Source organism: Vigna unguiculata, chromosome 8, assembly GCF_004118075.2.
Source record: "Vigna unguiculata cultivar IT97K-499-35 chromosome 8, ASM411807v1, whole genome shotgun sequence".
In the NCBI taxonomy this organism is placed as follows: domain Eukaryota; kingdom Viridiplantae; phylum Streptophyta; class Magnoliopsida; order Fabales; family Fabaceae; genus Vigna; species Vigna unguiculata.
This window is the reverse complement of record NC_040286.1, coordinates 1,498,820-1,564,447: the sequence shown is the minus strand read 5'-3', so window position 1 is coordinate 1,564,447 and position 65,628 is coordinate 1,498,820. Positions and strand designations below refer to the sequence as shown.

The 65,628-nt window shown below is 29.1% G+C and overlaps 7 protein-coding genes across 9 annotated transcripts in view; 5 read left to right on the top strand and 2 right to left on the bottom strand.

Annotated features, from left to right (window-relative positions):
- Nucleotides 1-5,247: 5,247 nt before the first annotated feature.
- Nucleotides 5,248-9,026, top strand: LOC114195479 (probable 1-acyl-sn-glycerol-3-phosphate acyltransferase 4). 2 transcript variants are annotated; one of them, XM_028085965.1, is made up of 4 exons: nucleotides 5,248-5,510; nucleotides 7,129-7,730; nucleotides 7,934-8,064; nucleotides 8,531-9,026. In XM_028085965.1, the coding sequence occupies exons 2-4, from the start codon at nucleotides 7,159-7,161 to the stop codon at nucleotides 8,977-8,979; spliced, it is 1,152 nt and encodes a 383-aa protein (XP_027941766.1). In that variant the 5' UTR covers nucleotides 5,248-5,510; nucleotides 7,129-7,158; the 3' UTR covers nucleotides 8,980-9,026. The 2 variants fall into 2 exon arrangements, with proteins under 2 accessions (XP_027941766.1, XP_027941765.1); XM_028085964.1 differs by lacking the exon at nucleotides 5,248-5,510 and adding an exon at nucleotides 5,532-6,106.
- Nucleotides 9,027-11,262: 2,236 nt separating this feature from the next.
- On the top strand, nucleotides 11,263-12,409 carry LOC114195355 (pathogenesis-related protein 5). Its single transcript, XM_028085786.1, has 2 exons — nucleotides 11,263-11,313; nucleotides 11,645-12,409. The coding sequence occupies exons 1-2, from the start codon at nucleotides 11,274-11,276 to the stop codon at nucleotides 12,340-12,342; spliced, it is 738 nt and encodes a 245-aa protein (XP_027941587.1). The 5' UTR covers nucleotides 11,263-11,273; the 3' UTR covers nucleotides 12,343-12,409.
- A 4,178-nt stretch (nucleotides 12,410-16,587) lies between these two features.
- LOC114194478 (pathogenesis-related protein 5-like) lies at nucleotides 16,588-18,234 on the top strand. Its single transcript, XM_028084730.1, has 2 exons — nucleotides 16,588-16,710; nucleotides 17,326-18,234. Exons 1-2 carry the CDS (start codon nucleotides 16,641-16,643, stop codon nucleotides 18,006-18,008), a joined length of 753 nt encoding a protein of 250 aa, XP_027940531.1. The 5' UTR covers nucleotides 16,588-16,640; the 3' UTR covers nucleotides 18,009-18,234.
- A 2,292-nt stretch (nucleotides 18,235-20,526) lies between these two features.
- On the bottom strand, nucleotides 20,527-28,664 carry LOC114194477 (leishmanolysin-like). Of its 2 annotated transcripts, none has more exons than XM_028084729.1 (17): nucleotides 28,182-28,662; nucleotides 27,268-27,621; nucleotides 27,024-27,164; nucleotides 26,518-26,650; nucleotides 26,298-26,411; nucleotides 26,134-26,207; nucleotides 25,967-26,041; nucleotides 25,370-25,462; nucleotides 25,194-25,254; nucleotides 24,307-24,639; nucleotides 23,548-23,674; nucleotides 23,340-23,439; nucleotides 22,705-22,774; nucleotides 22,469-22,621; nucleotides 22,238-22,333; nucleotides 21,567-21,886; nucleotides 20,527-21,131 (listed from the first exon to the last, which is right to left on the bottom strand). In XM_028084729.1, exons 1-17 carry the CDS (start codon nucleotides 28,263-28,265, stop codon nucleotides 20,874-20,876), a joined length of 2,586 nt encoding a protein of 861 aa, XP_027940530.1. In that variant the 5' UTR covers nucleotides 28,266-28,662; the 3' UTR covers nucleotides 20,527-20,873. The 2 variants fall into 2 exon arrangements, 1 of the variants encoding a protein (XP_027940530.1); XR_003606395.1 differs by having other exon boundaries at nucleotides 20,529-21,131; nucleotides 22,215-22,333; nucleotides 28,182-28,664.
- Nucleotides 28,665-37,507: 8,843 nt separating this feature from the next.
- LOC114193827 (calcium uniporter protein 4, mitochondrial-like) lies at nucleotides 37,508-40,395 on the bottom strand. Its single transcript, XM_028083770.1, has 2 exons — nucleotides 39,740-40,395; nucleotides 37,508-38,212 (listed from the first exon to the last, which is right to left on the bottom strand). The coding sequence occupies exons 1-2, from the start codon at nucleotides 40,268-40,270 to the stop codon at nucleotides 37,745-37,747; spliced, it is 999 nt and encodes a 332-aa protein (XP_027939571.1). The 5' UTR covers nucleotides 40,271-40,395; the 3' UTR covers nucleotides 37,508-37,744.
- A 19,522-nt stretch (nucleotides 40,396-59,917) lies between these two features.
- Nucleotides 59,918-63,241, top strand: LOC114194247 (methyltransferase-like protein 2). The gene is made up of 9 exons (XM_028084371.1): nucleotides 59,918-60,225; nucleotides 60,329-60,560; nucleotides 61,116-61,255; nucleotides 61,446-61,479; nucleotides 61,850-61,925; nucleotides 62,285-62,462; nucleotides 62,560-62,649; nucleotides 62,743-62,842; nucleotides 62,950-63,241. The coding sequence occupies exons 1-9, from the start codon at nucleotides 59,944-59,946 to the stop codon at nucleotides 63,096-63,098; spliced, it is 1,281 nt and encodes a 426-aa protein (XP_027940172.1). The 5' UTR covers nucleotides 59,918-59,943; the 3' UTR covers nucleotides 63,099-63,241.
- A 2,277-nt stretch (nucleotides 63,242-65,518) lies between these two features.
- LOC114194248 (protein BRASSINAZOLE-RESISTANT 2-like) overlaps nucleotides 65,519-65,628 on the top strand; it is a 2,885-nt gene continuing 2,775 nt past the window's right edge. Inside the window, exon 1 of the mRNA XM_028084372.1 lies at nucleotides 65,519-65,628. This exon is cut by the window's right edge and continues 367 nt beyond it. The gene's annotated coding sequence lies outside the window, so the exon portion shown is untranslated.

Genomic DNA, 65,628 nt, shown 5'->3' with positions numbered 1-65,628 from the left:
CTAAAAGCTGTCCTTTTAATTTTTGTGTCCATCTAAAATTTGCCTTAATTAAATAATGATACATCATTAACACACATTTGGCTTATTTGACTTTAGTAAAAAAAAAAAAAAAACTTTCATATTCCGCTTCTGTTTTTTATTTCAAACAAACGTTACTATTAAAATATAATTTTAACCATTAACATTTAAATTGTGTCATATATAATAATTAAATTATATTCTAATGACAACATATCACAATTAATAAAAGATGAATATAAAATATTGAAACTCCGAGAGATACTATAAAAGAACAAAATCAAGGAATAGCTTATAGCATAACTCTTAAGAACAAAATAATAAATTTTAACTATCTATTTATATTTTTGTGTCAATTAGGGTTAACCCTAGTAATATTTTAAATAAATATGAGTAAACCTTCACTTTCAAGAGTGTATAATTCCAAAAATTTAATAATTTCTTCCTCTAACATTGGGAAAATAACATTTATACCTCATTCATACTTTTCATGATATTTGTAACTGGTGGCGGATGATTTTGGGGCAGGGAGGGCCTGGCCCCCAAATTTTGAATTTTTTTTAAATTTTATATATATATATATATATATATATATATATATATATATATATATATATATATATATTATTTTTTTGGAAATTTATTAAAACTTTTAATTGTAAGTATTATATTTTAAGATTGTATCAAAATTAAATTGTGTATTTTTTATTTATTTTATAAAGCACAACATTTAATTTTAATAGATAATAAAGAATAAAAATATTTATGTTTAATTTCTTTTTTGATTTTTGTTTTTGTCAAAAAATTACACTAAAATTATATTAATTACATCATAAAGCAAATCATTCATATTAAAAATTTCAATTTTAATGAAAGAATCATTAATTCGTTTTAAGAGATTTAAAGAAATTGATCATAAAAGACCAAATTATATTAGTTTTTTAAAAATCATGACGAAATTGAGACTAAAGAAAATGGAGGACCAACTTAACATTTTTAAACAAAAATCATGAATCAAAAGAGTAATTAAACCAAATATTTATTAAGATAATTTTTATTTTCATTCTTATTATGTTTTTAATTTTTTCACAAATTGTAATCATCTCTCACTCTCATATGTTTTCTCTCTCTTTTTTTTTCTTGAAGAAAAAATGTTAGACACAAACTCTTCTTTTTTGCTTTCATTTCTCATTTATGCTCTTCTTTCCTTGTCTCTTGTTTCACTTGATAATGAAAACATTGTTTTTTATCTCATCAACTTGCTTTTTGTTAATTTTTGTATGAATATAGAAAAAAAAATGTATCACGTGCTTTTTCATAACCGATTTTTAATTTTAAATTAATTAACATTTTAGTTTATTGTCATTGATATAAATACAAGTAAGATAGTTTTAATTATTCAAAGTTAATACCAATAAAAAACCATAATGTTAGCTTATAAAAATTTTATAATTTTAAACTAATTAAAAAGTTATGAATAAATCAAAATAAGATTTTAAAACTGATTAGCTTACAAAAATGTTACGAGTTTAATGCAAAATAAATTTAAAAGTATATGTGTGAAATAACTAGATAAAATTTGATAGAATTATTTGACAGTTGAAACAGAATCTAACAGTAAATAATTAAATATATAATTTGAGAAATTTTAAATTAATAATTAAACGAAGCACCAACATTTTATTTTTATTAATGCTTGGAATTAGATTAAGTTTAATAAATTAGTTATTTTCCTTTTGGGCTTACAATATTGTACGTGGTGAGTGAGTTTCTGTTTCTTTTAGCAATTTCTTCATGCACCCCCATTTCTCATAGATAGTTTAAAATGGGCCTATTTTTTGTCCTATACCTAGTTCATATAAGTTTAAAATGGGCAATTTCTTTTAACACTCCCTATATCTTCTTTCTGCATCTCCATAAATGTAGGAAAAGTCCCTACTACCTATCGGTTGGAAAAATCTTTTTCAAATTGTCCGTTGTAGAGTTCAAAAATATATTTTTGTTACAAACTTATTTTGAATGGAATGATTTGGAATTTTCAAATCTAAAAGTGCTTTTAAATTAAATAGTCCAGAATTATAATATGAATTATATAATTCAAACAGATTAATTGTGTATTCTAAAAATACATCAATGAATATATCTGAAATTCAATTCTGTATTCCATAATTCAAAAAATAAAAAAATGGATTGTAAACTTTAGATTTTTTTTATTATGTAATTCATAATATAGGTCCACATCATGTAATTCCACAAAATGTAATTTATGACTGTATTTTGAATTGTCTAATTTAAAATTTTGAAATATATTTTTATATATAGAATTTTTGTTTTTGAATTCCGCACTTTGAGAATCTAAAACATCAACATTTTTACTTTTTTTAACACCTCCATATAAATGCAAGAAAAATCGGTAAAAGTACAAAAAACTAACTATCATAAAATGACTTTAATAATGTGATATAATTATAAAAAATAAAGATATAAATAATGAAAATTATTAAAATAAATAAATATATTATTTTCTAATGTTTTTCTTTGAAAGAATCATAATAAAATGAGTTTTAAGATGACTTAAAAGGTTTGGAGTTAAAATGTTACTTTGAATTCTAACTTTGCAGCTTTGTTTTGATGTACTAAAGACCGATTTTGTAGTTTTAATCTCTTCTTGTATATAATTGTTTTTTTCTAATTGATGGTCCGAATAAAAAGAGAAAAGAAAGTGAAGAAAAAGAGAAAATTAAGTTTCTCTCTTGCATAAAGAAGAAAAATTTGGAGTTTAGTTCAAAAGTCTTGGCCTCCATTGTTGATTTTTACATTTGTTTAATTACTTGAAATTGCTTGTGCTTGAAGTTTTTAAGAAATTTTTTATTCATTGTGGTTTTAATTTGATATTTTCATGGGAACTACCACAATAATATCTAAGGAAATTCATGATTGTTTGAATTAATTGCTTATATTACTTTTATCATGAAAAATGTAAACATTCACTATTAAAGTTGTTAAAGTTTCTTTTTCTATTATGGCCCTCACCAATTGAATCAGAAGTTATTCTTAGACAGCTGTTTCAATGAATTTTCATAATAAATGGATGAAACACAAATCTACTATTCAATAGATAATTACACAATTTTTTAAATTAATTTAATTTTATAACCAATTAATCATATGTATTAAGAAGTTTTAAATTTTTTAAAATTGGAATATATATATATATATATATATATATATAAGAATTAAGCGAAGATAATTGGTTGGGAATAGTCTAAATGTGAGACAAAAGTCTCATATCGGATAGAATAGATAAAGTTAAACACTATATAAGAATAAAGACCCATAATACCATTACTTTAAGGTTTTGGTATAAAAGTGGTATCAAATACTTTATACGTGTAAGACTAATGTCATATATATATATAACCACAATCTCTCAATGACTATAACCATAACTATAATAAAAAAAGAGTTACTTGGTTCTTTTGTATTTCAGAGTCTCTTTAAATTCAAATATGTAAAAATGGGTCTCTGACTTTTTTTTAGTATAGGGACAAGTCGTAGGAGACAGGACGACATTACAGGTGAAGTCGTCCTGTATCCCACCGATTTCTATTTTTCTTTTTTCTTACAAGCAAAGTCGTCCTTGTATCGAACGATTTCAATTTATATAAAAAGTGAAGTCGTCAGGATATATGACGACTTCACTTTTCGATCTTTATTAACAGTTTTAATTTTTCTGTTATCAAAAACACGGTTTCAATTTTTCAGTTTTTACCCAAAAACTTTTTTATTTGATTTAACATCAAATTAAATCACATTAATAGGTGAATTGTTAGACTGATTTGACTTCTAATTTATTTCCATTTTCAAAGTCCCACACTCAATCATTAACACTGGTTCTGCCTCAAAAACATCCTAAAATTTTGAATAGAGAAAAAGTAACACTACCTCAAAAGCATCCTAAAATTTTGAATAAAAAAAAGTAACACATGTATATGCTATTTTGACTTTAAAGAGAGACTTATACAAACAAACAAAAACTTGCAACTTAAAAAAAAAATTCAAAAGTGAAGTCGTCATGTGTCCTGACGACTTCACTTTTTACTGAACGAAATCGTCTTGTATAAGAACGACTTTGTTTTTTTTTTTAAAAAAATTAGAAACCGGTAGGAGACAGGACGATTTCACTTATAATGTCGTCCTGTCTCCCGACGACTTGTCCCTATATTATTACAAAAAAAAAGTCAGAGACCCATTTTTACAAATTTGAATTGAAAAAGACCCTAAAATACAAAAAAACCGAGTTACTCATACACATGAAGAGAAATATATCATATGACAAAAAGAAAATTCGCCCTTGAAAAGATATTGTTATCTTGAAAGCAAATTATTTAAGAAATAGTAGTAAGAAAAATTCATATATATATTCTAATATCATTTTACAAAAATAAATATAAACCATAGCAAGATAAATTCTTATATATTCTAATATCATCATATAAAAATAAATATTAAACGTAACTCAACTAATAAAATCATATCCTAGAATAAGATTTTCATCGATTTATATAACTTATTTTAATCATAAATCTAGAGCACATCTCTAACATTATTAATTAAAATTTTATATTTGACATACAAAACATAACTCTTTTTATTTAACAATATATCAATCAATACCCAAGATTTTATTACACTTTGGTTTACCTTAACTGTGTAATATTTATCAAACACGTAAGAAAGTTGAACGTAATGTTACAGTATAGACAGAACACAGTAAAGTTTTGTGCACAAATTGTTCTTCACGCCATGGGAAACATGAAAAGCAGAATTAAGGATGTTCCTCGAATGATTCGCCAGCAACAACAATAACAACATTCCCCAAATAATCATAAGCCCTGTTTCTTTCTCTTCTAGAAACGCCAAACCAATGCGGTTGGTGGATGGATCAAAAGGGTGACAACAAATAATCATTTTTAATATTTTTATGCCAAAAAACAATTTTATTTTAAACTTCATCTAACTAAAAGATTTAGTTTTTTTTCTTTTTTCACAGATCTGAATCGATCATTCATTACTTTAATAGTACAAGTTTTGTTGATTTGGTATTTTCAAATACAATATGTACAATTTAGTAAACACGTTTTTGTGATAATGTAAATTAAAAAGCATTAATTGCATTAATTAAATGAAAGTGCAAGTTGGTAGAATAAGGTTAAATGAAGGAACAGATAAGGTTAGAAGACAGAGTAATGTAATGACAATCCAAACTCTGAAAGAACAGCATTGGGATCTGAAAGTGGACCCAAATCTCTTTTCACTGTTCTACAACGAAGCTGCACAGTAGGTCTCCCTGAACAGCACCGCTGCTGAATTTTCCCCAGCCCAATTTTATTTCTCAGATTCATAATCCCTGTTTCATTCATTCTTCTTCAACTCACCAATAACAAGAAAAACAGAGCAAAACACGAGCTCTCACAATATCTCCACGCAAGGTGAGTTTTTTAAGTCAACCCACTTTTCAAGTTTACGTCTTCCCTTCTGGGTTCTCTTTTCTTTGCGTCTTAATTATCTCCCCTTTATGGAATCTCAATTCCGTGTTTGTTTTTTTCTTTGTTTCTCTGAGGAATTTTTATCGTGGTTGGATTCAAAGATAGGGGGAGTTTTAGAATTTTGGAATATTCTCAAAAATATGCTTTTTGTTTTTATTGGTTTAGCTTTTGTTATGTACTCTGGGAAACAGGGTTTTGGATTCGAAACGTATTTATTCATTCGCCAATAACTTGTGGTTGTTAGATGGGGAGTTGTTGTTCTTTGATCGGAAATGGGGTTGGGGTGTTTAGCCAGGGAAATTGGTGTGCTAAGTAGGTTTGGAATTGCCTTCTCTGGTTCAACATTGAGATTCAAAGATGGTTTTGGGAGATTTATTGGGAGAGAAGTTTTGAAAATTTCAAGTTCATCGCAGAGAAGTGTTGAAAGTTTCAAATTTCAACAATCCCCTGCTATTTCAGAAGTGTTTCTCTCTATATGTTTTTTGCCTTGCTGTGTTTTTTGTCCTCAGTTTTTATACCAGATACCAACCAGGGTTGAGGTTAGTGTCTCATAACACAGTGACCAAGGACTTGAATGTCTGATGATAGAGGTGTTTGCATTTATTGTTCAATCATGTTTCGAACAGGATTGCATAAAAAAAGAACAACAAATTCTTGTGCAAAAGAAAGGTTTTAAATTGTGATTGTTTCATTACAATTCTTGATATTTCGGAAAATTACAAAATGTGACTTTTGTGCCCACAATTGTAGATGTCCAAGTATAAAAAACCTTGATGCTGCATCTAAAATTGTGTGGAAGAACTTTTCTAAAACCTTGGTAATAGCATTTGGTTTTAGAAAATGCTTTCCGTATTTACCTTGATTTCATTTTATTTTTGTTTCCATAATATGTATAAGAAACAGTGAAAGTTGCTTTCATAATTTCTTTATGTAATTTGCAGAGTACTTTTGCAATTAAAAGTGTAAATTAAATGAAATCAGAAAAACTTTGTTCTGATTCAGAAGAAACACTTATCATTAAGTCAGTTGCTACATTAGGGTACCCTTGAACATTTTGGTGGTTTGGCATATTTCATCTTCTCTTACATATTGAAATTTATTGTGTCAGAGATTTCATGCTACTGTACAATCCATCTTCTTGCAATTTAAATGTATTGGTACTCACTGTCTTATTACTATGCTACTTTGGGATTTAGGATTGTCTGCTGAAAGCAACTTTTTCAACTCATGTGTATGTAACTCAGAGTCCAGATTCTAACATGCTAGTATACTAAAATTTCTTTTAATATATTTTAAAAGATCAAAAATTAGTGTCTACCCATATTTTAAAAACACATCCAAAGAATGACCCAGAATCCAAATTCAACTTCTACACAGTAATTGAAAATACTGAACACTGTACTTCCCTGGTTACAGAACATTTAATGAATACTTCTAGTTGAAAATTAAGTATTAAATGATCTTATGGTTGTTGATAAACATTTTTGTCTGATACCATTGATGTTAGCATACTTGTCCAGAATTGGATATTGTCAAATAACAGCACAGTACATTATTGCAGAAGGAAAGTTTTTGCAAGAGTTTCTTGAAGATGGAAGATTGCGGGCCAGTGAAATCTGAAAATAGATTAAAGCACAGACCCTTGACCCCTCTTAGGTTGTTGAGGGGTGTGATATGTTTAGTGGTATTTCTTTCTACAGCTTTTACGTGTTTGGTGTATTTTGTGCCAGTAGCAGTTGTAGTATTGCGGCTTTTCAGCATACATTATAGTAGGAAGACAGTGTCATTCCTCTTTGGACTTTGGTTATCTCTGTGGCCATCTCTGTTTGAAAAGATTAACAAAACCAAAGTTGTCTTTTCTGGGGACAGTGTTCCAATGAAGGAACGTGTTCTGCTTATTGCTAATCACAGAACCGAGGTTGATTGGATGTACTTGTGGGATCTTGCACTCAGAAAAGGGTCACTGGGATTCATAAAGTACATTCTCAAAAACAGCTTGATGAAACTACCAATCTTTGGTTGGGGATTTCACATTCTGGAGTTCATTGCAGTGGAGAGAAAGTGGGAGGTAGATGAGCAAATACTGCACCAAAAGCTTTCAACTTTGAAGGACCCTAAAGATCCCTTATGGCTAGCTCTTTTTCCAGAAGGAACAGATTACACGTACTACCTTGGATCTTGTCTTTTAATTTCCAACTCTTTTCAGTTCCACAAATCATTTCATTTGATATGCTTTGTCTGTTTGCAGTTGATGTTGTGTTTTGTCTAGCATGCTGCAATTTGTGGATCATATTATACCACACAAACGTAAATACGTAGTTCAATTGAGATGCTCGCTTGACATATGATTTGCTTTCATTGCGTAGTGATCAGAAGAGTAAAAACAGTCAAAAATTTGCTGCTGAAACTGGTCTCCCCGTGCTCAAAAATGTATTACTCCCCAAAACAAAAGGGTTTCATGCTTGCTTGGAAGCCCTACGAGGCTCGTTGGATGCAGGTTTACAATTTCTTTCCTCTTTTCTAAGACTCTAAAGTCAATTCAAAATGATCCTGTAGTGACTGTTTATCATATTCTGTGTGTAATCAGTGTCACCAAATGCATCTGACTCTGCTTCACAAAGTTTTAACTTTTAGCATTTTCACTCGGCAGAAAATTCAAATTTGTGCTCTTGTGTGCTTGGACCATGTGTTTGATGAATTTTTGACACGAGGGTCATTTTGACTACTAAATTTTGACAAACCTTCTCTTACAACTTTAGGTGTTAATTTTTAAGTGGTTTTTCATTTTTCTCATTCTTAATCTTTCAAAACTACTTAAAAGATAATACATCATATTGTAAAATAAAATTGTCAAAATTTAGTAATCAAAATATCCTTTGCAGAATGGTATAACTATTTGGCGGTGGGATTTTGTTTTGAATTTTTCTGTTAAATGTGTTGAATACTGAGTGAATTACGTGCAGTGTACGATGTGACAATTGCATACAAAAATCAATGTCCTTCATTTCTGGACAATGTGTTTGGTGTTGACCCTTCAGAAGTGCACATGCATGTAAGGCGTATTCCAGTGGAGGAGATTCCTGGTTCTGAAACCAAAGCTTCATCTTGGTTAATAGAAAAATTCCAGAAAAAGGATCAATTGCTTTCAGATTTCAAGATTCATGGTCATTTCCCTGATGAGCAAAATGAAAATGAAATTTCTACATTTAAGAGCCTACTCTCTTTTACAGCCATAGTTTCTTTTACTGCCATTTTTATTTATTTTACATTATTTTCTGTGGTTTGGTTCAAAGTGTATGTAGCTTTATCTTGTGCATATCTTGCTCTTGCAACTCGCTTCAATTTTCAATTGATGCCTCTAAGTTATTATGTTCATGCACTCCATAACAGCAAGAAACAAAACAGTGAATAGTGTTCTCAGTTTTATATTGCAATGTACTATCTTGCTCTTGAACTTTATATTTTGAGGCTCAATTATTTCTTCAATTTTCTTTCCATTTGTTTTTTATTCATACGATCACAGAATCAAAGGCATCATTTTTGCTATTAATGCTGTTTTGTAGGAAAAATCAGTATTTTCCAAAGTCAATTTTTTATTAGAAATTGTCACAATATGACAAAGAAACCAATAGGAATAAGGAGTTAATTGTCCATTAAAATTTAAAACAAGGAAGCAGGAATTTGGATAAAAATTTTGCTCCTAATTTTACATATTCTACGTAAAACAAGTTATTTAAATGAGTTTCAATGGAGTTTATTTTCTTAAAATCCAAGCTTATTTAGTGGAATAAATAGAATTTTTCCTTTTTAATATATATTTTAATAGATTTATTTTGAAATAAACAACTCTGCTTATTTTAATAAAGGCTTAAATAATTTTTTCGTCATCATTTTTGTAGTGTTTGTTGTGGATGATCCTCGTTTTGACAAAATGTTTAAAATGATCCTCATTTGTATCGAATGTTTAAAATGGTCATCATTTTCGCAATTCGTATTTTATTTTGTCCTTTCCTGTGACGCCGTTTAAGTCAGTAACGAAGCACTGTATAAGTGACACTGTTTGTATTACATTGTATTTACGTGTACTGTACAGGTGGTTTTGTTACTGATTTAAACGGCGTCACAGAAAAAGACCAAATAAAATACGAATTGCGAAAAGGAGGACCTTTTTAAACATTAATGATGACCATTTTAAACATTCTATCAAAATGAGAACCATCCACAACAAACACTACGAAAATGAGGACGAAAAAAGTATTTAAGTCTTTAATAAACAAATCTTATTTGTTTCTTAAATATAACTGTTCTAAAAATTACTTATTAATAATATTAATTTAAAGTTTAAACAATAGATTTTAGTATTAAGAAAGTCTGTAAATATACTCTTCAAATAAATAATTACGTTAAATTTCAGGTTATCAACAAAGGTAGGTGTTTAATTTTTAAGAGGATCATGTGTTTTTTTTTTTTTCTAATATAAAATTCAAATTTTCATCCTGTACTATTAGTAAAATGAGATTATTTCAAAATAATGACTCAATCTGTAATATTGTTTCAAAATTATTTTTAATGTTTTAAACTAACAGTATCTTAAAAATAATCAACTTCCTTAAGTTTAAAGGTCTATTTTGTTTATTTAGTAAAGATTTGGAGAGAGAAAAATAACAATTAATATATTTAAAAATATTTTTTAATCTTATTAAGAAAGAAAGATGCTATTTGATTAATCTGTAATCTTAAATATATTGTGCTATAATATAATTTACAATTAATTCGATATATTTTAAAATAGTACTCATATAACATTTAGTTAGAAATTTTTTGAAAGATTAATAAACATTTTTTTTAAAATAATGCTTTAACTAATATATAATATTTTGGATCAAGATATTTTGGTATAAAAGAGTAAGAAAGTTTAAAATCGAATTTAGAGTATACAATGTTGGACGAATTTTTAGGAAATAGAAAGGGATACATGTTTTGTATGTTGTTGTTCCAGATTTTCTAAGGAAATAATTCAAATATAAAAGAAAAACATGTGATACCTTAGTACATATAGCTTGTTAGACTTTCTTTTTTCAGTTTAATTAATATTTGGTAAGTATAAGAATTAAAAAAAAAGTTAAATATGTTTTTGGACTCTCAAGTTAAAGTGAAATTTGGAATTAGTCCATCTTCAAAATTTGTGATTAATTTAGTCATTCATCTTTAAAAATACGTAAATTTAGTCATTTTAAACAATTTTTGTTAAGTTGATCCGACATTTCAAGCGCATTTCATAATAATATTTGAATTATTTACACCGTTTGATACATTTTTGTTTCAATATTAACTCAAATATTATCATATAAAATGCGTTTAAAATGTCAAACAAAGTTAACAAAATTTGGTAAAAAGAACTAAATTCACACATTTCTAAAAATAAAAGATTAAATTGGTATAAAATTTTAAAGAGAAACCCATTCTAAAATTCACTTACCTTCAAGGAAAGAACATATTTAAGAAAAAAATGTTCCTTGTAATATGATGGTTGGAAGTGTAGTTAGAAATATTGGAGTTAGCATGTCCATGTGAAGATGACCCACAATCTTCAATTTCTCACCAAAAGATGGACTCCATTTCTTAAATAACGGTTGGTCAGTTATAAATTCACTTCCATTCTTCAATTCTTCTTCATCCTCTTTCTTCTCTTCTCTTCAAACAATCATGTCTCTTCTCCTCCACCTTCTCCTTTTTCTCTTCTTAGGTAAACCTTATTTTATTTAATTCTTCATCTCTCTTCTAACTTCTTGCTGCAATATATATCAAAAAATGTCTATTTAGAAAAACATGTTTTGTTTTTTGTTTGTTTTAGTCTCAGACATAGATTTGTCAGAATTAGGTTATGTTTGTATCATTGTATGAAACCAGAAGGAAGATATGAGATGTGGATGCATATTCAGCTGAAATAAAAAACAGATGCTTGGTGCTTTAATTCTCAATAACTTTAAGGTTTCATGTTATGTTGTAATTAGCAAAGCATTTTGGATTTTGTAGTTTTTTTTCTTAATCAATGTTTGAATTATATACATTGTCAGGTAATGTAGCATCTGCCACAGTATTTTCTCTAGAGAATCATTGCAGTTACACAGTTTGGCCGGGGACACTTTCCGGCAACGGCGCCGGCATTCTCGGTTCTGGGGGTTTCGCCCTGCCGCCGGGTTCGTCGGTCCAGCTCACGGCGCCTTCCGGCTGGTCCGGCCGCTTCTGGGCCCGGACCGGCTGCTCATTTGACGACTCCGGCGCCGGGAAATGCGCCACCGGAGACTGTGCCGGAGGACTAAAATGCACCGGCGGAGGAGTCCCGCCGGTGACGCTGGTGGAGTTCACGACCGGAAGCTCCGGCAACGGCAACAAGGACTTCTACGACGTGAGTCTGGTGGACGGTTACAACGTGGGAATGGGAGTGAGGGCTACCGGGGGAACCGGTGACTGCAAGTACGCGGGGTGCGTGGCGGACCTGAACGGCGCGTGTCCGGCGGAGCTTCAGGTTAGAGACGGCGGCGGCGCGGTGGTGGCGTGCAAGAGCGCGTGCGCGGCGTTTAACACGGCGGAATTTTGCTGCACCGGCGAGCACGGGTCGCCGCAAACGTGTTCGCCGACACATTATTCGGAGATTTTCAAGAGCGCGTGTCCAACAGCTTACAGTTACGCATACGATGATGCTTCCAGCACTTTCACATGTTCACAATCTGATTACGTTATTACTTTCTGTTCAATGGGATCATCATCTTAATCATTACTAAGATGTACACATTTTCATACCATTCATCTTTGTTTAATAGAAAATTATTTTATTATTAGTTTTGTTTTTTGTAAACTTGTTTTATGATTTATGATAGTTAATATGATTCTAATTAATCTTTGTATAGCGCATCATTAGTTTTTTTCTTATATTAAATCAAAAAATTACATATTGTAAAATACTTTTTCTGTATTTTTATAATAATTAGGATTGAAATTAATCACCCACGATCAAAGATACGTTTAAATATCGATGGATCAAATTTAAATATATAAAGATATATGCGTGTGTGTAATTTATAACTATCAAATTCTTATTAGTTGGATTATATTTATAAAAAAAAAAAAAATCAAAGGAGCATAGCTAACAAAAACAATCTTTAGCATTATTAACCAGCATTAATTGTTAGACAGAATTTATTAAAAATTTACAAAAAACAAATATGATTGATCACATTTCGTGATTTCTAATCAAATTGAATCAATAAATGAGTAATTATTTATCTTAATTTTAAGAAGAAAAGAGAGTGCTGTTAACACGTGTGTCTCTTTTTAAATAAGATTTTTCTTATACGGTATAATTATTTTTATTGGTTAACTTTTTTAATGGACAGAAAATTTGTGTCATGGATTCGAGATTTTGATATTTTATTTTGTTCATAGTTTTGATGAAAAATTACTTTTATGTTTTTTCTTTTAAACAAAACATTTTTTTAATCTTCTCAATCATGACCTAAGGAACTGAAAATTGTTTATTTTCTACACGCTTTCATTCATTTTGTTTCCAATATTCTTTTATAAACTTGTCTCCTTCCATGTGGAGAATTAAATAAATTTAGAGGAGGTGTATAGTTAATGCAGATATTGCAGTCCATACTATATAAAAGTAAAAATATATTATTCCCATTTACTCTTCCATTTTTGAGAAAAATAAAACTTCCAGACACTAACACAAAAAGTGTCTATAACATATGTTATTCTCAGTTTTTTATGTCTGCAAAAGTATCAACGTTATATATGGTGACGTCAAAATTAACGTCTGAAAACAAATTGACATTAACTAACGTTTAATGTTTGAAAACTGGTGTCTGACGTCTCTTTATGTCTGTTCGATCCGCATCCAACGTTCAACTCACACCAACAGGAGGGAAAAAATGTTGAAAGTTGAAATTGATGTCTGTCATTGTACTAACATACGTCAAGGGACGTCAGACAATGCAAGGACAGACGTCAATTTCAGCAGTTTATTTTTTTTTTTAATTTTGGTTGTATTTACATATTTTCACACCTTTTAACTCATAATTGTAAAGTTGTCTAAAATTTATAATAGAAGACCTTTAGAATAGAACAGAACAGTTTCTCATTTTAATTCATATTATTAAAATGTGAACGAGCAACTTCCCATGGTAGGTAAAAGACCTTTAGAATTTTAGAATAGAAGAACATAGCAAAAAAAATATAGAAGTGCAAAGACAAAGGCACTTTCCTCATCTCTTGTGGCTTTGATTATTTCTACTATTGAATTTAAATAACCCCTTCAGTTAAGATAACAGACTTTTTTTGGCGAATAAAATATGCAAATTACCTCAAAGTTAAAGAATTTCTATATGTTAACCATCTTTTTTTAGGTTATAGATAGGAATGGTTAGTGTCTTTTTTTATGGAGTGTTACTTCCATTTATTACACCAAATACATCTATTTGAAAAATGAGTAACGGGTTAATAGATTACATGTTGTAGTCATTTAAAGGAATTTTTTTATTGGTCGTTTACTTTTCAGATTCATCTTATGTTATTGTTTGTTCAATGACGTAGTGAAAAAGGCAGATAGAGTGAAATAGAAGAGGGCCTAAAAAAAGTAATTTCGTAATTGAAAGATGCTTCAAGATCTAATTTGATATTTACGCAATATTAAATAGATTATTGAGTTATATATTTTTTGTGTAGGTTATTTAGTTAATAAATTTTGTCTTTTGTAAGGATTTGGATTTTTTTTGCTGGTATTTTTTGTCTTTATTATACATTCATATTATATTGATTACCACTAATTTTGCCATTTTAAAATATATCAAAAAGATAATGCTCAGCAGAGGATAACATCCAAAAAATTAGTAGAGAATCTGGACTCCTTTTGTACAATATAAATTGACTGGTCAAATGTCCATACAGTACCGTTCGGTCACCAACCTTTATCATATCAGTTTTTGTCGAAATTCTCATACTATTGAGTGATACCAATGTGCCAATTGAGGTGGTCAGGCGCCAATAGAAATGAAGCTGAACGACGAGATGTTCAACACAAAATAGGTCAATAATCAAGTTTAGGCAGCTTTGGACTATAATTAGGTTAATCTTAAACAAAAGTCCATTAAAAAAACTAAATATATGTTTAGGTAAAGTAGTTGATTACGCATTTATTATAACATTCATTATCTGTACAATCGGATCTAAAGTGACTTTAACATCAGAAACCCTTATCCGTTGAGATAAACAAGAACTTTAGCATTGAAGCATGAAGATATGGAGTACTACACAAGTGACTTCTATAAGTAATCGATCGATCCTACACACAAACATCTTTAAAAGAGACTAAATTATATATCTATTTTACCTTAATACTTTATGAAAATAACATAAAATGTTTTTTCTACTAGGAATGAAATAGAGTCTTTTAAGAAAGAAAAATATTTAATCCATGCAAAGAGATGATCTTCGTATAATATATATTTAATCTGTTTATAGACTTATGTTACGTATATTTAAAGATGGAACTTTAAGTTATATTAGTTTTAATAAAAAATAATCTACAAGTTGTATGCCAAAATTATAAAATAAAATTTCACAAATTTCACAAAAAACAATTACATAATAATATAATAAAACTTGTAAGTATTAATAAATATATTTCGACAAATAATATAATAAACTTACCAACCTTTTAAAGGTTTTAAATAAAACAAGCTTTTAAATAGAGTCATATATCAATTCAAAATTAATTCATTTTAGGTCAGATGTTTAAAAATACCTTCGTCAAGTGAATAGGTCACACTTAAACATTTATTTATTTTAATTAAAGGTAAACCGAAACTTACGAAAGTTTGATGTGACCAATTTCGACCAAGATGCATTTAAAAAATATCAAAGTTGTATAATACACCTTCTTAGGTTAACATATATGTAGATTTATTAACATGTTTCTTGTAAGAAAAAAATTGTGTTAATTACGTTTTAAAAATATATTAGATTCTAATGAAACGCGATATTGATCATATGATGTTAATTAAATTTGTTAAAAATATATTTTCAATTGATAACAGTTACTATTATTTTTTGACAAATATATAGCGAAGTTTTTAGGTTCACATATAACATATTTGGATCTGTATGTTCAAACCAAAAAATATAAAGTATCACAATCAATTCCTCAATAAACTAAAAAAAACAACAGAAGAATATATATAAAGAAAGAGGAATGTTATTAGTTTGTCTCAAATTTTAAAACTATCAATTCTTTGTATAATATTTAAATTAAGTACATTGAGAACCTTATTACAATTTTTTTACATAATACAACTATATAGAAAAGATTTATATAAGAAAACTATATAAAAGATATTTATATAAAAAGATAAGAATGTGGTCATAACTTCACAATAATAAAAATAAAAGGAGGATAACATGCTTAATTAAAAATAAAAACTAAGAATATTATCATAAAATTTTAAAGCACAAATAATTAATGTCTTTAATATTAGTATATTATATATTAGTATATACTCAATTATGAAATTATATAAAAGTGAGAAATACTGTTCAGCATCGTTTTACCGATAAGATTGATGAGATTTTTCACTTGTGAAATATAAGTTGTTCATATAATATATGAGATATCGTATTTAACATAAAATCGTAAGACTCAATATTTATGGACCTTTCTTTCTTAGATGTCAAAAGTATTATATTTTTTACTCAAACTCTTTAACCTCATATATAGTTATTAGACTTTATAAATTTTGATTGATGTGGTTATTTGGGTTTGGGAAGTAGTGATAAATGCATATAAAGCAGCAAGTGCTTGAGTTGGGAGGAGTCATGACAAGACAACCAACCGTAGTAAATTGGTGACAGAAAGAGTATGCCAAATTCTTAAATAACAGTTACCAACAACTACTCAGCCTTTCCGAATATAAATTCACTTTCATGCATCTCCATCTTCCATTCTCACTTCAACATTTTGGTGCATTTCCAACCATTTTTTTTTTTGTGTTTCTACCACTTCTTCTTTTCCCTATGAAAGTGATGGGCCTAAACCCAAACTCAAAAGACTTTACACTTGCCTGCTTCCTCCTCTCCTTGTTAGGTAAACAACTATCTTCTTCCTTCTCATTCCCTAATCAAATAAATTTTTTTATTAGTGTCAAGTATTTATGGTTAAACCAATGATTACCATTAGTTGACAAACCTAGTTATCTCTTTTATTTTTTGTCTCCAAATTTTAATTCAAAATTTTAGGTCAATGATAAAAAACAAATTTGTTAATGTGTAATAAAATTTACTTATTTTTATGTATATATAGACACACACACCAACCTAATCGATGAGTAATTAACTAATAATTATAATGATTTTAAAGACCTTAATTAAGTGCTAATTGCATTTTATATTTAAAGTTAGTTTTAAATTTGGACGTTTTGAGACTACATTTTTTAAGTAATCATCTTAAATTGTATTTGTCATTTGATGCAATTTTTATTAAATAATAGATCAGTAAAAGTTGTATTTTTCTGAATTTAAATATAACCAAAATAAATTACAATATAAAGCAAACTTTAATGTGAATAAATCTAACTAATCTCATTCTTAAAATATTTTTCAGTGAAAAACTAATTATTATATTTTTGTTATATTTCAGTGGAGAAATAATTAATATATGGATTTACACATTAGTATTATGTATACTATTTTTCTTTTTCAGGCAATGTAGCATCTGCCACAGTGTTTACCCTCCAAAACCGTTGCAGTTACACAGTTTGGCCGGGGACACTTACCGGCAACGGCGTCGCCACTCTCGGCGATGGCGGTTTTCCCCTGGAGCCAGGTACGGAGGTTCAGCTCACCGCACCATCAGGCTGGTCCGGGCGGTTGTGGGCCAGGACCGGCTGCAGCTTCGACGGATCCGGCATCGGAACATGCACCACCGGAGACTGCGCAGGTGGACTGCGGTGCACCGGGGGAGGCATTCCACCAGCGACTCTGGCGGAGTTCACCGTCGGATTCGCCAGTAACGGCAACAAGGACTTCTACGACGTAAGTCTCGTGGACGGTTACAATGTTGGCATCGGCATCCTGGCTACCAGAGGAACCGGTGACTGCCAGTACGCGGGGTGCGCGGCGGACTTGAACGCCGTGTGTCCGGAGGAATTGCAAGTGAGAGACGGCGGCGGCGCGGTGGTTGCGTGTAAAAGCGCGTGCGCCGCGTTTAACACGTCGGTGTTTTGCTGCACCGGTGAGCACGCAACGCCGCAAACGTGTTCGGCGACACATTATTCGGAGATTTTCAAGAATGCGTGTCCAACAGCGTACAGTTACGCTTACGATGATGCTTCCAGCACTCGCACCTGTTCTGGATCTGATTATGTTATCGCCTTTTGCCCTTAATAATCTCACACTTACTTTTTTAATATAATAAATTAATAATTTCCCACGCATAAAAATCAGTACCGGCTATCAAAATGTTATTCATGATGAAAGAGATAATTTAGTCAAGTTTTTTTTTTATCATGGATATTCAAAACTATGCTTAGTGCTTTTAAAGTGGTCACAGATGAAGATTGAGACTGTGAATTCGCTTTTAAAAAAATATGAGGTGATGGAATAAATTTATGATCATTTCCTTATCCAAATCAAGGTCTATGTTAGACATTCCTGCATCTATCTTTTTTCTTATTCTCTTGAAAACAAGACTATTTGTGAATTTTTGGAACAGATTAAGTTCATTGTTGATGAATTTGTTTGAATCGAATGTCCTATTAAGCATCATGAATATGTTGATGTTATTTTTGAAGGTTTTTCACAAGAATATGTTGAAGTTATTTCTGTCATTGAACTTGAGTTTGATACCAAAATTAAAAGTACACAAATTAATTGTGGGGATGGGCCCTTTAAATCATTTGTTGCCACTAATGACATTACGCACATACTTATGTGTCTTCGTACTCAACCAAAATAGTGTTGTTTAAAGAAAAGCCACACAGCCAAGCTAGGATTAACCTTACTGCATTCTATTCCTTGAAAATTTTGAAGCTTTGTCTTTCAAATTGTTCTCTACTTAATAAATAGACTGTCCACTGCATCATTACAATATCATATCATATCCCTTACAATGTCTTATATGAACAGTCTCTCGACTACATTTTTTTAAAGTGTGGTTATGCTTGCTTTCCTTTTCTTAAGACAATACTACAGTTACAAATTAGATTTCCACTTACAAGAATATGTTTTCTTGGGCTATTCAGCCTTTCATAAAGGTTATCAATGTCTGTAAAAATTTGGTCGCAGTTACGCATCTAAAGATGTTTTCTTTAATGAGATCAAGTTTCCCTATTCATTTTTTCCCCAATCTCTTGCTTCTTTACCTACAATACTCAGTATTTTAGCCTTACTCCTAATCTCTCCCAACTGAATCATTATTTGTTCCATCACAGTCTAACTACACTGACAATAGATCTCTCACTCAGTTATCAACTACCTCTGCTACTGTTACCATACCTACTGAATTTGAGTTTTTATGCGCCTAGGCCTCTTAATATTCAACCTATGCAAAATCAATTTAAATTTGGTATTCATAATCCTTGAATTCATCTTTCACTCTTTCTGATCAATATTGAACTTTGTAGTGTTATACAAGCTATGAAAAATCCAAATTGGGCTTATGCTATCAAACATGACGCTCTTATTCATAACAACATTTGGGATTTGGTTTCTTTACCCCTTGACCCCTTGACAAGGACAATAATTGGTTGTAAAATGGGTTTTTTTTGGGTAAAAGAAAATGATGAAACTGTTGAAACATTTAAAACTAGAATCATTGCCAAGCAGCTCAATCAAGTTCTTGGGTTTGATTTTCATAAAACTGTCTCCTTTTATCAGGCCTAATACCATAAAAATTATTCTTACACTTACTTTAACCAATAAACGGGATTTGTTACGTTTGGATGTTAATAATGCCTTTCTCAATGACACTCTTAAAGAAAAAGTATATAAGGCTCAACCTCTTAGATTTGAAGTCTCAAATAAATATTGAACTTTGTAGTCTCAAATAAATTTATGGTCTCAAACAAGTTCTTAGACAGTGGTTTGACAAACTCAACACAACTCTCCAGCAAATGTGATCCTTACCTATTTTACCTATCAACATAACTCTCAAATTGTTTGCAAGTCAATATCATCATGAGTGGTACTTCTATCTCTTATTCGGCAGTTCACTCACAAATTGTAATTTTTCTCTCAAGGAATTGGGTAATCTTGACTATTTTTTGGGAATAGAAATCAATTTTTCTCTTCATTCCTATTAAACAAAAAAGGCAATACTAAAAAAACATATTAAAAGGGTGGAATGAAGAACAATTTGTAACTATACATACAGAAAAAATAAAAATAAAAGGGTATTTTTTTCCCCTTTGAAGGCCTTCGGCCAAAAGTCATAAACTTATTTTTTCCTATCATCACCTATGCAATTCCTAAGCTATCAATTTTCTCTACAAGAGGCTCAGTTCGAAAGCCAAAATGTTGGATAAAATTGCACGGAACAAAGAAACAAGAAAGAGAAGACACTTCATTCCTATTAAACAAAAAAGGGCATACTTAAATAATAATAATAATAAATAAATAAAAACATTAAAAGGGAGGAATGAAGAACAATTTGTAACTATACATAGAAATGAAGGGTAACTTTTTTCTTTACTCTCTGAAGGCCTTCGGCCAAAAGTCAGTTAATATAAACTTCAATTTTTCCCCTCCTATGCAATTCCAAAGACTATCAATTTTCTCTACAAGAGGCTCTCTTAGAAAAACAAAATGTTGGATAAAATTGCACGGAACAAAGAAACAACAAAGGAACTACACTTCATTCCTATTAAACAAAAAAGGCCATACTAAAATTTGAAAAAAAGAAACATATTAAAAGGGTGGAATGAAGAACAATTTGTAACTATACATATAGCAAAATAAATGAAGGGCAATTTTTTTCCTTCCCTCTGAAGGCCTTCGGCCAAAAGTCATTTAATATAAACTTCATTTTCCCCCCTCATCACCTATGCAATTCCAAAGACTATCAATTTTCTCTACAAGAGGCTCTCTTAGAAAGCCAAATCTTTAGCCTTCTCATCCCATTTTTCTAGACAATTTTGGACGAGTAAGGCCCTAAATCTAAGACGTTCCATGCCCCCAATTTCTCCTAAAATAACCCTGTGAAGATTACAATCCAAGCACCCCTCTCCCCGGAAAGAGAGAAAACAATGGAAGCTAAAGCTGCCTATATCTTACAGATATCACTTTTGAGGAACTATTTCTCAAAGAAAAACTATTTCTTAGTCGATTAAACCATGACAATTTCATCTCACCAGAGCCAGTGCACTGACCCTGCCTCTCCCCCTCGCTGCTGAAAAGGGTTTGGTCACCGCAGTCCAGTGAAGCTCCACATGCTAGATTGTAAGCCTGACATGCGGAATGACATACTCGTAGCCTGTTGTCTCCATCCTTCTCACACTTCTGGATTGAGATCTGGAAATTAATGTACCAAGAGTTTTAGATAAATAAGCAACATTACAACTAAATGAACCAGCTAAATTTAGAAACAGGGTAGTCAAGCTTAGACGACTAAAGAATTATAATTTAAGGTTTCAGTCATTCTCAGAAAGGCAAAATGTTAGAATCAGCATACTAGTCAGAATCAGGATTACATTATGGCTAGCGGAATAACCAACGTCAGTATATTATTTTTAAATCAAATAAATTTGGTTCGTCCTATTGTTACATTACATCAGAATGGGAAGTCACATGCAAGGCTTTAAATCGTGTGAAATAAATAGTAACCGAAAAATTAAAATAAACAACACATTGAAAAGCAAAATTGAACACGACTAAGAATGAAATATATTACAAATAGAAAAAAGAAGGATCTAAAGAATAATTTTGGCAGGAAAAGATAGAACTTACCCAACAGGCAAGCCTTTTGGCTGCCTCATCACAGTACGTACTGCCAAATATATTAAATAGTTTCCTAGCACCACCAGGGAATAATCTATGGTAGTTGGGCATCACAACCACTTCTTCTAGCTGCTGTTGTATGCTAGGTTCACTGGGTGCACAATGTTGTCCGGAAATATCATTTCCCAGCACATTTCTGCAAATTGAAAGACTGGAGATGAGCCTGGAGCTGTTCTGGCAAGTATATCCCGCATAGTCAGAACAACGGAATTCACAAACTCCATTATCACAAACTCCACCATGAAGACTGCACTGCTCATCGCAAACAGCTGCATGTAATATCAGGGACAACAATTAAGGATTTTCCTACTAGAAATATTGTTCAACAAGATTCACTAAATCTATTTAAATTTAACATGTAAGTGTAATGTAAACATTTGGGGAAGGAGGAGGGTATATAAACTAGGAGCTTTCATGAATTGAACTGAGGCTAATTATCCTGCAGGACCACAATACAGTCCATGTGTTCAAGCACTCGAATACATCGTATTGGCTAACAATGTAAGAACTATTCAAAAGCTCATCCGTGATTATCTAACTAATGCTAAAAGGTTAGGATAATTTATTTACTGTTACAAATTTTAAGCAAGAAACTACCAAGTATGGAACTTGAAATGTACCAGTGGAACAGTCAATGCCAGTATAGCCAGTTTTACATTCACATATTCCACTGGTGAGGCACACCCCCTTGCCAGTGCAATTGCTGGGACAGTAACCTGGAATAAGCGAAGAGAACAATAATTAATAAAACAAAGTAAAAAACAAATATTGTACCACTAAACAGAAGGTAAGAGCAATCAAAGTGAAATGAATACTGAAGTTCAGACACAGCGTGGGAAATGAGAGCTTACGTCCACTGCAATCATGACCATGAAATCCAAGAAAGCAGTGACACCTTCCATCAACACAATCTCCATTGAAATTACATGCACTGGGACATTGCCCAGAGACAACCACAGGATCCGTGTTACAGAGCTCATGATATGCAGGGCAGATTAATTCACCTATTGGTAATCAAACGCAAGCCATCAGCTTACTGGAATCTAACATTAATGTGTAAACAAACAAAATACCAGTAAATATTGACCATTAAAACCAGGGAACTGAATGGGTCCACCAGCCCGAGGACACACTTTCCAGACACCATCCACAGCAACCTGTATGTAATATGGAGCTTCATTCAGTGGTTTCACATTAAAGGAAAAAGAAGGGAGATGTATCAATCAATTCAAAATAAGGTGAAAGAAAAGACAAGCAGCAGTTGCAACCTGTTCAAATGTCAATGAAGAAAGTGTCTACTCAAATTTGGTTGTAAATTAGAGAAATAATTACTTTTTCAGGATATAAAGTATCTAATAATAATATAAACCATGAGGAAAGAACAAAAAAGTATGAATTCATTGTTTCAACAAGAAGACAAACTCAATGACTGTCATTCATTACTCAAACAATCAGCCCCTGGAGTGGGTAGGGAGAAAGTGGAGTTATTCAATCAAATTATCCGGCTAGTTCTGTAGTAGTTCAATTTTGATTCCTTAGTTCAACGGCAATAATTGGCTCCACACTTTCAAATTTGATTTTACTAAATGGTTAAGTCACACTTTCATTGTCTAAGGATATAATATTGCATCATTTCATATATCAATCAAAAAAGGCATTGTCTGCCAATCATTAACTTCAATTAAGGAATTTGCTTAAAACTATTAACACTATAAACTATACCTCTAGAGAATTGTTGATACACCTGTGCTGATAACAGCCATTTCCCTGGGTCAGAGAACCCCTTACAAATCCTGTGCGCACCAACGATGAGGCCATGCACCTGCATTAAAAAGCAATAACAGTTAGAACTTAGAAATCATACACCCTATTTCATGACAAATTGGATGTAAAAACAGACTGTGTTATCTTTTCAAAGAAGAAACCTGACCTGGAGTTACTTCCTCGAACTTCACCTAGCATGCTATCAGGTGCCCGTGCACTGCTAGTGTCTGTACATGATCCGTCAGAGTATGCAACAAAATAAGTGCAATAATCAGCCAATGAGGATTGTCCACCTGCACAAATCAGTGCATCATGATATTTAAACTTTCTACAACCAAATCTTCATTTAGCATTTAAAACCATTTACAACATCTACCAATGACAAAAAATCAATGTGAAACAAAATAAAGAAACAGCAGCTACAAATGAATTAGAATAATCTACAAACTACAATTGCTTGGCAGTCTGTAAGAATGTGTCCAGCAGATATAAGAAATTAATAAGAAAAGAATGTAAAAGACAGATGACATTCATTCTTCCTCACCAAGTCTATACAATGAAGATAGATTGAGCATAGAGTACAAAAGGTACGTAGCTTTACAGAATTGATTCCTTACGCACTCCACTAAGACATTTGAGACACCTTGGTTCTCACTTCCCATCCACTTCTAACTAAATTCTCCCACCTAATAGACCAGTCTTTTGGGTTTAGTTCTTCTCTTATGCCTAAGTCCTAACTTTAATTGTCCACCTTTACCCACTCTGACCTTCCCTTTATTCATTCTACTACAATGTTCTAATTGGTATTATAGCATTAATAAAAAATGATCTGTCCCAAGCATTGATTATCAACACAAGAAAGCTCTCAACAGTCCATACACAGATTAGCACTTAAATATTAAAATGAATACATGAAAATGCATACCTTTATTAGCTTGAGGAAAATACCGAGCCGACTGAGGAAGATCTCCGCTGTAGGTTAGAATTGGGCAGTAACCCTCTGCCTCTCTGTTATACGTACAACCTGAGAATTGTGTTGTGTTGCAATGATAGGCCCCTTTCCATAGATTGCAAGGGGAGGTAACAAACTCAGTACCCTGGTTCCGACCCCAATCAAGTTGGTCTGCCATGCTATAATTGGCTTTGTACCATCCACTGTCTTCTAATAGGGCTAGAGTCATTTTTGAAACTACAGATCTTGTATCCACAGAACCAGTCATGATCTCATTCATCAGAAGCCTCTTTTCCCAGTGAGACCCTGTAAGCCAATCATCAAACTTGGATTGATGAATTTGATGGTATAAGTGGTAAGTAGCACTTGAACATCACGCATGATATTTTCTGAGAAAAATTTTTCCAAATTTTTTCAGTATTTAAGTGTATTTTGGGAAAAATTAAAGACAGAATAAAAAACCTAATTCTTTGTTTATAATTTTACCAAGAGGGCAAAAATATTTCAACATCACAATATGCATATTATATATACATTTTAAACCATATAAACCACATTTGAGCAAAATTTTATAAATGTGATGCTGCAACACCCATGATTGACTAGTCTTTCTACTAATATTGGTTGGACTAAAGCACCAGGATAGTATTATTCTTTCAAAATAAAAGGGGAAGGGGAAGGATGAGGGATTGGAAATATAAATAGACAATTAAAATGTTCTGAATGAAATTCAAGCTTCGCCAGCTTCAGCTATTGAAAAACAGTTTGCCAATGTAATCTAATTCTGGTGGAAACAACATAGACCAGAGGAAAAGGATGGCACTTATATTATAATAAGAAAAAATGATGAGATTAAGAACCTGATGTGCCACGTCCTCCACCATCTTCCAGCTCTAAGCCAGTAAAATTTCCTGAAAATGCCTGCCAATAAATCACTAATCAATCATTAGTTGAATCTTCTAATAAAGATCCCATTACATGTGAATACAGGAAGGTTGCCATTGAAATCATAGAGAATATGTTCCATAGAAATTACCGCATAATGATGCCGGGAGTGCATAACAACACGTGGAAGCACCACTCGTGTTACCATCCGCCCAATCTTTTCATCCATAACTTGTTCAGTTACCTGGAAACACAAGAAACAATGAGTTTCCAAAATGTGACGATATGGCTTAAAAGGAAAAGGAGTGCTTAAAAAGAAAAAAGATTTTAACATACATATCGGAAAGAAAAACAGAGGATGTCTAAAAATAAGATTAAATGCCAAAAGATTTGTAAAGTTTTCTTACAAACTCCACATTCATTAAAGTTCCTCTACTTATTGTCAATACAAATTATTATTTAATAATGTAAAAGAGCTAAAAAATATCTCCACTTGCAATACAAACTCAGCTATTACTAGTTTCAAACTTCATGACTGACAGAGTATACTACAATAAAATTATAATTATAATAAAGAGAGCAATAAACAACTATCTGTATCAAATGAAGGTAGAAGCCACATTTATTTAGTTACTCATCGTAAAATTCAAATCATCAAACATGGAGGAAAGTATACTAGAAAATCAATGGCTTGTAAATCTATAATATACCACTGCATTGTAAAAACGCCAACAAAAGCAGCAAATACCTTGTCAAGGCGTCTTTTCCTTTCATCTCTAAAATGAGCAAAGGCATGTGGATCAAAACCAAGAACATGCATAACCTGAAAAGCATCACATTAAATCAACAAAAACACAAAATAGACAGCCATGTTTGCAATCTCATCTTTTCTTCTATACGCAAAAACTAAACAACCTCATGTATCAAAGTAGCTGATAGCAAAGTCTCCGCCTCAGCAGTCAAATGACGTGGAGCAACATTAACATGTCCTGCACACAAATACATACAAGCAAAAGCACTTTCAGTTACAAAGCATCCCAGGTATAAAGACAACATTTAAACACACACATTCAATGTACCAGCTATAGCACGACCCCATTGGTCCCGTTCACATGCCACAGCCCAAGCAAGTGTATTCCCGGTAGTAGGTCTTGTAGTCACCAAGAGAACCAAGTCGGCATCAGAGACTCCCTCTGGGGAAGGCAAACAAAGAATCGTCATCATAAATTTACTAGTACAGTTAACCAAAAGCTTTATAAGAACTACATTGTCAAGAGAAGGCCAACAAATGAATCAAACCTTCCACATATGCATGAGGGAGCTGCACACCTCCATCTTGTCCACATGCAGAGTATCCACTTAACCGCAGGTTCCCCTTCACAGGCTCCACAGACAATACCCTTCGAAACCAGTCAGCTGTCTGACCTAATGCCTGCAATAAGTTTCTACTAATGATAAATATCTCTATCCAATATTTATAGTATAGCTCTAGCTAACACCACCATGACAAACAATAAATAGAAAACTGCCAAAAATGACACAATCACATAACATAATTGCCATGATGAAGAGGAGCATCAACGTAACAGTTGGACTTGTGACGGTGTGATGTGACTCGAGTTGTGTTGCAAGGTAAGGTTGCCTACTATAAACCCACATAGTGGATCTTGTCATTCTCAGGAATTCACGCATATCCAGATCTTTAATTCTTTATGCCAAACGGAGGCACTTTTTTTATTATCAATCGAGTAAAACAATTTATAATTTAATAGAAGAAAAAAATAAAAAGCAGGACCCCAACAAACCTTACGAAGGCGACGTTTTTTGTCCTCTCCTGAGATATCTTCAGAAGTGCAGTTATACCAACAATCACCAAAGACAGGAGGATCAGCAAGAGGATTACAGGAAGGCAAACCAGGAAGAGAAGTTATGGCAGGCTCCCCAAGCTGTTCATAAAAAAATAATTATTAAACTGTACCAATAGTATATGTGAAAGAGAACACCGATATTAACACTGAATTTTTTTTTTCATTAATTTTAAATACCCACCTTCACAATATCACCAATCTTTTGGCAATCCCTGTCAGGGGAGTGACCAACTGCATCATAATTTAGATATATCCTAATAGGTTGCTTTTCAATCCCTAGAAGCTCTGATGATGTTGATATACCAAGCAACGCTCTACCTTTAAGCTGGAGGTGTTTCGAAAGACCGGGCTTGTAAACCTGTGGGGTAACGGAATACACCTTTCGACCAGGTCGCTTTCTCTGTTCAAGTATCTGGTCATGTATGCAAGAGTGTGAGGCAATGTTCTCACTCCTCCCCTCCAAACCTCCCCCATGAAATCGGTGTTCTGGGAGCTTTGCATTATAGACTTCCAACCATGCCAATATCAATATAATCTGATGCAGGATTTAACAATAGATATCCAACTTTAGAAACTATACTGACTACACTTTCATGCAATGTTTTAAACAAGCATTATGAATCAAAACTTCTTAATTTTTTGCTTATGACTAAACGGAGGTGCCTGAGCAACCTTGTTTACTTGCATTTTGAAAACTAAGACCAATTTTTGAAATAGAAATTAAAGACATTCTGATTCTTAAATCTTGATCCCTCTATTTATTTATATATTTTACTACCTCGTCACTCGTACAAATCGTGAAAATATTCTAAAACAAGAGAAAAAAAAAATCACCAAACAACAACAAAATCATCAAATAGTAAAACCAAATTTCAAGTCCGATAATATAAGGTTCAAACATCAATTCTCTTATAAATCTCCACTCACATTCTCCAGCTACAAATTAGATCATAAGCACAGTTCAGCATGCTTTCCACAAAAATCCTAAGACCAATACATTAGAGCAACATTGAACTAAAATAAATGTCCGAAAAACAGATAACGAAACGAGCAAAAAACATTGGTAAACTCGTGAAGAAGCAGCAGAATCCACACCTCAAAAACAACAACGGCGAATCGAAGGTTGCAACGAAATCCGAATAACGCGCACGAACTATAGCACCGAACCATGGACTCCATGGAATGGCGAACACCGGAACGCAAACGGCGCCGATTCCATCAAACCTCCGGCGATTCCTCGATCGGAGCGCTCGGTAACCGCTCGCTCCGATGCATTCCGGAAAAGCTTAGCGCAGAAGAGAGTAAGAGACAGAAAAACCTAACCCTACGCCTCAACCGGTAACACTGGTTTCGATTTACAATGTTCCGAGATATATAATTAAGTGAAAACGGAACCTCGGCTTCTGAAGAGAGAACGCTGAATGTTTCAGAGAGCTTCGAACTCGCAAAACGACGTCGTTGCGTACGGTATGAGCTTCTTTCTCCCTGAAACGAGGGAAAAAAAAAGAAGACACTGACAGTGAAAGAAATAGAAAGATATTAGACAGAAGAAGAAGCTGAGAAGGAAGAGAAGAAGAAGATGAAAATATTGGGTGGAGTGGTTGGGTCTTAATATTATTACTTTAATGTTTTCCTGCGTTTTTATTTATTATTGCTTTTATGTTCCATTTTTTACTACAAAATTAAACATATCATACTTTAATAATTAATCATAAAGTAAATTTTCGAAATAAAGATCTTTATTTATTAACGCGTGTGGTTAAAATTCTTCGTCGTTAAGTTTAGTGCTGAGTATTAATTAACGTGATAGTCATATTTAATTCCTTGCTTGTTTTATACCCTAGAATAAAAATAAATTACTTCTTTTAAACTGAAATAATAATTGTTTGTTAAGACATATATTAAATTAGAAATATGTATTTTAAACTGAAGTTTCTATTTTTATTGTAACTTACTTTAACCAGTATTTTAACTTTTAGGTTCAACTACATAAACATTACTTTTACATAAATATATATATATATATATATATATATATATATATATATATATATATATATATATATGTTTTTTAGTAGTTTAAATATATTTGTGTTTTAGTTGGTCGAAGATTGATTACCGAGCTCAAACAAATATTGCTAAATATAAATTTTAATATTATTTTGTAAAATATATATTAAATTTAAATTAACTTCACGTATTATAAAAATAAATTTAAATTTATATGTTATATCGGTTTGAATCTTCTAAATATTTTTTTAAATGACATTTTAGTTAATCAATGTCTCAGACTCTGATTAAAACAAGGTTGAAATGTTTCAGCTTCTTACAATTAACGGTTACCTATAAATTAAATACACTCATTAATTGATTCCTTATCCATAATTATTCTTTAAGAGGTAACGTCAACAATGAGAAAAAGATTTTTTAACGTAAATCGCGAGTGGAGAAATAATAGGAGTGTAATACCCATAATAATGTAAAGCAAATTTATATGATTTAATTATAAATCGTTATCAATTATTCATATATCATTGTAAAAAAACTAAATTATTAAAAAAGTTAAAATTATAAAAAAATAATGTAACGAATTATTCACATATTTACTATAGCCTTATAAAATCTTTGTTAATCAAGTCTAAAGTATTAAACTTTTAAACTTTTTTTCTTTTACCAGCAAACTTTTCAACTTATAACTGCAACGCCATTTGTAAGAATTAACAATGAAAAATTAATGCTTTTAAATTTGATGTATAAAAAAAGAAAGAAGATTTTGATGTTTTCAGAATAGGAATATTTTTAAACTTTACCTTCTGAAATTCAACCATGTCCAAATTGTGTGTATGAAAGCTAATTATAGAAGTACGAAAAACTCTTACTCTTAAAATAATAACTTTAACTTTTATTAGATGTTTTCAGAATTAAATATTACATTCTACTTTCACGAGTACTAGGTATATGATTTTAAATAATAAATATTAAATTTCAAATTAAGTTTTAACGATATAATTAAAAAATTAAGTATGTTTTAAAAAGTGTATTTTTTTGGAATTTATTTTCTCTAACTCCTTTAAATTTATGAGAAAACTACTCGTGAATTTAGAGTTGATTTTGTTATATAAATATTATTGAGCTTAGGTAAAAATTATACCATATTTTTCTAAGACAAATTTTTTTTTGTCTTCTCTTTGATAATTTGTCTTGTAAAAATTATATATTATATCATATTAATGATAGATTAGTTTATTTAGATTGAATGTAATAAAATAATACAAAGAATTTATGACTAATGTACATTTGTAAATAATCTTAATTTGTTTAGTCAATATAATGATTGATGTACATTTATAAATAACCTTAATTTGTTTTGAAAGATCATGTCATAGGACTTGCTTATATATTTCGAAAGATGTCATATTTTCTTAAACATTTGATAATGTGAAATTTGATAACGTGAGTAGGATGTAAAAAAGATTCGTACTCATGGGTATATGTAAAAAAAATTTGCAACGGATAGAAAATAGATATTGAAAATAATATTTGTAGGTAACGGGTACGAGTATTTTTAATACTCGCTATACTCTAATTTAATTTTTTTTAAAAATGATTAAAATATTAACATATTAATTTTGAATAAGTTATTTTTTTATCAATTAGTTTTAAAAAAATTCATTTCTTTGTAAATTGTCATTAAACACTATTTAAATGAGCTATTTGGACTTTATTTAAAATTTATGAATGTTATACATCATATTTTATTTGAATTTACGATTAAAATATGTTGTTAAAAATTTATTTTTATTTTTTTATAAATACTCGTGGGTACCCGTGGATATTAAAATATTATGCGGGTACTCGCATAACGGATATGCGTATGAATATAAGACAAATATTTATTCAACAGATAGGACACGGAAAAGCTACTAACCATATTATACTCGTCCCGTTGACATCCCTAAATATAAGGGACAAAGATTGAAAATATAATATATATATATATATATATATATATATATATATATATTTATTGGGAGTGAGCTTTCTTATATCTAAAGACAACCTTTATAACTCAAAATTGACATTCCTCCTCATTCCTTTATTCTTTCCTTCTTTTCGCTTTTAGTTTTATTTTGGGTCTTAATAAAGCCACTTTTCTTCCACTTCATATATTCTCTGTGGTTGGAGTGACGTGAACTAGGGTTCTTGGCCCTTATAAAGCACCTACAAACAATGGTCCACTTCAAATTTTATTTTTCACTCTTCCTCACAAAATCACTAAGAATCGAAGGACAAAAACAACTTAACAAAATACTATAAATAATGGAATATTGTTATTAAACTAAATAAATATGTGTTAACAATATTAATCTTGATTTTTTTTTTTTAAATGAAAAGTGTTAAGAGAGTGAGAATTATGAATCTTGAAAACCAAACCTAAAGGATGCTACGGATTTGATGAAAAGAATTCGTGTTTGCAAGCAAAAGACCAAAATCATGGTTATCTTTTCAATCAAAGATGGGTCGATTAGGTTTGGTATTTTGCTAACCTACAATTTAAGCTTTCATTATATTTTTAAATACTTTGACCTTTCATTCTTTTTTGTATTAATCCGCACACTGAATTGGATAAACATACACGTATAATTATAATTAAATGTAGTTTTAATTTGAACTAACCTCTTCAAAAATATATTAGTGTTGACTTTTTCCTCCTAAGTATCAAAAGGATGACCGTTTAATTCAACTTTATCATACACATTAACAACAACTCTAGATATAAGTTATTTACTGAAATAATTCGCCAAAGGTAAACTTTGTAGAATATGACTTTTTTTAGCTTCAATATTTGAAAAGTTTATTTAATATAATTTTTAGTTTTTTATCTTCACCTCGATCTTTATTTTTCATTAAATTATTGATGATATTGTTTGAAAAATAATCACATATCAATAATTATAAATTTATGGGTTAAATATGTTTTTGTCCCTTAACTTTCCGTTAATTTTGGAATTAGTTCATTTCGAAACTTTGGACCAATTTAGTCATTCATCTTTCAAAAAATACTTTGATTTAGTCCTTTTAATCAATTTTTTTTGGGTTTATTTGATGTTTCGTATGTATTTCAAGATTGTATTTGATTTGTTTATACTGTTTGACACATGTTTGCTTTAATGTTAAGTGAAATACTATTATGAAACGCGCTTGAAATGTCAAATAAATTTAACAAAATTTGATTAAAATGACTAAATCCACGTATTTCCAGAGATGAATGACTAAATTGGTTTAAAGTTTCGAAATGGACTAATTCCAAAATTCATTGAAAGTTAAGGACCAAAAACATATTTAACCTTTTTACATTGCCTGGTTCTACCGATCACATGTTTATATTCTTTTCAAAAACAATAGCAAAATTGCGATGAGTGAAATCAGACGATAGTAGAACCGGTAAAATTCAGAATTATTAGCATATGTCTATTTTTTCAATTTATGTTAACAACAAGTTAATGAAATTAATCCCATTAACCCATTTTAAATAAAACAAAGACTAAATTATGGATAAAAAATTTAAAAAAAAATTATCGAATAAATCTCTGAAATATTAAGACTCAAAAAACAATCAAAGCAACAAAGTTGAAGTAAAATATTGATGGATTGATTTTCTCTCTCTCATGATATATTAGGTCAACAACATTGATGATTGATGATGAGTTTGGGTACAACCCATCAACCTCTTGGTGAGCAACCAGCAGAAGAGAAGATATTATTTTAGTAACAGTTGAACAAGTGTGGATAAAGGTACCATGTTAAGTCCTTGTCACCATAGTTTTCTAAACATTTGTGACAGTTGAGTTGTTTATGTTAGGTGGTGTGGCCATCATCATGCTTCCAAAATCATTCTCTCAAACCTTGTGTGGGTCATACACACTATCTAAGGCTTTTCCTTTTTTATACATTTCTTATTAGCTTCCTAATTATCCCAATCAGGTTTTAGAAAGGGAATTGCACACTTGTTTCATCAAGTTTTATCTTCAAAAAATGTTTTGAATTGATGCATGTCTATTTTTTCTTATGGTAATTGAATGAGATTGTGTTTACAAGATCAAGAAAGTGATATTGATGGATAGATAATTTTATATTAATATTAATCATATAATATGTTATTTGTTGAAATGGTATTGAATTTTGACTTGGTAAAAATATAAGGTTTGGAGTTCAAATTTTGTTGTTCAAAAGTTTTTTAATAGTTTCTATCTATTTCGCACCAAAATTCATTAAGTAACAAATCAACTTTCTTTACCTAAAATTAAATTAGAGATCAACAAAAGACTCTAAAGAAACTAAAATCACTCAATAGACGCTAAAATAGTCTAAAACCCTAACCACCTACCAATCTACTACAAAAATAACAAAACACAAATTAAAGAATACATAGTTGTTGACAGAATCAAAACTAAAAATAATTGTAAATTATTTATGTTCAAAGAACAAGCAAACCACAACACATAAATAAAGTATCCTACATCTATCAAATTCTTTTTATCTTTGTGTTTGGTTCTACGTTAAATTGATATATAATTGATTTTTTAACACAGAATCAGTATGCGTTTAGTTTTCAGAATCAATTAAAGAGTAAAAAATTCACATTGAATAAGAAACAACTAATTCTTTCTTTTGTGTTAGAAAATTGATTCGATGTTGAACAAAACACACCATATAATCATTTAGGTCTTTCAGTGATTATTCGATACAATATTAACAAAACGTTACTTTTTTTTATTTGTGATTTTAAACTTCTGCGACGAATAGAGATGGCAAATAAACCCGTGCCCGTGGGTATCACCCGAACCCGTCCCCGTTTTGACGGAGAATCCCCGCTTTGACTGGGTATGGCTATGGGTATGGGTAATACCCGAAATTTTCAACTGGGGATGGGGATGGAGATGGAGATATATATATACCCACCCAAATACCCGTCCCCGCTTAAATTACTAAACTATTTATAATTTATTAAATAATCTAAAAAATATATATAAATAAATAATATATTTACACATAAAATATAATATAATATAATATAATATAATATAGTATATATACATATAAATAAAATATACTTTTATATATATATATATATATATATATATATATATATATATATATATATATATATATATATATATATATATATTTACACATATACATGTAATATAATATAATATAATATAATATAATATAATATATATATAATATATATACATAATAATATAATATAATATATATAATATATACGTATAAAACAAATTAATCATTTAACTAATGAGATCTTTTATAAACAAATTTATAACATTACAAATTTATAAAAATTTAAAAGAAATATATATATATATATATATATATATATATATATATATATATATATATATATATATATATGCATAAAATATCTACGCATATACATGTAATATATATACATAACAATATAATATATATTATTATATAATATAATATAATATATACTTAAAATAAATATATATATCTATAAATATATATATATATATATATATATAAACATAAGATATCCACACATATAATATATATACATAGTAATAATAATATAATATAATATAATATAATATATAAAAATAATTATATATATATATAAACATAAGATATCCACACATATAATATATATATACATAGTAATATAATATATAATATAATATAATAATAATATATATATATATATATAACATATTTCTCATTCTCTTTGTTTTTTGTTATACACTTTGTTTACTCTCTCAATTGTCTGGTTTGTTTTTCAAAATTTAATTTTGAAGGTAATTTTTCTTCTTCTTATTACATAATTTTTACTCTCTGTACATGGTTATGTTCAAATAGGTGTTCCTCAATTTCATTCTATGAAATAATTTTTAGGTTACACATTTGATTATCTTTATTTATTTATTTATTTTCATGAAAATGTTTGACTCTTATTTTGTAGCTCTTCTTTTTGTTACTTTGGTTATACACTTTTTTACTCTCTTTTAATTGTTTGGCTTGTTCTTTAAGGTTTAAGCAGATCTTCAAGGTACTTTTCCTTTTATCATAATCTTAATTATACATTTTTTTTCCGTTATGTTATGTTCAAATGGATATTCTCAAATTTGGGTCACACATTTAATTATCTTTACTCCTTTATGATAATGAATCTGATGAAGAAGGTACATTATATTCTAGTAATTAAAATTTTCAATTTCAATTATTATATCATATCTAATTTTTCATTTTTTTTCTATGTGTAGGTAGATCGAATGCAAATGAAACCACTGATCATTTGTAAAATTAATAAATATTTTGGTTATTATAAAATTTTAGTAATGTGTAATTTTTTAGCTTTTATATAATTATTTGAATTTTATTTAGTTGTTATTTGATACTTTAATTTGAGATTTATACTATTATAATATTTTTCTTAATATTTGACATCATGAAAATCAAAAAGAGTATGTTATTTTAATATTGAATATTTTGATAGTATCATGATTCCGTTGGTGTGATTTTTAAATTTTTTTATAAAAAATATTTAATTGATATATGAAACAATAAAAAAATGGGTATGAGTATGGGTATAAGAAAATACCCGTTACCCGGTGGGATGAGGATGAGTCAAAAGTTGTATACCCGTTGGGTTTAGGGATGGGGATGAATTTTTATTATGAGGATGGGGATGGGATCATGATACCCGTACCCGCCCCGCCCCGTTGCCATCCCTAGCGACGAACAACAAAAAAGAACCCGATCAAAACAAAAGCGTTGAAGTCCATGGGTTAGTTTCTTAGACTTGCAGCAGTTTCTTCCATCACTTCCCTTTTTTTCTATCCTCCACCCCAAAAAATCCATAAAGCTTAAATTACTTCTTATTAAAATTATAATAAAAAAGAAAAGAAGTTACTCCCCCACTTCCTTTTTTAATGAATTCCAGATTCTGCAACTTGAAAGAAGAAGAGAGGGAAAACACCGAAGGAAGAATAGAAAAAAATGCAGAGAAAGAAAAATCGTTTTGAAAATTTTTGTCAGGTTTCATGTGTTCTATACGTTCTTTTTAAAAACATATTTCATGTCCGATATTTTAAAAAAAAAATGTATTTTGTAAGGCATTTTATGAGCTTTATTTTTAAAGTTTTCAAAACACATTTTATATGCTACGAAAATTTTATTCAAAAAAATAAATTTCAAAAAGTTTTGTTCTAAATTTTCTATTTCAGAAATTTCATTATGAATATGTTGTTTCAGAAATTTCAAAAAATTTATTTTGAAAAATTTTCAAAACATGTAATGTGAAAATTATTTATTTGAAAGATGAAATAGTCATTTCGAAAATACTTGAGTGCATGAAGAAATTGTGGGAGTACAGAAGTAAAAACCCAATAACAAAAGATCATACTTGGATAACCCAATTGGGCCAAGTCCATATTATTGCTACTTAAAGTGAATCTAATTATAATTTTCTTGTTTCCAAACACATTTTGAAGATAACAATTAAAAGAAAAAACAAGTTAGAAAAAAATATATGTTAAATGAAATATTTAGTTGTTTGGTAAAATAGAATACAAAAGAAAAATTAAAATTATTTTTTCAAATAAAGGTAAATAGTATTGAGGTATGTTATTATTTTTTTCAATAGCTTTAAAACTAAAGTAACCTTCATAACCTTCATTATTAATAGCTTTTAAAATTCTATTTTCATTATTTGTTAATATAAAATACACTTATTTATAATATTTAACGGGTAAAGAAGAAAAACAAATTTAAAATTATACAAAAATTATAAAATGCCGTATAATAAAGACTAAAATTTTCTTTGAAGTGTATATTGTAATAAAAATTATTGGTCAAGTTATTTAAAAAATAATTAAACAATTATTTCCATTTATTTTATTCAAGTGGTAAATGTTACAATATTTGATAATTTTGTAAGTAATATATATTTTATACTTTTCATCGTTCACAACACATGTTAATAAGATGAGAGTTTATAACTGTTATCATGAACACATTTTTTTAACTTTACTATGTTTTCTATCTTTATATTTAATAACCAACTTTTTAGTTTTTATAATTAAAAAAAAATTCATAAAAATGAAAAAGTATTTTCATTATATAACTGTTATTTTGAGACATATTTTATTTTTACATTGATGAAAATTCACAAAGCGTACTTTTAATAAAATTATAAAACGAATTAAAATTGTTAAAAATATATGTTCATGATTATTAATATATACAACTTTAATATATTTTTTATTTTTTTCAATCATCATAAATAAAAGTTTGCACAAATAAAACACGTTTTCCACTGTTGCAAGAAAGTGAAATAAGGCAAAATACTCAAAAGAAAATAAACCGATCGTCTTCTTTTGTTTTTTTTTTCTTACAAAAAAAACAAAAAGCTAAAAATCTACAAACTACTGATCCTTTTTCATTTTTTTGATTTTATGACTTTAAAATGGATCTTTTTGTTATCTACTGCACTGAACTTTTCCATTCCTTTCAAAGCAAAGGGTTTGTTTCACTTGGCTGCATGATGCGAAAGAGTAACATTACTGAAATAAAAGGGTTATCTGCACATAATTACTCAACCACGCAAAGCTTTTAGGTCACTTATAAGAGTAGTGGAAGACCGAAGAAGTTTCCGATTTGGCACCATCTTCAAAACTGGGATAGCACACCTTGCACAGCTCCTTGTACCTGTTCATGTCAAAGTTCTGTTTCTTCATCAGACGCTCCTGCTTCACCCTGAATCGGTGAAGGAAAAAGCCCTGAAAGGTAGGTTCTGTGGAGGTCTTCATGAAGAAAAGATAAGCAAGACCAAACCCAAAAGAGGTAGTGAAGAAGCATATAGGTTCCATCACATCCCAGTCCAGCTCCCAAAATGTTAGCCTCATGAACCCAAGGGTCTGGACTGTCAGAAAGCCCAGCCCACAATAGAGCTCAGTTCGGACTTGGACCTTGGCCTTCGCATCAATCACGGCCTTTTGTTTCTCCATCTCCTCAAGCTCTTTCCTTCGGGGATCTGTTGGGATGGCTATTGATTGTTTGATTAAGCTCTCTATTGATTTCGCCACCTACACAAAGAATCAAAACAACATTATAAAATTACTCAAATGCAAATGCAAATGCATGATGCTATATAATAGCCACTAATTGACCAGGTTTTTTGTCCCATAGGACAAGCCAAATCTTACACTAACTCCAACTTATGAATAAGACAGAGTCAATCAAATCCCACACTTTCTGTGATGAAATAAATTAGTAAAAGTTGTTGCAGTTACAATATAATTATCGTCTTAATCAATGAACAGTGTGAAGAAATGAAGAAACAGAGATACTGTAAAAATGAAATGATGAGGATAGATGAATTGAGGGAGCGGTTTGTTTTTAAGGCACCGCTAGTGTAGACAAAAAAACTCAGATAATTGTGACCTTTCATTAAAATTTGGAGGTTCTCCCAGAGTTGAAGACAAGAGGTAAGCACAACATGGTGCCACGTTTTGAAGAGTAAGAAAGGTTCTCAGACATAAAATGCCATAAACATGGCCAAAATAGTGATCAGAGTGAGTGGAGTAATGAATGATAGTAAGAGAAAAAACAAGGTTCGCGTCACGCAAATTAAAATCCATGCAAAAAAAAGTGGTCACTGATCTGATCAGAGGGCACCTTCATCCATGGGGAACTGGTATATCAGACACCTCACACACCACTTGTCCTATCCAAAAAATCTAGTTGAAACTCTCCACAAGGTTAATGTTTGTGGGAATGGGACAAAGTAAATACCCGTTACCCCCATATTAGGATAAGGATCCTCCTCATCACATTGCAGAAAAAAATAACCGTGCCACTGCAGGTTCAATTCAATGGCTTTTACTGACACATTACCATTGTCTTTTATGACGCTTTTATTAATAACAGAGTTAATGTCTAATGGACCACACTTTTCTGCGCTCAAACCATATTTTCATGGTTAAGATGAGAATTTGTGCCTGTATGGATTGTCAAAATCCATGCGGTTTAAGTACAATAAGATATTAATTCCACGTGAATGTTTGAAAAACGTTTTTATTATTATTATTCTATCATTTGTTATAATTTTGATTGAACTTTCATGAACTTCATTGATTTTCTTGCAGTTTACAGTGAGAAAGTTTACAAGATACATTTATAAGAAATAAATGCCAATAAATTAATATCTGATTACTCTTTCATTTCATCAAGATTTTATCTGAGACAACCTTCTTATCAGCTATGATGGTAAAATCAGTTTGAAATAAGAAAATCAGAACTCTGTCATAGCTATAGCTGAAATAAATAAAAAAAATCCAATTGAAATCAATATCAATTTCTCATATGCATATGCCGGACTAGATTTTTACAGAAACTGTATCGATTGAATTTATAATCAGAAGATTAATCCCAGAAAACATGAAGAGCCAAAACAGTGATAAATAAGAACAAAAGTTCTCATGAACAACAGAATAGATGATAAAAACAAAATATAATTTATATAATTTCTTTCAAGTAAATAATAAAAAAAGTTTAGTTAACATAAAGTGAATGTCAGTAGGCAGAATTATCAGAATCCGAGGTGTGAGTACCTGTTCAGGGCGGAGAAAGACGGCGTTTCCCAAAACGATGACGTTTCCGGATTCATCCAAGATCTTTGCGAACTCTACACCTTGATCATGATTCTCACATGCCTCAACACAGATCCGCAAGAACTCAGAGTACTGAACCGAACTTTCAGCAACATTCCTCAGCTTCGCCTTCACCTTCTCCATTTGCGCCGCTCTCAGAATCTTCCGTGCATTCTCCACTGACATTCCGCTTTCCGCATGGCCGGCAATTGGCGCTGCCACACCACTGTTGATGCCTTTGAGTGCCTCCCGGAGTTTCTCTCCCATCGGAAAAGAGAAAAACTCCGGCAGCCGGACCGGGCTGGAGTGGTACACTGCTCGCCGGAGGAACGAAACCCGCCGGAGAAAGCCTTTGTCATCGGAACTCTCATGCGGCATGATAGGAGGCACCATAGGAGGCGACGCTGCTTTGGAGACGATGGCGCGTTGAAACGACGTCGTGGTCCTGAAACTATCGAAACAACGTTTGGCGAAGAGCTTCTGAAACGCCATGGATGAGTCTTGTGAGTGTTTTTTATATTTTTATTATTGTATATATTTGTTTCTCTCTCTTTTTTGAGAGAAAGAGAGAGACAGAGAAAGTGTGTCCAATAGATCAAAGTTCAGAACAGAAGGTTTTTGAGACTCGTGATAGTAGAGGTTTTTGTGGGAAGGGTATATATATAGGAGGTCCAAAGTTCAAGGAAGAAGAATTTATCTTCCTTACCTTTTAATTAATCTAATTAATCACATCATTTATCACCTGATTAAAAATAACATCAATGTGATCTATCATTTCAAAACTCAGTTAAATAAGATATTATCAAATTATTCTTTTATTACTATATTATTATAATTATTATTATCTGAAATATTCAAAATTTAATTTTATTATCATTTAACCTCTAATTAAAACATATGTACACGCGTCAAACTTAATAAAGAACGCGTGTATACAAATGAAAATAGATATTGAAAATTTAGATATATAGAAAAAAAAGTAGTAGATATATATACATCTATCTTAATATCATTCATGGAAATACTTTTATGTAACAAAAAGATTCTCTTTATGGTGTTAATTATGTGTCTAAATGACAAATAATAGTTTTCTAAACTACAAACATTAATGATATGAAAATAATTGATCCTTTTTACTATAGAATAAAATTTATATACAGGTTTTTGTTTTTTATCCTATTTCAAATAATGTATTTTTTTTTATCTCCGTTTGGAATATCTTTTCTAATTAACCACATAATCAAAATAATTTCATTGTTTACATTATTCTTTTATTATCATAGATATATGATTTGTATGCAAGAAGTTATTGGAGGGTAAAATTAAAAAATATATAAAAAATCATAAGTATATATATATATATATATATATATATATATATATATATATATATATATAAAAACTTAGTATGTAATTTGTTTTTTTATATATTTTGATTCTTAATACTAACGGCTCAATAGAAATTGAATCCAAATCTCTTGAAAGATGCTTTTATACCAAATACTGTAAATAAATTAAAATATGATTTGAAAAAATATCTCATATTAATATAAGTACTAAAATCTCTCAGTAAATATTAAGTGATATTTTATGAAATATAATTTTTTACACATTTTCAAAGAAAATCCACAATAAATTACATAAAATATAATTATAACATATACATATTTCAGATTAATAGTTGGAAATACATACATTTTCATACACTTATATTCAGATTTTTATTACATTAAAATAATATAATTTTAAAAATATGTATTATTTTATTATTTTTTGTTTAATTAATCAAAAATATAAAGTTAATATAATTTAAAATATGTGTAAAAATAATATTAGAAATATTGTGAAGATGTTGTTTTATAATATATATATATATATGTATATATATATTTCTTAGATTAACTAGTGCAAACGGTGTGCTCTTTTGCAGACATGTATGTAATTTTTATTATATTAAAAATAGTAGAAATATAGATATTTGCCTATATTAATGTATATTGGCTTTTTCCTTTCTTATGATAAAAAAAAGTAAAAGAAAATAATTGATATTATCATTATGATTATTAAAAGAAACTAATATTATTAAAATATTTTTTATAATTTTATTAGTTTTCTATTGTGTAAGTGATTTTTTTAGTTTGAATAATTAATTGAGTTTAAAATATCAAGTTATCTATAATAACATAAAAGGGTGAAATTTTGGATAAATAAAAAAGATTAATTAAAGTAGAGGGAAGAGTTATTTCTATTAATATTATAGATAATATCATTTTAAAAATATATGTTATTTGATTATTTTATTTCTTTTATGAATAATTAATTAAAAATATAAAATATTTTTTTTTAAAATTGTACAGTGTTGTGAGAAAAATATTAAATATATCATATACATGTTATTTTAAAAAAATTATTTAATAATTTTAAAATAAAAAATATTTAATTATATATTTTATTAAATAAATACATTATTTTTATTTATTAAATATTAAAATTATCTATTTAAAGAATAATATTAAAAAATTAATAAATGTCTCTTCATTTATATAATAGTACATACATGTAATATATATAATATACAACCGTTCCACTATTTCCTTTATATATTTTAACTAGTACTTTAATAAAAATGATTTTATATATAAACTTGTAATCACTTTTCTTAGATTACTACTTGTTAAAGAAATTCCTCTTAAAATAACCTCAAACAATATGTTTGTTTAAAGATGTTGAAATATAATATCGTTGAATAGATTTTACTTATCAAATAAAATATGTGTGTTATTTATACAAGCACAATTATTCATTTAAACACAAGTAAATTTGCTTAATAAAAAAATATCTAGTTTAATATAAATGTAGTTGTTATGTAAAGAAAATTGAAATATATATGGCTCAAGCATCAAAGTTGGAGTTGAAGTAGCACATTATTTTTCTATAAGAACAAAACATGCCTATGTTATTTTGTATGTTGGTTTTGAGAACTGATATAATAGTTTAATATATGTTTATAGACACTTATTGTAATATCCTTAGGGAGAAACATAGGAGGAAGGAAATACTAAACCTTATCATGTTTATTGTAGAGATCAATATGAACAGCTGAATTCTTCCTAATTGTGATTGGATGTAACTTCTCTAACTCTTGGTACTGCATGATTCAATATATATTATGTTATTGTTTTATGTGCTAGGTATTTGATTTGCTTTTATTAATTGATGACTTGGTTAATCATCACACTTCATCAACATTAAATATAGTAAGAATTGGTTTAGTGTTTATATCCAATCAAATTTCCTAATGCTTCATAGATACCTAAGATGGATCTACGGTTTAAGTTGGTTTAAAGAGTCTTATTCATTAATGCAAGGGTTGCTGCACCTAGATAAGAATCACCATGTATCTAAAACCCTTAGGTTCTAATACTACAGGAATGAGGTTAGAATTACATTTAAGAGTACTTCCAAGAACACTAACATAAAAAATATAATTTATAGAGAATCAAGGACAATGTAGTTAAGTGAAAGAAGTCAAGTTCAATCCTAATGCCTTAATTAGTATCACTTATCTTTATCTTTTATTCAAATTTAAATTTAAAACTATCAAACTTTAATCATTGTTTTATCACAAACTTAAATAGATTATATATTACTGCTTTATCAAACCAAACCCCTGTGGATACAACCTTATTGTGCTACAATCGAACAATGCACTTACTGGATAAGTTACACCCTTAATAGGGAGTCAACATGTGTTATTTGAGTATATTTTAAATGTTTGAGTTTAAGATAAGATTTTGTATATTTTGAATGAATAAAATATCGTGTGTTTATAAGTTGTGTGTTAGGATATTGCATTTAGGACAAATTGTTTCAAATTATGGTTATTTTGAAGCAAACTATTCAACGTTAAGCATAAGAATGAAGTGAAAACTTAGCTTGACTCGATTTGAACACTTGCACTATTTCACATAATCCATGAATTATGTAGTGTTGCTAGGCAACTTATTATCAGATGAGATTCAATTAACTGATAGCTCGAGAGCTTTGATTGTTGGGCAAGTCAATGTTAACTGGCGAAATTCAATTAATTGAAAACTCAAGAGTTTTGATCATTGGGCGAACATTCCTCTCACTGGATGAATTGTTTTGTTGAAACTTCCAAAGGTTTTTGCACTTTTAATTAACTATGAACTATGGTTGAAACATTCCTTTCATGTCATAGTTCATAAACATCAATATCACAAACTCTTAACACCACTTATTGAAGACACATGCATAGAATTAAATTTAGGTTTGCACCTCTCATACTATATTTACTAAGTTGTCCCTACAACAAAGATGAATTTTAGAAACTTAGTGCACATGGTAAATCCATATAACCTATCATATACAATTATTTTTTCATACCACGAACTGCAATGAATTTGAATAATAAAAACTTATATCCCCATATATATATATATACATACATATATATATATATATATATATATATATATATATATATATATATATATATATATATATATAACTTTCCAAACCAAACTTAAGAGAGTTGATTCTTCAAAAATTTAAAGAAAAGATAAAGATAAAATATTTTTAGAAAGTTTGAGACTTTTCTAAAATGAAGTTTAAATAATTAACTTTTACTTATTTATAAGCTTTATACCTAAATAATGTTGGGTCTTTTGAGAGAGAATCATCAGAGTGGTATAATACCAATGAGACATGAGCTCAATCCATATATAAGGGATTGACATCATCTCTCACCCAAAACTTTAAGGCAATGGGTTTATGGTTATTCATCCTTATATGGTGCTCAATTTCCTCATTTTCACTCAATGTGAAACTTAAACTTAGAGTGGAATTTTCAACAATCTCTCCCCAAGTGTGAGTCCTTTCACACTGGTACTTCCCACTTGACCGTAAGCATTTTAAGCCACGAGTACCCCTTACTTGTATCGTCGTTCACAAACGAGACACACTTGCCTAACCCTCCGTCAAGAAGACTTTTGATACGGGGACTCGTCTGAGCCGGTCATTAAGACAAACCTTCAGCTTTGATACAACTCTTAGGTCTTTCGAGAGATATTATTGCGGGTGGAATCAATTGTCTTGTGGTAAAGGCCAAGTGGGTCGGGTCACAATTGAATCGTGGCGCTTGGGTTATTACGTTTGTAAGTAAAAAGAGTTGTGCCCCAACTAATTGATATAACTTTTGATCTAGGGGTATGCTCTTGACCCAACATATGGAATCAGGGGGAGATTGTTGTGGGTTGCACAATTGTCCCGTGGGGCCAAGTCACAAACCAAGAGTAAGATTTCTAGAAGAGTTGTGCCCTGACTAATTGATATAACTTTTGATCTAGGGGTAAGCTCTCGACCCAACATATGGAATCAGGGGGAGATTGTTGTGGGTTGCACAATTGTCCCGTGGCAGAGGCCAGGTGGGCCAAGTCACAATCCAAGAGTACGATTGTTAAACCCATAAGGAGGATTAACACCATTCTAAACCCAAAACCTTAAGGTAATGGGTTTATGGGTTATCATCCTTATATAGTGTTCAACTTTCTCATTTTTACTCAATGTGAGACACATTAGCATGTCTCTCAGGAAGACTTTCGAAACAGAGACTAGTTTGAGTCGGTCACCACACGAACCTTTGACTTTGCTAGTACTGTTGGGTCTTTCGAGAGAGGATCACCAAGGAGATACAACACCAATGATACATGAGCTCAATCCATACATTAGGAATTGACACCACTTTTAACCAAAAACCTTAAGGCAATGGGTTTATAGATCTTTCATTCTTATATGGTGTTCAACTTTCTCATTTTTACTTAATATGGAACTTAGACTCACATTTGAATTCTCAACAATCTCTCCCTCAAGTGTCATTACCTTCACATCCATACTTTCCCTCGAGCGAAAGCATTTCAAGCCACAAGTACCCTTACTTGTACCACCATTCATAAACAGGTCACGAGTGTCTCAAAGCCAAGGTCACGAATTCGATTCCTGGTGAGATTCTTAGTAGAATAATTGTTGAGGGGGTAATTCTTAGTGGGGCTTCGACTCTGAAACATGAGTCAAATCCACACATAAATGATTGACACCACCACCTCTAACATAAAACTTTAAAACAATAGATTTATGATTATTTATTCTTATATGGTGGTTGACTTCCTCATTTTTCGTGAAACTTAAATTTATATTATATTCTCAACAAATAATAAAGTGTTAGTACTTCTTCTTGGTTTAAATCTAAATATTCATTTGAATTAGGTATTAATATCCAATAAAACATATTTAATACGGATTTGGGAGAAAGCGTCAATTTTTTTTTTAAATATATTATTTATACATATTTGTAGTTTATATTTGTTAATATGTTTATATTTATGGAAATTTTGTATTGAATTGGTTCGTGAAATTTCTCGTCATAACATGTAAATGGTTTATTCTTATCTTAAAATTTGTTATTTGAGTATTTAACCGCTCTAACTTTATATATATATATATATATATATATATATATATATATATATATATATATATATATATATATATGAGTCATGTTCATATTAAGAAAATAAATATTCATTCTAAATAACATTAGTATTTTGATATCAATCTTTTTTTTATTATCATTTGATATAATTCAATATTATTATATTTATTTTTTCTTTTTTATAAAAATATAAATGATAATTTTTGTTAAGATTATTTTATTTTTATAAAAGTTGTCAAATAATCATCCAATAATAAATCATTTTTATGCTAAATACTGCACACATATGTACATATGTATGTATATTTATTATATTTAATTATTATTTTGAAATTCTGAATGGTACCTAAATGCTCTTTCTTAAGTTATTTTATATGTTTTTATGAGCCAAGATAGCATTCCATTATTTTGTGTGTATTTTCATATGTTAAGATAATGTTAATTTTTCTTTCACGGGCTTCTACGTTTCCAATGTGATTTTTAATTTGAAAGATGGAAAAATTTTAAATATTATAAATAGCAATAACTCATTCTTTAAAATACAAAATTGGAAGGATGTATTTAGAATAAGTATTCTAATAAAATGGTATTATTATAAAAAATATATTTTTTAATTTTTCTTTAAATTATAAAATTTGTAAGTGTGAATTTTGGTAAGACTTTACTATTGGTACAAAATTGATAAAAATACAAGGTGAGTTCCTTAAAATTAAAGTGATATGATAAATCTATTTAATGTAGAATAATATATATATATATATATATATATATATAACATCTTATACAAATCTTAATAATATAAGTCATTGTGAAACTTCAAAACAAAATTAAAAATAAAGAAAAAAATTATCTATATCCTACACATTTATTTTTCTATCAATGAAATATATCAATGAAATATATTTAATAAAGTATTTGGGATGCTCAAACCTTTTACAATTTATGTATAAAAATTAATTATCTTAGTAAACTAAATAAAATGTCTAGAAACTTTCATAACCATCGTACACACCAAGTGATTTTCCTAACTTGCCAATTGACCCGATCAACATTATGTTTACTAATCAAAGTTCAACAACCTTGTTTAGTAAAAGATTGGATAATTAAAAAAAAAAGAGCACAAATACAATGACTTTGTTATCATAAAAGACCTTGTGGTGCAAGTGTGTTAGAGTTTCTGCTTTGATTTCCTTCCCAACCCAATTGAGTGGACATCCGGTATTTTGCATAGTGCTTGTCTTTTGTTGTTAGGGTTCTAGCGGCTCCCCGAGACTATATTACTAATACTCTTATTTTCTAGAGAAAAAAAATTCATGTTCAGCCCTGAGCTTCTTAGAGTATTTTCATGTAAGCTTAAATTGTTTCTAACATAAATAAGATTAAGTCAATATTTATTGTACAAAAAAAATTCTCCAGAAACATATGAAGTGGCACAATTACCTTGAATGCTTTGTTGGCTAACAAGAGCCAAGATATTCATCCATTTTATAGAAAATTTAAGCATTGGATTGGACATTGATGTCAATATGAATATGAGAAAGTAACATTGGTTTGTTTGTGCTTATTCCATAGTCATGCATTCAATTGTGTCATGCAAAATATTTCTTCTACATCTACCTTCCCTTGCCTAAATATCACCAAGTTTCTATGATTCTAGATTGCCCAAACTATTGCTACCCACACAGTCTTCCAAATCTTGTTTTGTTTTCCATTAAGTTGCAAAAGATGAAAATGTTGGAAATGAGTTTTAAGCTGGTTGTGGTTCACTAAGCATGCATGCACCCACCCACCTATCACACATCTCCCATACCCTCTAAGTTATTTTACAACAAGAAAAATAAGTGTTTAACACTTTCATCTTACTCTTCCTCGTCATGTTTCCAAACTCACATGTCCTCACTTCCTCTCTTAAAATACTGACTAATTATTAGTTGTTTAAGTTGTTGTTCTTGGTCATTTTCCCATACAAATTTATCTTTTCTCCCTGTTAAATACCATACCATCTACTTTCTCTCAATTCATTGACCTCCACAATAACTTTTTCCTTACAGTTTGAGATTGAATGAAGTCTTGAAAATCTATTATACAGTGTGGTATCTCCCACCCTATTATCTTCCCAAAATTTGACTATATTCCCTACCCCACTCTTTAACCCACACTGTTGTCGAACCGATTGTCTTGCATCCCTTTCCCGCATATGCTACATATCTCTCTCCACCACCAAGATCCTACCTTGTTTACACTACTGACATGTAAGTTTGTCCGTGAGCCGTACTTAGATTATAACACGTCCTTCTATAATCCATCTTTTTCCACTCTTTAGTCTCTATTTTCATTTTGCTAATGAAGCTTTATTAAAGTGTGTAGTGTCTCTTATACCCAACCCTCCTTCACCCTTTGGTTTATACAAATCTTTCCATTTAATCCAAGCTATCTTCCTCTCCTCAAAACTCCAACTCCAAAGGAACTTTCTTTGTATTTCAGTTATCTTTTTGCATATACTCTTTGACGCTTTAAAGAAGGAGAGATAAAATAAAGGTAAGGAGGATATGACCACTTTAATTATGCAAACACGACAGGCAAAAGATAGTGATTTTCCTTTCTACGTAGATAACTTATTCATAATTTTTTCCCTCACTCCATCTTTCCAAAAAATCTTTTTCCTTAGGTTATCTCTTATAAGTCTACTAATGTATTTGGATGAAAATTTCATGAAACTATAATCTAAATATATAAGAATATACATGATTCAAGCATTATAATTACTTCTAATTAGTGTGATTCAACTATTGATAATTAAGAATTTAAATGTGACTTATAAGCTTTATATAAATAATGTATAAAGAGAAAGAATTACAAATATATTATTTTAAAATTTTGAGTTTGAAGTGATATCATAATTATTTATATGGGTTTGTTTGTGGTTCATAGATGTTATTTTTTTTCTTTATGTTTTCCTTCAAAAATCCAACAAATGGTATAAAAATCTTACTTGTATTAAAATTTTGTTCCCAAATGTGTGGTTATGAAATTGAAAAATGTATAGAACAGTGGATTTTGTATCTAAATAGAAATTGTAATATTATATATTATCTCAAGAAAGACACTAATTTCACTAAAGTTATAATCATTGTAATAAACACATGTTACATTGAGAAAATTATAGTAAAATTTTATATTCTTTCTTTAATATGTTAAAAGTTTCACATTATTAAAGATAAAACCAATTTTTAGTAGGATTAAATATATTTTTGGTCCTTAACTTTTCGTAAAAATTGGAATTAATTAGTTTCTCTTCGAGACTTTTTCCCAGTTCAGTTTCTCATATAGAAATGTAAAGATTTAGTCTTTTAAACAAATATTGTTATGTTTATTTGATGTTTCAAACGTGTTTCATGATAAAATTTCAGTTGTTTACATCGTTTGACATATTTTCGCTTTAATGTTAGTTAAGAAACATGTTTGAAGCGTCAAATAAACTTCACAAAATTTGGTTAAAATGATTAAATGCACGCATTGCTATATACGAGGGACTAAATTGGTCATAAGTTTCGAAAAGAAAATAATTTCATTTTTCACTGAAAGTTAAGGGACCAAAAACATATTTAACCATTTATAGTGTATAAGTGAGTGTAAATCACATCTTATATGTTAATCTTGTAAAATTGAGTTAGACTTAAAATATACTTCCTAACATAGTATAAGTCATGTCTTAATGACTATCCTGACATGAAGTTGGTTGATTCTTGGATCTATTATTTCACATGTTATACTAGCCCATTATCGATCTCATATGTAGAGATAAAATCAATATCACCATTAATATTTAGTCTCACATAGAGATGAAATAATTTCATTCAAACTTTACTTCATAACAAGCACTCTCATAAGACTAAATTAAGCTTTAAAGTCTATACCTTAGCTATATATTTTAAAAGACACTAGAAACTAAATAAATTGTGATAAATCTTAATATCTGTGGGTATAAATGATCATTAAATTTTGATAGTTTTATCATAAAAATATATTATGGTTTATATTATGAATTTTGTAAACATTTTCAAACTTATTTATTTATTTACATTTGTCAGTTTTGATAAAGGAAGAGATACATCTTTTATATTTTTTACATTGTACAATTTACCCCAGAGAAACGTTGAGATTAAAATAAAAATAAAAAAATAAAAAATAAATAAATTTGTAGCATCAGCTCAAGTATTGAAGTAGGAACATAAATCCTGGCTCCATTAATGAGAAAGAAGGTCCTCCCAACACCTAAAAAACAGTAAAAGAAGAATTAATTAAGGTCCTCCCAAATTGTTAATTGCTGTGCATGGTGGTGACATCTGGCAAAAATGATTCAGAGATTGACACGTAGGTACTCAATATTAAGTTTGCATGAGGTTATAGTTGAAATTGAAGAAGAGGGTTGCAAAAAGTTTAAATTCACATGCGCACCACAATTTCATTAACACGTGTAGCAAAACACTCTACACAGTCCTGCATCAAAGGGAACTATGCAAAGTTGAAAAACCAAAAACAAAAATAAAAGTAAACACATGAGTCACTATTTTTAATGTCAGATACTTTCTCACCCTCTAAGCACTGTTCGGTGGCCCATTAATCTATTTTTTATTTTTTCCTTCTCTCTTTTGGGAATTGCAATTCATTAAACTGATATTTATTATTTTTTTCCCCTTCTCTTTCTTTTATATATATATATATATATATATATATATATATATATATATATATATATATATATATATGATTCGGACAAGATAGTCAAACAATAGTCGAATCATATGTTATGTGATACTTCTTCCGGTTATCGGTTGTTGGCCTGTTCAAATGATTTCATCTAAGTCTTTTTTACAAATTATATGGTTCAACAGGTCGCACGGTGTAATTATGCTTCACAAGAAACCTCTTTGTTGTTGTCAATTGGACTGTCCACATGATTCCACATAGATCCTTCATTCGATTTATGTGTCACGTCGAGCGGTGAGCTGAACCGCACAACCAATGTTCAATTAGTAGATGTATTAGTGTAAACAAGTCATTAATCATGGTTAAAAAATAATTGGATCTCGATAAGATTGACTCTAATTATGGACTCAAGAGAAAAACTATAAATGCAGTTCAAAATTATGGTTGTTGAAATTTTTGTTTCCCATTAATTACAATATTTAATGTTTTAATCGAATGGCCATACAATAACTTTATCATTGAAGCACATATGACAGATACACTCCTATGGGTTGACTTGTTGACATGTAGACATACCAAATACACAATAAAATAGAAGATTTGAAGACCTTAAAAATTGTTTTAGTAGACTTCGACCCCTACACCCGAAACAATATTATTAATTACTCATTCTAATATACCTAGTTTAACTATTAATTAAATTGTTTTTTTTTTAATAAGAAAGAGATTTTTAAAATAACATAAAAAAGCTACTAAAGTTTAATATGACACTAAATTTTTTCAACACATATAGACACAATGTTGGATGTTTGTGGAAGCAGAACATGAAGACTAGAATATAATAATGATACTAGCAAAATCAACTAAATGTAATAAGACTAGAATATATTTTTAACAATGAAAAAAAGTTTCTTTTTGGTGAATTATAAAATTATAAATTGATGTTGATGTCCACCTATAAGAAGAAGAATAATGAAAGGATTATGATTATGGTGAGGAGTGTATAAACGTCCACCAAAAGCACCAACGTATGTTATTGGAGTGTGACTCAATGGTCAAAGTCTAGTCACCACAACAAGGTCTTGCGATCAATGAAAGTATCGTATTAATAAATTGTAAAAGGTTTAAATATGTTTTAGTAAATATGAATACAAATTAAAATAGGTTTATGATCATGTAAAAATTGTTTTTTTTTTTTAAATTCTTATGAAATTCATTGTAACATGAACAACCACAACAAATTATTGATGTATACAAGAATTATAACAACAATCAAATTTCTTACATCTTACATCTAAAAAAAAATTATGAGGTTTAGGTATCAACACCAAACAAATGAGAAATAAGAATTTAAGAAAATAAAGATTTATGAATCAGACTGCGCAAAAGATTAAGGTTGTAAAGAGAAGGAATGTCTAGAAAAATAAATGATTAAAGGTTGAGGACATTCACAATAGTAAAAGAGAAAAATGTAAGAAAAAGATTCAGCACAAAATTGTAATGACAAAGGCTGTGCCCTAATATAAAATTTACAATTTGTAATTGATGTAAAAATATTATATACAACACTTATTCTATAAGAAAACATACAATATACATGTTCTACATATAACCAATTTGATATGTACAAGACATTTTGTATCAATATAAAATTTAAAAATTAAATTAGTTACTTTGTATTTTCTTTTACATTATTAATATAACGTTTATTTTAAAAAATATATACAAATATGAAATTAATTTCACGGTTTTTCATTTGTGAATGTAATTAAAATGTGCATTTTTTCAGATAATTATTCCTTCACAAAGTTAATAGATATTTTATAAAAAAATAATTTATTTGTCCTTTATACTCATTTAATTCATTACAAATAAGAGTGAGTTAAATAAAAATAAAAGTAATTTATTTAAGTTTAAAGATAATTAAAGCATCTTCCATGTTTTAATAAAATTCAATATATTATTTTATTTATATTTAATTAGTCAAAATAATTTTAAATATTTTTTCCATAATTACATTTGCTTAATTTTTAAAGATATAATTTAAAAATTGATTTAGAAAATATATTTTCAAATTTTTTTAATAATATATTTTAATTTTTTTATAAAATAATTATTTTTTTAAAATACAGTATCTTTGATCATATATTTTAATAAATAAATTGAAATATTGTTTACTTTTAAAAAGTGCTGATTAAAAATTATTCAAATAGATAAATGTATTTATCTTTGAGTTTTATAAGTTTTTCAATTACACATATCAATTATCAAATACCTTCATCCATCAATTTTATTAACCTAAGAAGATAAAAATCATTCAATTGAGAGTCTATGTTTTAACACTTCCAACACAATAATTTATAAACAACCCTAATTCTAATGACCCCTTGCACAAGAAATGTCACATATTAAAGATTAGTGATTATTTTTAAATTCTTATACCAAGGAATTTAGAACTTCTAAGTAAGTATATTCCTTAAACAAGTAATGCTTTGTAGCATCATAGGTTTTGCATCACTGAATTACTAAGACATTGCTGAGGTAAACGCACTTATTTTTAAACCCATAAAGGATTAAACATCTTAAAGACAAGTAAAATCCTAAAACATCAATGTCCAGGACTAAAAAGGAAATGATTTGGGATTATTTTGAAATATCTTCAGTAAACGTCAATAAGAAAAAACTGATACTATATAAAATTACTAAAAATTGATAAATGGTGAATATTTATTGATTCTACTAATGTAAACACTTTATTTAGTTTGGCATGTTATGTTATAATAGTTTGTTTGTTAGAAGTTTATTAATAATAGGTTTAATTATATTTTTTTCTTGTTTTTGTCTAGGAATGTTAAATTGGTTTTCTAAGTTCTTTTTTAAGTTTCAATTTGTTTTTAATTTTTAAAAAATCAATACAAGTGATCATTTTCGTTAAATTTTCTGAAATGAATTAAGGGTTTTCTATTAAAATTGAAGTTGCCAATAACAATTATTTGTTTTATTGATATAATTAACATAATTATATGTCAATTTTAATAATTAATAAAATAAATCATTAATTCGTATAATTTAACAATATCAATTTTATAAAATCGAAACCAAATTAAATTTAATAAAAAATTAATGACCATTTAATATTTTTAAATAAAAAATGAAATAGGATTGTATTATTTTTTTTTTTTGTTTTTATTTCTTTTGTCATCTATGTTCATTGTAACATATGTGATGATATATCATTCATTACTCATTGCTTCTTGCACCGTTACTTATGTAAAGTAACCGTTCTTCAAAAAAGATTTATTGCGTCACCATTAAATACACATTTTGTTTTCTTTTTCTTGTATAATTATTAAACATAACTTTTTTTGGCTTTAAGAATTTGTTTAATTTAATAAATTATTTTTTATAAGATTGATAATTTCTTATACTTAATCATTATATTATATTGTTTATAATAAGTTAAGACAGTATGACATCAATTTTAATGAATATGAAAAAAAGACATTTTATTTCATTTTAATAAATTAAATATAAATAATAAAAACTGTTCACACATATCATCTAGCATATGTAAGGTCTAACTTGAGAGTACTCCCTTCCTCGGTTGAAGACTGTCCAGTCACACCCAAATACTCTCTATCGGCAAAAGAAAGCAATAAATATAACTTAAAATTCTGAAAAAATAACTATTATAATAAAAAATAGTTATCCAGAATATAAAAAAAACAAATTTTTAGTAAAAATATGTAAAAAATTTAATGATAATATAGAAAAATAAAAACAATAATCAACTTATTTATTTACCAGGAAATTGTATATTATAGATGCACAAATAAATATTCTCTAGTAGCATTTCTACAAGATTTTTTTTTTAAATAAAAAAATCATTATTTAGTCGGCAAAATAATCAAATGTATATGTTCAATATTTATACAAAAAATTTCATACTATATACTAGGAGTGTATACACAGATTAATTTAAACTCATTAGTTTAATTTTGTATAATAAAGTTGGGATATGACATGACAAATCAGTGAAAAAATATTTTTTTTTTCACATAATTTTTTATATAAAAAATATATCAACTTTTAAGAGAAAATTTGGCACAAAAATATATTCTTAAAATTTAATATAAGGAACACTTGCTTATATTAATTGTAACTATCTTTTACAATAAATACTTTGAAAACTTTAGCATCAACATTAAAAAATTTCATATTGATTTAAAATTTGATATATTTTTTCTCATATTAATTGTGATTATACTATATCAAGATATCATTGGAAGTAACAAAAAGTTAATCAAATATTTTCCTCAAGTATTATATCATACACAACTAATATATCAAATATTTGATTTAGTATTAAGTATTTCACACACACACACACACATATATATATATATATATATATATATATATATATATATATATATATATATATATATATATATATATATATATATATATATATATATATATATATATATATATATATATATATAAACTTTTCTTAAAGCATGTGATAAAAATCAGAATCAACATATTACAAGATTGAGTGATATTCAACCATGATAATATATTCATTTTTTAAATTTGATTTGATTTATAGAAACTTGCATTAAAAATTGAATGCAGATGACATTATATATGATAGTTTTTAATAGAATATGTATTTATTAGATTTCTCATTTCTAGCATTTCTAGGTTATTTATAAGGAAGTGGTCCATATGATTCAGTCTAATAAATTCAGCACAAAAATTTATAAAGTAAATAAATAATATTTTACAACAATAAATAAACATTTTTTTTAATGTAAATCAACTTAAATATTTTTTTCTTTTATTTTTTTTCTTCATTTGAATAAATTGAAGTGCATTAATGTATCTTCATTTATTATACATAACTTAAATAATAATTACAATCCAATTTCTTTTCTTTTCTGAAGTGTCATTTAAAGAAAAGTCATATTTATCTATTTTTCTCATTTTCAATATAACATTAATATTTATTTCGAATGATACATTTACTTTCCTCTTAACTTTTTAATTAATTTACACATTTTGATAAAAGTCAAAATAATTAATATACATTTTTTATAGAATATGATTAAAACGAAATAGACAAATAAAAGAAAAAAAATTCAAAACTATTTAAAAAAAAAAATTCTTCATTTTACTTAGAAAAACAATGACAGAACATCTAAAACAAGTATACATAACTCACTACTTAAACAAGTTTCATCTCAAAAGTTCCTTTGACTATCTGAAATTTGTTTGAAAAGTATAATTTAACTCAAAATCAAAATACTCATGTTTGTATTGGTTGTACACTATTTAATAAATTAGATAAATAAATGGTAAAAATTTTAATGTATTTTTGCATGTAAGAGCTAACCTGAATAATTCATGAGGTTTGTGAGATTTAGTATAATTTACATAAGGCTTAAATATACATTTGGTCCATATTTTATTTATTTATTTATTTATTTATTTAATTTTTTTTAATTTTTTTTTTAATTTGAAAAAAATGGTCCACGTGTCAAGTCACCGTTGTGCCACGTGTCAATGTTAGTGCCACATGTCAGCTTGTGGTAGTATTTATTTTTTTGTTCAATTTAGTCCCTATATTCGTTATTTTTATTCAATTTAGTCCCAATTTTTGTTCAAATAAATCAATTTTGTCCATTTCAAATTGACACTAAATTTAATATCTTTTATACAAATTATATTAATATCTTTTATAAAATTGACCTTTGAATTTATTATTTTTTAAATTCAATTATAAATTATTAAATTTAATTATAAATTGAATAAATTCTTATATTTAATTGCTAAATAGAATATAATTATTTAAAATATTATAAGAATATAATTATTAATTTTTTTTCTAATATCCATATTCTAAAATATTTTTAAAATTGATATATAAAAATATTTTAGAAAAATAAACTAATATTTGTAAAATTAACATTTACATATAAAATATTTTAGATTTTAATATCTAAAATGCAATAAAAATATTAAATATTTTAAATTTAAATGTGAATTTTATAAATGTTAATATATATTTTTAAAATTTTAATAATTATATTTTAATAATATTTAAATAATTATATTTTGTTTAACAATTGAATCTAAGAATTATATTCAATTAATAATTAAATATTATAATTTATAATTAAATTTAAAAAATAACTAATAATAATGTCAATTTTAAAAATTGAATGGTTTTATTTTGGCAAAATTTGGGACTAAATTAAACAAAAAGAACGAATATAAGGACTAAATTGAATAAAAATAACAAATATAGGAACTAAATTGAACAAAAAAAATAATACTACCACAAACTGACACGTGGCACTAACATTGACACGTGACACAACTGTGACTTGACACGTGGACTATTTTTTCAAATTAAAAGAATTTAAAAAAAAATAAAAATTTAAAAAAAATTTAAAAAATTAAAAAAAAAATCAAAAAAAAATCAAAAAAACCAAGAGCTGACACGTGGCATGTACTGTTCAAAAACGTTAACTATTTAAACACCGTTAGTGAAAAGGACCAAATTGACTACAATTTGACGAAAATGAGGACTTAATTGAACATAAAAAATAGGGACCAAATTGAATAAAATCAACAAAAATAGGGACCAAATGTATATTTAAGCCTTTACATAAATTAAAACTAAATTAAAATGTGAACTACATAAACATGTTTTGCAAGCGTGGGTGAAAAATTAAATGAATAAATTAGTTCCATACCAAGTTTTAAGTGTATATATGTGTATATTTTGATCCAAAAGTGTTGAAGAATAGTTAGGGTTAGGTGAAGTTTTGTTGTGGCACTTGATACCCTAAAAGCTTGAAGTATAAAGTGTTAAAGAACATTGAAATGCATTGTCATTGTTAGAGTGAAAGAATTTTGATCTAATTCCCTCAACCATGGCAATGTGAGAAAGAGATTATGAGAGTGTGATTCTGAAGCTATATTGAATCTAAAGTTGAAATTAAATTAACTTGCTTTCAAAGATGCCACAATTAGATATGAATAAAATAACCATTTGTTTCATTTAAAGGATTCATATCTATAACTTTATTAAGATAATATATTTGTTCCTTGTTCTCATAATACCTATTAACCTTTTTAAAAAAGGCTAGTAAATTAGGTATTATCCTTCTTTACCATAGTTTAAATTAAGGATAAAAAAAAGCTTTGGTTTTTTTATCAAACTAAATTAAACTTTTTTTTTTAAATTTAGAACATAGTCTATTAAAGAAAACTAAAGTATTTATTAAAGTTAAAATCTATTAAAAAAAGAGGGTTAAATATGTTTTTAGTCAATTTCGAAATTTTAGATCAATTTAGTCATTCATCTTTCGAAATACGTGGATTTAGTCATTTTAATCAAATTTTATTATGTTTATTTGACATTTCAAACACATTTCATAATAGTATTTGACCTAACGTTAAAGCAAAAATGTGTCAAACAGTATAAACAACTCAAATACAATCCTAAAATGTGTACGAAATATCAAATAAACCTAACAAAATTTGATTAAAAAGACTAAATACATGTATTTCGAAATAAGAAAACTAAATTGGTCTAAAATTTCGAAATGAACTAATTTTAAAATTCACTTAAAGTGAAGGGACCAAAAATATATTTATAAAAAAGACAAACGTAATAAACTACATGTCTGTTGTTAAGAAAGTTTGATCGAGAAAAAAAATGGACGAGCTATTGACCTTCTTGAAAGATCAGGCTTAAACCCCTTCTTAAAACAGAAATTAAATTGAAAGGGTTATCACAAACTACAGGTCTATTGTTAAGAAAGTTTGATTGAAAAAAAAAAGAAAAGAAAAGAAAGAAATAGCAGGTAGGAATCTATAATGAATCTTTGACGGAAGAGTTTGTCGTTTTAAGCTGTGACATTAATTGAAACCATAATCTAAATCGTGATTCATGGTACAGTGTCTTGACTCACTCAAAATCAACAATAAGTTGTGGACTCATTCTGCAAAAGTGATGGAAGAATTTAGTCTCGTGGCAAAACAAAAAACAAGTGGATTCACGATTGTGCCATCTTTCATACGGTGCAATTAAAGTGTGGGAAAAAGAAGTGGTTGTTGCGGAATTGTAGAGTCCAAAAGGGTTACGACTTCGGAATCAAGATGTAATGGCCATGATGTTGTTTTTTCTTCGTGCGTTTCTCATTTTCCATAACGTATTTTGTGCTTTTACAATTCAGAGAAGGACTGTGACATTTCAGAGTGCAATTAAAGTTTAAATTATAATTTGTCAAATTAAACAATTTAAAAAAGTCAATAAAAAACGTATTTAACTTATAAAAATTAATGCAATTATATTAAAATAATTATGTTCATATACTTTTTAGTTTTGATTAAAATGTATCAAAATTTAGAATAAAGAAAAAATTTCAATTTAATATTCAAATTCAAAAATTAAAAATATATTTAACATTTTATTTATTATATTCTTGTTGTTTAAATATGGATTCCAGCACATAAAACCAAATTCATTGCAAAATTGGACATTGCAGAAAAAAAAAAAAACTTATGGGCCTAGAATGTACACAAAACCCAATGTATTAATGGAAAAATAGAGGTTTAAAATTCTTTTTGCGATTGTACATTTCACAGGTCACAAGTTATTAGTTAAATTTGTATCTCACATTACATAATTTTAAAGATATTTTAAATTAAACATGAAATAGAATTAGGTTTTTAATATTAGTTTGAGTATTTTCTATCCTTATTAATTACTACGGGGTGAATATAGTAATTGTGGGGTGCAGGAAACAAAAGCCTAAAGTAGGATGCAGATTAAGTCGACCCGGTCCAATTTTTAGAGCCCAACATCAAGCTCAATTTTAAAAGCCCAACCCATTTATTCACGCTCGCAGGAGTCTGTGAGTGAGGCATGGAAGAAGAACACAACTCGCAGAAACTTTCGTTGTTTTACGAATCTGGTGTATACTCCTTCGATGATTCAAACGCCGTTTTCGTGGACTCCGTCCGCGTTCTCAACCGTTTTTACCACCGTTTCAGCGTTTCTCCCTCAGTCTACTACTCTCGTTTCTTCAAAACACAAACAACCCCCAACGCCGTCTCCTCCACCGTCACCCCCTCTCTCAGGAAACGGAAACGGAGAGAATCTCGACCGTTGAACGAGAGAGAGCTAATTGCTCTACAGCGTCACCAGGTAGTAACGGAGTATATAGTTATTATTATTAGAATTACTATTATTTGTGACTTTGATTAATTAATTAATTTTAATTGCGTTGGCACGTGTGGGTTTTGTGCAGGAAGCGAGGCCACTGTTGTTGGCGGCGCACGAGTGTTTGCTGAAATCAGCTGAAGTGTTGAATGCTTTGAAAACTCTGAAGAGTGAATCGAGTTGCTCAACGAAGGAGTGTGACGGTGGTCAACGCTCTTTCGTTGACCTGGGACACGTGGCGCCTCATCTTGAGGTAACGCTAAGTTTACGTGTCAGTGACAATGACGCTGATCCTCACCCGCTCCCAAAGGATTTAGATGGTTAGTGTTTTTTGTTCTTACTGGAGTTCATTGGCAAGGTCTTGTTTGGATTAGTATTACTAATGACAAGTTAAATGTGGAATGAAATAAGATCACCTTGTTATTGTTTTTATAATTTTGTAAAGAAATTGAGGAAAAACTGTTCGAAAAGTGAAGGAAATAACGGTTTTGGGAGGAATGGGACAGATTCTGCATATAACATCCGTTACTTTTCCCTGAAGTGCTTATGGAAAAATGTATTTGAAGAGATTCATAGGCGAAGAAATTAGTTAAGTTTCTCTCATTTGTTAAAATCTATATGAACTTAAACTTTTGGAGAAGTTAGACAAGTGCATAAGTTGGTTTTAACTTATGATAGTAACTCAATTCATCATTTTACGTTCTTATATATTTCTAAGTGTTCATAGAAAAAATTATCTGTGTTGGCTGGCTAAGTATTAGATTGAGTTAGTTCTGTCATTGGCATAATGTTTGAGTCTTTGTTAGTTGGATTGTGTGGAGTTAGCTGGTGAACAAAATTGCTTATTGCGTAAATGTAATTCTTTGGTTTCTCAGACTTTCCCGGTGGGCAATGCTGTGTACAGAAGGTAGTCCGTGCTTTTAATAATTTGGTTGCAAATGACACCCAGGATGATGCAGTGGCTGAAATTTTGAGCAATTCTTATGTAATGCCTCGGGAGAGTTGTTTTTACATGGTATGTTACAACCTGCATGGTTGTAGTTGGGATGTGTTTACTTTTCAAAGTTTGTATCTACTTTGGTTTCTTCTTTGGCTCATTTTATTTGTTGAGGATTCTTAGGTTTTTATTTGATTAAACTTTTAAATCTTGATCCGATTCTGTGTATCTTACATTTATAATATTTATTTGTTTTCATATGTGGAAGTCTGATCTGGGACAGATTCGCAATCTAATTCCTGGTAATGGTTGCATATAAAACTCAATTTTCTAACTACATGTCATTCTCTTTCTTTCTCATGTCTTTGAATTAATACTAAAAAGTTCGGTGACATGGTAATGGAGTTATCTTCAATTTAATCAAATTATGCTAGATGGATGGAAGGTATTTCCAGACTGCCTGTATGATCTTTAAATAAAATTCCTTTTGCGGAAATTCTTTATGTGGCCTTTTTTTGAGTACCTTTTGTGTTAAGCTGGTCAAATACTGAGGTATAATATGCAATTGCATAATCTTCACAGCCACGAATCAATTGTATCTTTTGTGTTAAGGTGGTCAAGTAATGAGGGTGTAATATTTAATTGCGCTTTTGTTTGATTAAATTTATGCAGCTCATGCTGATTCTGGCTTCAACCTCATAATGGTGGATCCGCCTTGGGAAAATGCTAGTGCCCACCAAAAATCAAGGTATGCTAAAAGTCATACCATGTTTCATTGAAGTAAAGTTTCCGAATTTCCTTTATCATATAATGTCTCATTGAAGTAGAGTTACATATAATGTCTCATTGATGTAACTCATCCCTGCATCGCCTAAGGATATGCCATGCTTCTCTTTGAACTTTATTGTTCAGTTCAGATACATTTCTCTTTAATGAATTAATGAAGAGGGTTCTTTCTTGGAATTTGGGGGAGGGTCCATCATTGAATAATATATATATATATATATATATATATTATTGTTGAACTCAATAACTGTTACTCATTTTAAATTGGTTCATAAAATGCAGCTTATTTAAACGAACTTGATCGCAATGTAATCACTGTAGGTACCAAACCTTGCCCAACAGGTATTTTTTATCCCTTCCTATTAAGCAACTCACTCACACTGAAGGAGCACTTGTAGCCTTATGGGTGACCAACAGAGAGAAGCTACGATGTTTCATTGAGAGAGAGCTTTTTCCTGCCTGGGGAGTCAGCTATGCTGCTACTTTTTATTGGTTAAAGGTGACCTCTCAGCTCAATTACTACCCGATTTCCTTGGCAATTGGCATGAGTTTATGGTGTCATTCCAATCGCTGTGATTATTTGTTGTCAATTGCAGGTGAAAGAAAATGGATCCTTGATTTGTGATTTAGATCTCTTCCATCATAGGCCGTATGAATGCCTGATCTTGGGATATAGTCCTGGGAAGGTTAGATTTTGTAGTTTATTTATTAAGCCTTCTAACTATTAGACACCCCCTTCTGTTCATAGCACTCAGTTGTGCTCTTATGCACCTTTCTAGGTAAATAATACTGATAATCTATCAGAGTTTAAACCTGTGAAGAATGATCGGGTGATTATGAGCATTCCCGGGGATTACTCAAGAAAACCCCAAATTGCAGGTATCCTTGTCTGTCTAATGTGGTGTTTTAAATTTCTAAACAATCAGTGGCACTGAAAGTTAGACATGATTTGAATGAATATTTTTCTTCCTCATAATATTGGTCAGATTTATTACTGGAGCACGTTCCTGGACCCAAACCTCCTCGATGTATAGAACTATTTGCTAGAGAGATTTTGGCTGGATGGGTTGCTTGGGGAAATGAACCCCTCTACTTTCAAGATTCTAAATATTTTGTTAAAAAGATGGTTCAATGATTCGTAAGGGAAAAAGATTCCATTCTTGGTGATGATCTATTCAATTTTTTAATCTTCAGCATCTATTTTTACCATTTTTTTTTTCTGTGAATGAGTAACTTGATCTCTTCTGGTTATAACACTTTTTTTCACCTTCTTTTCTATGGGTACGGTTAGAAACAAAGACATACTGAAGCTCTGCTTCGACTGTGAGAGAGTGATCTTATAAACAATGGCAGGGAAGGTTTCTCATTTCTGGGATTGCAATGCTTATTGATGGGATTTTATTTAAAGAGTCCTAATAGATTGCAGTTGAATGCAATTTCAATTTTTTGTGTATTTATTTCATATGCAGCACCCAGTGTTTTATAGTAGTTTTATCTATTCACTTGAGTGACAAATTTTGTGAAAATGTACAAATTATTTTTTGATCATGCTAGGGTTTGAAATTGTTGTGCCTGCAATATGCTGTATGATTTAGTTAGATTCATCTAAATTGAGAAACATAACTTTTTGGCAGCTTCAATCTTTGACCCACGAAAGAGAATATGGAAAAAGAAAAAGTTTCAAACACTCCCAAAAAGAAGGTAAAGGAAAAGCTTTTCGCCGTTCTTGGTCCAAATCGATGACGACAGTTTGAAGGGTCATCAATTTGACTAATCATAATATCTCTTTCCAATCAAAGAATGCCACAATTTAATATTCTTTTCATCTTATTTTTATTGAGTTAAAACAAAAGCAAAAAAACAAAAAACCTGATTAACTATAATCAACTAAGATTTGGGATTCAATCTATATTTAAACAAATAATGTAGTAGTTAACAGTGTGCAGAGTATTAATTAAATAACTTACTAATTTTAGCAAAAATAAGGTGAAGTGATAATGGCCGTGATGTGAATTATTAAGTAGGGCCAGGCCTAGGTAAGGTGCCTGTAGGTTCTAAAAAATATTTATAATTATTTAACTGAATAATTGGTAATAGAGAGTAAATCAAATTGTTTTGTACAAAAATAAGTTTTTTTCATCATATCTATTACGACTTTCTTTCTTTTCATATGAAATGTTTTTTATTTTGTTTTTTGTTTTCTCTTCCTTTTGTATTTATAGTTATACTTTTTCCTCTCTTTGATGGAAAAATAACTTACACCTTGTTATCTAGAACTGAAAAAATATTTTAAAAAATTAATTTGTTGAAAAGAAACGTTATATTTCAATTATAATAATTTATTTTACTAATTTAAAAATGCCTGATTTTATTTTCATTTTAAAGGCTAGATAAATAATGGGTTAGCCCTGAGATTTTAATGTATGCATTTTCAGTTCATTTATTCGTTTGAAAATTATTTTATATATTGTTCTACTGGAATGAACTTTTTCATAAAATAAAATAGAAATGCATTTTAGTTTCATTGAATTCTTATTTTACACCTATTTTCTATAATTTTTTTGGTAGCTTTTTACACCTTATACTTTTATGTTGTGTTTTGTTTGAATAGAAAGAAAAAACACGAGAGAAAAATAGAAATATACTGAAAAATGTGTTACTTAAATTCACAATGAAGAAGAAAAAAAAGAGAGAAAATTAATTTTCTCTTTATTTGGAAGGGTGGGTGAAAGGAATGAGTAAATGGAAATAAATAATATAAAGACAAGCTTATTTAATTGTATTTTGCTGAAGTAACAAGCAAGTAAGAAGTGACAGTAATCTGCACTCTGCAGAGTCCGAATACTTCCACTTTATCTGAAAAAGTCTCAAAACAGAAGTTATATCCATTTTTTTTATGAAATTTATTTTCAAAATTTAATCATTTCTCGTACTCTGTCCATTTTAAAACTCCTCAAAGTAATTATTGACCAAAAGACTAACTGAAAAATATTTTTAGTCTGAAATCAATAAAATCGATATAATTAAGTGTTATTAACTAACTTTATCTACATATGAGAGAGTTTCAATTATTGATATACATTTACAATATATTTTAACTAATATAAAAATAACTTTATCAGTTTTTAAAACTAAAGTAATACAATAATTGTAGTTGGTGTTAGTAGTAAGTACATGCACTTATGCTTCTAATATTAATTATTGATTTAATTTTATAATATTCTTAAATGCAATAAAACAAAAAAACAAACAGTTTGATATAATGTCTATTTTTTCCAAGTTAAAAAATAAATAATTGTAATAATAGTTTTGGGATTCAAATATTAATTCCTTATTTTTCTTACACAGATGAATCATTGTGTTTTGAATCATTGATGATCCTCACTTGTGGGTCCCACTCCCATTAATAATTAGCTTATCAGAGAAAGCAGTCCACATGGATTGCAATGCGTCCACGCGTCACATCGCTCACTCCACTCGGACCCACTTCACAACCATCTTGTCGCGCCGAACAATCTCAACCGTTCAATCTCTCATCAAATATTAATACAAACAAAGCGCACACATCGAACCCAAAATCTTCAGTGAGCCTTTCCGCACTGGAACATTTTCCCCGCCTGAAATTATCTTTATCAGATTCTTCGTTCTTTCACGCATCCAGCGAA

Bases quoted from the DNA above. Each gene is read 5' to 3' on its own strand.
- LOC114194247 (XM_028084371.1), top strand. From the start codon at position 59,944: ATGGAAGAAGAACACAACTCGCAGAAACTTTCGTTGTTTTACGAATCT. The intron at 61,480-61,849 runs GTAATGGTTGCA...AAATTTATGCAG, and splicing joins GATTCGCAATCTAATTCCTG to CTCATGCTGATTCTGGCTTC. The intron at 62,650-62,742 runs GTTAGATTTTGT...GCACCTTTCTAG, and splicing joins TGGGATATAGTCCTGGGAAG to GTAAATAATACTGATAATCT.
- LOC114194478 (XM_028084730.1), top strand. From the start codon at position 16,641: ATGAAAGTGATGGGCCTAAACCCAAACTCAAAAGACTTTACACTTGCC. The intron at 16,711-17,325 runs GTAAACAACTAT...TTTCTTTTTCAG, and splicing joins CTTCCTCCTCTCCTTGTTAG to GCAATGTAGCATCTGCCACA.
- LOC114195479 (XM_028085964.1), top strand. From the start codon at position 5,840: ATGGGGTTGGGGTGTTTAGCCAGGGAAATTGGTGTGCTAAGTAGGTTT. The intron at 6,107-7,128 runs GTTAGTGTCTCA...ACATTATTGCAG, and splicing joins AGATACCAACCAGGGTTGAG to AAGGAAAGTTTTTGCAAGAG. The intron at 8,065-8,530 runs GTTTACAATTTC...AATTACGTGCAG, and splicing joins ACGAGGCTCGTTGGATGCAG to TGTACGATGTGACAATTGCA.
- LOC114193827 (XM_028083770.1), bottom strand. From the start codon at position 40,270: ATGGCGTTTCAGAAGCTCTTCGCCAAACGTTGTTTCGATAGTTTCAGG. The intron at 38,213-39,739 runs GTACTCACACCT...TTCTTTGTGTAG, and splicing joins TCTTTCTCCGCCCTGAACAG to GTGGCGAAATCAATAGAGAG.
- LOC114195355 (XM_028085786.1), top strand. From the start codon at position 11,274: ATGTCTCTTCTCCTCCACCTTCTCCTTTTTCTCTTCTTAG. The intron at 11,314-11,644 runs GTAAACCTTATT...ATACATTGTCAG, and splicing joins TCTCCTTTTTCTCTTCTTAG to GTAATGTAGCATCTGCCACA.
- LOC114194477 (XM_028084729.1), bottom strand. From the start codon at position 28,265: ATGGAGTCCATGGTTCGGTGCTATAGTTCGTGCGCGTTATTCGGATTT. The intron at 27,165-27,267 runs GTGGGTATTTAA...TTTTATGAACAG, and splicing joins AGATTGGTGATATTGTGAAG to CTTGGGGAGCCTGCCATAAC. The intron at 22,775-23,339 runs GTATAGTTTATA...TATTACATACAG, and splicing joins GTATCAACAATTCTCTAGAG to GTTGCTGTGGATGGTGTCTG.